This window comes from Bos grunniens, chromosome 3, assembly GCF_055505025.1.
Source record: "Bos grunniens cultivar Pamir isolate PY7600 chromosome 3, Bosgru_T2T1.0, whole genome shotgun sequence".
NCBI lineage: Eukaryota > Metazoa > Chordata > Mammalia > Artiodactyla > Bovidae > Bos > Bos grunniens.
Window position 1 is genome coordinate 76,518,323 of NC_141167.1, and position 72,089 is coordinate 76,590,411.

Below are 72,089 nucleotides of genomic sequence, written 5' to 3' on the forward strand. Positions count from 1 at the left end.
CAGTGGTCATCATATGTCAGATTCTCTTTTAATACAGACTGATAGGCTTTTTGATGGCATGAATTTCTCAAAGAAAAAATTTCCTATCTATTTATAACAGTCAGATGTATATGCAAATCATCACATCTATTGTTTTATTTTTAACATAATTTTCATAAATATATATATTTGCTTTCTCCATGCCCCCCACCACTATATGTCTCACTTTCTTTAAACATATGGTGACTTTAATCTCTTTTCTCTAATCAATGTTCTTTCTCCAATTAAAAGGATTTTCTGGTTGCAGTGTCGTAATTGGGTCTTACTCTGAGATTAACTTAATTTATGGGTTTTAACAATGGGTGTGAGAGCCATATTCTTGAGTTGATCCTCCTCACAAGGCTTAGTGTTAATGAGTCTTTGCTGTTCAAGAGCTTCCTCGGTTTCATCTGTTTCCACTGGAGTTGAAAAGCACTTATTTTTTTAACCTTATGAAAATCTGAACTCTGGACTCTCTCTAACCTCCTTCATTTCTGCTTGTGAACCAGCCAATACTTTGTTGTGCTTCTCTCATTTTTGGTAATGCCTTGTCAAATGCAACCAAGATTAACCCTAACACATACTAGCGTTTTGTTTCCCAGTCTTCTCTCCTGGAAGTCCAAGTTCATTAGATACTTGTTTGCCTTCCAAATTATTGCAGGCAACAGGTTGACCAGATATTCTGTGACTTTATAACACAGGTCACTGGCTTTCCAGATTGCAATCATAATTTCTATACTGACTGTCAACTGAACAGTAAGCAAATGCTATGTATGTAAGTGCAGCTTAGGTTCATGTTGTGAAGGAACTCTAACCCAGAGACCAATTTCTGAATCATTCAGTAATGACCACATTAGTCTACAGTGGCTTAGAACCACAATGATTCATTTTTCACTCATGCTACATGTCCAGTGCACATCAGCTGGGGACTCTGCTTTGGTTTTCCTCTTCCAAATACCAGGTCAAATGGAGTCCAGCTCATGTTTCCTAATTGCTAAGGCAGGAAAAGGGAGACATGAAAATTGTGTACTGGCTCTTAAAACTTTTGCCTAATTTCAAAGCTCCTAATTCTCAATGTGATAAGGAAATGAAATTATAGTATATCCGCAAAAGGAAGACTCATAAAATATTTGTGACTTTAATGACTTTATATGTGTGCTTATGGGTAGATACCGGACAAGGCAATGGCACCCCACTCCAGTACTCTTGCCTGGAAAATCCCATGGATGGAGGAGCCTGGAAGGCTGCAGTCCAGGGGTCACTGAGGGTCGAACATGACTGAGCGACTTCACTTTCACTTTTCACTTTCATGCCTTGGAGAAGGAAATGGCAACCCACTCCAGTGTTCTTGCCTGGAGAATCCCAGGGATGGGGAAGCCTGGTGGGCTGCAGTCTATGGGGTCACACAGAGTCAGACACGACTGAAGTGACTTAGCAATAGCAATAGCAATGGGTAGATACATGTTAAACACTACATATACCTTTTCACTTAATTCTCTAAATAATTGTGTAAATTGAAAATCATTATCCATGTTTTTGTCACGTGGAAACTGAGACTTGGCCCAGAAGACACATTAGTAAGTGGCCAAGCTAAACATTGAAACTGGGTTTATTTGTCTCCAGTACTGGTGCTCTTAGTCACCTGGATAGAGTGAATAAAGCACAACTAAATTTTAGAGCCATCAGACCCTAGCTTTTCTCTCTAGAGATACTGTTTATCTCCTTTAAGTGTTTGATGCTAAGTCATTCTCTTCATTCTTTTCCAAATATCTCCCCAAATGTTACTGCTCACATCCCCTCTCCCAATATAGTATTAATGAGATTGTGCTAAAAGATATTGTAACAAAAAGATCCTAAGGTATTTATCAGTGTAATAGATGTTTATTTCTCATTCATGTAATAGTACAGGTTTTTGTTCCTGTTTATAAAGTGACTGTCCTTTAGATGTTTATTTAGGGGTCAAACTTTTGTACTGTGGCCCTAGAGTACTTGGTGGCATCTGTATTTTGGGGGAGATGCCTCAGCCAGAAGTTTTAGATCTCAATTCTCCTTATATTCTATCAGCAAATATTAATCATATGGTCATATCCAGCTAAAAGAGAAACTAGAAAACATAATACTCTCTTGGTAATTGCTTCCTAGCTATGACTCTATGATGCTAGAAGAGAATAATGGATTTTTTTGGATAGCTAACCCTGTCTAACACTCACACATACATAGAAATGCACATGCAAATACACACACATATATACTCACACATTCTGTACCATCAAAATTTGCCTCCAAGGAAGGCCTGATATTAATAATGTATATTTTATTCAATATATCTTCTGAAAAGTTTTCCATGGGAAATTTTTATATTCAGATTTTAGATACATTTTTCAAAACCTCTATTAAATGAGGCCCCATGGCTTTCCTGGTAGCTCAGCTGGTAAAGAGTCCACCTGCAACACAGGAGACCCAGATTCGATTCTTGGGTTGGGACTATCCCCTGGAGCAGGGAAAGGCTACCCACTCCAGTGTTCTAAAGAATCCACCTACAATGCGGGAGACCTGGGTTCAATCCCTGGGTTGGGAAGATCCCTTGGAGAAGAGAATGGCTATCCTCCAGTATTCTGGCATAGAGAATTCCATGAACAGAGAAACCTGACGGGCTACAGTCCACGGGGTTGCAAAGAGTTAGACATGACTTAGCGACTTTCGCTTTCATGGTCAAGAAATTTGGGAGGTGCTGGGTTAGGAAAGATTCACTGGAGAAGGGCATGGCAACCCACTCCAGTATTCTTACCTGGACAATCTCATGGGCACAGGAGCCTGGCAGGCTAGAGTCCACAGAGTTGCAAAGAGTCAGATATGACCCAAGTGACTTAGCATGCATGCATGAATGGTTTAAAGAAAGGAAAACAGATTTTTTTTCCCCCAGAAGCTTTCTCACAACTTTTAAACGTGTTAATGCAAATTTCATATCTTTAAGCAACGAATATGATATTTAGCTTTTCCCCAAAATAATTGACCGCAAAACTGCTAGAATCATTTTTGTCATTTAGAGTTACTAGGGTGCCTAATGTATCCAATTTTAGAAACACGAGTTTAGAGGAATTTAGAACTCCAATGTGAGCTTAAATACATCAAGACTTGGTTCTCAGCCTTGAAATTCTAGTGTATAAGGAGAGACTTCTCCACCTATATGTAAAACTAATATTCTATAAACTTGGGTCTGCTGTCTTGCATTAGATCACTCTGGAAAGAGGTACCTCAGAGCCCTGACTCTCTCAACTGCAGAATACCTTCTGCTCTGGCAGATGGGGGCCTGATAAGCTATTGTTGCCATCAATACAATGCTAATGTGAATTCTCTTTACAGCTTTGAACAGTGTTCTTTTATAGCACCAAAGCACTGGTCTTAGACCCTCAGGAGTGCTACCAAAGAAGTGGATGTCCTCATTTCTGTGAGGTCTCCACCCGGTTCTGTGCTCCCTGTCTGGAGCCAGATAATAAAAATAATCCCAAAAACAAACAAAAGGATTTTGCTTGCTGGCCAAATTTCAGATCAATAGTGCAGTTGGGAAGGAGCCAAGATTCAGAAGCTTGCCTGGTGAGAGAGGCTGCAGATCATTAAAGATGAACAGAGCCATAAAACACCAACACAATTGGCACAACCAATTGCAGTGCTTTTGGCAGGCTCTGCACAGAGGCCACAGATTGAATGTTCCTGGAAACTAGCACAGCCCTCTCCACAGACAGTGTGGGTGAGGCCCTCATAAGTCACCTGCAAGGTAGGCTGGGCAGCCACTTGAGGAAGCTCTCTTTGTCCCTCTGGATAACTGAGGCTATAGGTTGCCTAGTGCTTGGGAGCTGTGTGCTTGTCAAAAACAATCCATTTCCATAGCAGCACTTAAACACAAAGGCCTAGGGTCCATTCATACTTGTCAGGCCTGAAAAGAGTCAGCAAATAACAGTTTAATGTCTTAAAGCAATTGTTAGAAATCATAGCTTATAGCCTATACTAGTCTTAACACATGTTATTATCAATTTGCTAGAAAATGGCAGTCTCCAGGTGGGGGTAGGTTATTTCTCATTTTCCAAAATAAATGTATGAATGAATATATAAACGAATGAGTAAAATCTGTTCTGAAGCTACTTTAATAGAAATAGAGATTGAAAATTTGTACTTGTTAGGTCTGGTTGGTACACCTGACTTTAAGCAAATATTAAATTTCAAAATTAATTATTAATATACAAAAACACATGACAGGTTGTTTTCTTTACAAAGGAATTTACTACAAAATTAATTTTTTTAAATTGAAGTACAATTTATATAGAGGAAAACATGCAGATCTTAAGTGACCAAACTGATGAGTTTTGACAGATAAATATATCCATGTAACCAACACAAAAATCAAGACATAAGCCATTTCTTAATGCCACTTGCAGCAACATGGATGGACATAGAGATTGTCATACTAAGTCAAGTAAGTCAGATGGTGAAGGAGAAATATCATGTGACTACTCTTACATGTAGAATCTAAAAAGAAATGATATAAATGAATTTACTTACAAAACAGAGAATGAATTTATTGTTGCTGATGAGGAGGGGTGGGGGAAAGGATAGTTAGGGAGTCTGGGATGGACATGAATATATACTGCTATGTTGAAGATGAATAACCAACAAGGACCTACTGTCCACGGAACTCTGCTCAATGTTATATGGCTGCCTGGATGGGAGGGGAGTTTGGGGAAGAATGGATACATGTGTATGGATGGCTGAGTCCCTTCATTGTTCACCTGAAACTATCACAAAATTGTTAATTGGCTATACCCCAATACAGTAAAAAGTTTTTTTAAAAAATAACTAAAAAGGAAAAAAAGATTCTAAATCCAGCAAAATCATATTTTAAAAATAGATAAAAAATATATTCCAAATTATAAAACAAGCAAAAAACAGAAAATAAAAACATAGGCCATTTCCATGATCCCAGAAAGTTTTCTCACATCACTTTAGAGTAACTTTATCCTTACCTTACCACATTAACTTCTATGCAGAGTACATCTTGAGAAACGCTGGGCTGGAGGAAGCACAAACTGGAATCAAGATTGCCAGGAGAAATATCAATAACCTCAGATATGCAGATGACACCACCCTTATGGCAGAAAGTGAAGAGGAACTAAAGAGCCTCTTGATGACAGTGAAAGAGGAGAGTGAAAAAGTTGGCTTAAATCTCAACATTCAGAAAATGAAGATCATGGCATCCAGTCCCATCACTTCATGGCAAATAGATGGGGAAACAGTGGAAACAGTGGCTGACTTTACTTTTCTGAGCTCCAAAATCACTGCAGATGGTGATTGCAGCCATGAAATTAAAAGACGCTTAGTCCTTGGAAGGAAAGTTATGACTAACCTAGATAGCATATTAAAAAGCAGAGGCATTACTTTGTCAACAAAGGTCCATCTAGTCAGGGCTATGGTTTTTCCAGTGGTCATGTATAGATGTGAGAGTTGGACTATAAAGAAAGCTGAACGCCAAAGAATTAATGCTTTTGAACTGTGGTGTTGGAGGAGACTCTTGAGAGTCCCTTGGACTGCAAGAAGATCAAACCAGTCCATCCTAAAGGAAATCAGTCCTGGGTGTTCATTGGAAGGACTGATGCTGAAGCTGAAACCAATACTTTGGCCACCTGATGCAAAGAGCTGACTCATTTGAAAAGACCCTGATGCTGGGAAAGATTGAGGGCAGGAGGAGAAGGGGACAACAGAGGATAATATGGTTGGATGGCATCACTGAGTCAATGGACATGGGTTTGGATGGACTCTGGGAGTTGATGATGGACAGGGAGGCCTGACGTGCTGCGGTTCATGGGGTCGCAAAGAGCTGGACACAACTGAGCGACTGAACTGAACTGAACTGAACCCTACCACAGGCAATCGTTCTGGTTTCTATCCCTGTACATTGTCTGTTTTAATCTTAATGTATTGGAATGATATAGTATACACTCTTTCATATCCAGCTTCTTTATTTCTTTAGGTTTGTGAGATTTATTTGTTACTATTATCAGATTTCTTTTTTATTGTTGTGTAGTATTCCATTGTAAGAATATATCTCTTTTTGATGGACACTTGAATTGTTTCCTGGTTTGATTTGTTATAAACAATGTTGTTAAAATTATTTTATTTATTTATTGTTAATAAGATATAATTTACATATAATGTATTCTTTTAAGATGTATGAAATAATGATATATGTCTAAACTGTGAAATGATTACTGTATAAGTTTAGCTAACATCCACTACCACATGCATAATTACCATTTTTTTTAAATTTGTGATAAGAACATTTGAAAATATACAAATCTCCTTGTTAAAATATGTTTTTATTTTTCATAGGTAAAAACCTAGGAATAGAATTCCTGCCTCAGAGGGTAAGTATGTGTTTAACTTTCAAAGAAAACAAATGGTTGGATATATGAGAGTTCACATCGATCTATAATCTCACTAATGTTTCTAGTAGTCAATTGTAGCAATTCCAGCAAATGTGAATTTTAGTATGCATTTTTCTGACAACCAATGATGTTGAGTATTTTTTATGTGCTTATTGATCATTCAAGTATTTTCTTTTTTACTGTAGCATTTTCTTTAAAAGACCTATATAAGGAATATTATATATATATATATATAATCTTTTCAGCATCTTTATCACATATTAGGCACTCTAGAAATGTTCACTAACTTAAATAGAAGGACTTTTTAGTATTTTCAGAACCTGATGTGATTTTGAAATTTTATTTGTGTAAATATTTATCAGTATCTATACTGAGACATTTTGATGAGTGAGTTTAGCAGTAGGCATACTCTCTGCCATTCATGCCCCATCAAAATGGATTCACTCAGTATATTGATTGGTCCAAGTAATACATGGCACAAATAAATTCATAGCAAAACTGTCACTGGAGCAGTGGAGGAGTCAATATATATTCAACATAGAATAGAGAAGAAAGAAAATGAAGTTCATTATGAAAGATCTAAATCCAAGCCCAGGCTCTGCAATTTGCTAACTGTGTGAATCACTTAACCTCCCTGAGTTCCAGCTAATCATCTGTATAATGAGTATGAAAATAACATCTCTTAGAGATATGTTGCATAAATGTGAAGAAACATAATCATGAGCCTGCTCAGGAGAAACATTGTTCTGAAATACAAAGTAGATGAAGAATTCTCATGCTTATCTGACTACATGCTCCTGGAAAGCATAAAGACTGAGAGCCTCCAAAATTATCTAGAGTGCTACACATAGTATAATGCTTTTATTTATTTTTATTACATAAGTTTCAGGTGTCTAATATTATAGTTCAACATATCCATTCATTACAGAATGATCTCCACCACAAGTCTAGATACCAGCTACCATACAGTTACCAATTTCACCCACCCCCAATTCCCTTCCTCTCCGGTAACCACTAATCTGTTCTCTGTATCTATGAGGTTGTTTTTTTTTTAATTTTATTTTGTTTGTTCATTTTCTTTGAACTCGACTTTTTGTGGTTCCATACCAATTTTAGAATTATTTCTTCTAGTTCCAGGAAATATGGCATTGGTATTTTAATAGGAATTGCATTGAATCAATAGATTGGTTTGGGTAGTATGAACATTTTAACAATATTAATTCTTCCAATCCATGAGCATGGAATATTTTTCTATCATTTACACGTCTTTCTCAGTTTCTTTTATTAGTGTCTTATAGTTTTCAGTGTACAGATCTTTTGCCTTCTTGGTTACATTTATTCTGAAATATTTTATTCCTTTTGAGGCAATTGTAAATGAGACTGTTTTCTTAATTTCTCTTTCTGATAGTTTGTTATTAGTGTATAGAAATGCCATAGAGTTCTGTATATCAATTTTTTTTCCTCTAACTTAACTGAATTCATTTATTAGTTCTAGCAGTTTTTTGTTGGCATCTTCAATGTTTTCTCCATATGATATTGTCATCTGCAACTAGAAACAGTTTTACTTCTTTCTTTTCAATTAGGATTCCTTATATTGCCTTTTTGGCCTAATTGCTGTGGCTAAGACTTCCAATACAATGTTAAATAAAAGTGGTGAGAGTGAATCAACTTGCCTTTTTCCTGATCTTAGAAGAAAAACTTTCAGCTAAAACCTATTGAGTGTGATTTTATTTGTGGGTTTGAATATGTGGCTTTTATTATATTGAGATACATTCACTTTACACTCACTTCATTGAGATTTGTTTTTTTAATCATCAATGAATGTGAAGTTTGGTCAAATGCTTTCTCTGCATCTACTGAAGTGATCACTTGAATTTTATCTTTCATTTTGTTAATGTGATGTATCACATTGACTGATTTGCAGATGTTGAACTATCCTTACATCCCTGAAATAAATCCCACTTGATAATGTTATGTGAACCTTTTATTGCTGGATTTGGTTTGCTAGTATTTTGTTGAGGATTTTTGTATCTATATTCATGAAGAATATTGGCTTGTGGCAGGATTACAGTTGCTGCTGCAGTGTGCTAGTGGGTGGAGGTGACCCCTGGAATGCCTGGCAGGCAGCCACCACAGCTGCTGGATATGAGTGGGTGGGATTATCACCTGGCCAGCAGTGGCTGAGGTAGGCAGGGCTCTCAGCAGAGAGTGCCCACTGATGCTAACAAATTAGATTGAGATTTCTAAAATGGATTCCTTCAGAGCTGGCACTAAGAAGGTAGCCTGAGGTTGGTAAAATGACTGCCACCAATGTCTAAGTTCTCCAGGCAAAAATACTGGAGTAGGTTGTTGTTCCTTTCTCCAGAGGATCTTCCTGATCCAGGAGTCAAATCCAGGTCTCCCACATTGTAGGCAGATTCCTTACCACCAGGGAAGCCCCAAAGTTCATAGGGAGCATCCCAATGGTTCCTGTCTTTCCAGCAGATGCTTCAGGATTAGTAAGTGGGTCCCCTCCACCTACAGTCCCTCTGCTTTTCAGGGTGCTGTTTTTGCGTTTCTTTTCAAGTCAAGTTAAGGTGGTGCATGAGACCTTTAAGAGTGGGTTTTCCATTCCCTATAGTTCTGTATGTTGTCTGGTGGTTTTCTAAGCCAGATGTTCGGAGGGAGGAAGGGCTTATCTCGCCTGTGCAGGATCCAAGATTTGGGGTGCTTCATGTGGAATTCACATCCCTCACTCTTCAGTAAAATAACTCTACCTTTGTGATCCTCCCAAGCTGTGGATCATTGCGACTGAAGTGTGAATTTTCCCTTTACAAGCTCATATCTCTATTTCTCTTATATGTCTCGATGCTGTTCTTTGTTGTGGAGACTCTATTTACCCAATTTTCAGGTCCCTTTCAGAGGAAATTATCCCATTTGTGGTTGTATATTTGTTTATTCTATGGGAGGAGGTGAGTTCAGGATCTTTTTTTATACCTTTTTAAACCCTCCAGTGTCATACTTGTGAAAACAGGACAGTGAAGACTATTTTCTACCAATGATAAGACTATATTAGATCTATTAGGTACAAGTTAGTTTTGGTAAATCAGACAAGGCTATTTAATTAAAAGCAAGCATTTCTAAAACTAACAAAGCTTACAGAAAGCATGTAGTAGTTAGTGCACAAAGCCTATATATTATGGAGCCCAAACATAAATAATACATAAATATACCATTGTAACTATGGTCACTGACTCAAATCTTGTTTTTGCATGAAGAGTATACTCTCTTTAATTACCCCTTAAAAGCTCCTTCCTTGCAAATTTTTTTTCATGAAAGGAACACAAGCTTGCTTCACAGGCTAGAAAAATGTTGATTCCAATTACTTTCCACAATGTTATTGTTGCAAAGCATAATCCACATTTTAGCACCCATCTTTTAAAAAAGCCCCTTCTGATAATTTCTGTTCCTCTGATGAATAAATTCACCTTTATTTATGTAATAAAACAAGAATAAAATAATGAGATTAATTTTTTATGATTTATCTACTGAAAGCAAATTTATATCAATCACATACTTGATTTAACATTCTGATCATTATAGCATCACCACAAATGTTTTTTCTCAGTTTATGAACATTTCTTCTTTTAACCAATATATTAAGATGCAGCTCTAAACTATATATTAGTTTTTTGTAAGATTTATTTTTCAGATATTTTTGTTCATATAATAAAAAGCACAGTAAAGTGATTTAATTATAACTAGATCATAATTTGAATATTTATATATACAAATGCACATACATATAAATTTAACATGTGCTATCATAAATTCTATTTCTTTAAGATGTATGCCTCTAGATGTTTTTGTTTTCATGTTTTTCCTACTCCAAAAAAATTCTCTAGCCATGAATGCAAACAAAGCAAAACAAAATTGTGTGTGCCTGCATTTTTTTTCACCTATTATAAAGAATTAAGAGACAGTGGAGAGGGGAAAATCAGATAGATGAAGTACCCTGCATACAAACCTTCAAATTGCAAACTTTCAAAGATGTGAACATGCATTCCATCAACGTCAGGCTTGACTGAAGTTGCCACTTGCCCTTCATCTCCTGTTGCTGAAGATCCTTCAGCTTTACCACCTCCCACCTCCTCTCTCTACTCCAGTCAGTAACTCTTCTTGGCTGTTCACTTGATGCCAGCCCCTGTATGCCAGCTGTCATACAGTACTACTATAGTTTTCAAGGTACTGTGAGATTTAAAATGTTTTCCTTGTTTTTCGTGTTTGTTTGCTTTTTATATATTATTTGTGTGAAAAGTATTATAAACCGATTACAGTACAGTACTATATAAGCAATTGTGTTAGTTGGATACATAGGCTAACTTTGTTGGACATGAACAAATTGGACTTATGAATGTGCTCTCAGAAAGGAACTCATTCATATGTAAGGAACTTATTTTAATTGTCTCTGTTCTGAAAGTAGATAATGTAGTATGACTCAAAATTTTATGTAATTTAATGGTAAATTTGCATGTTCCTTATGTATCTGTGCTTCCCTGGTGGCTCAGACGGTAAAGCGTCTGCCTGCAATGCGGGAGACCCGGGTTCGATTCCTGGGTCGGAAGATACCCTGGAGAAGGAAATGGCAATCCACTTGCCTGGAAAATCCCAGTACATGGGGTTGCAAAGAGTCAGACACGACTGAGCGACTTCACTTTCACTTTAGGTATCTGATACACAAGGGGTTCTTGTTGTTCAGTCGCTCAGTCGTGTCTGACTCTTTGCAACCCCATGGACTTCAGCGCACCAGGCTTCCCTGTCCTTCACCATCTCCTGGAGCTTACTCAAACTGATGTCCATTGAGTTGGTGATGCCACTCAACCATCTTGTCCTCTGTCATTCCCTTCTCCTCCTGCCTTCAATCTTTCCCAACATCAGGGTCTTTTCTAACCAGTTGGCTGTTCACATTAGGTGACCTCTATTCATAGTTTATATAATGCTTTAAGTGTATTATGTTATTTAAACTACTTTTGTATTGCTGAAAAATACACACTGACATTTGGAAATCAAAAACATATTTTACAATCATTTAGGTGGTTTACTGTTTTAAAGAACTCTGCTTAATTCTGCCATTAATCACATCAATATTTTGAAATCCAAATTATTTCTCCCTAATTTATCTTAAATTTGGAAACTTGAGTTCTTATAAAATTTGTATAAAGTGAGTGCTAACTATAAATCTTCTTTCTTCCATGCTGTCCAATAAGCTATATTTGTATTATTGACATATGCAACACTGTATAATTCTTTATACTACTCAAGAAATAAATAGTATCCATTAGCTGCTGAGTACATTTATTGCTGCTCTTCTAAAATTGGATTTGTATCTTGTATTTCAGGGAAGAAGAGCCAGAGTAGTAAAATTAGCTAGGTTTGGGAGAAAATTATATCTATTTAAGCCATGTTTAGGGCTTCCCCAGTGGCTCAGATGGTAAAGAATCTGCTTGTAATGCAGGAGACCTGGGTTTGATCCCTGAGTTGGGAAGATCCCCTTAGAAGGAAATGACAACCCACTCCAGTGTTCTTGCCTGGAGAATTCCATGGACAGAGGAGCCTGGCCGGCTACAGTCCATGGGGTCCCAAAGAGTTGGACATGACTGAGTGACTAACACTTTCACATTTTCAAGCCATGTTTAATCTTGTTGACATGTTTTAAAGCATGTAGAAAGGTCATTTGAAAATTTAGTCAGATTGGATCCCAGCTTCTAAATGTAGCCCAGAATTAAAGAATTAAGATGAGCAGGCAGACTGAGGCCTCCATAAATTTCACTGAATTTTCCTCTCATATTCTCAGTTACTTAAGAGATAGGAAAAGGAGGTAATTTATGGGGCAGTCTGGGGATATGGGAAAGTGAAAGTGAAAGTTGCTCAGTCATGTCTAACTCTTTGGGACCCTTCTCCAGGCCAGAATACTAGAGCAGATAGCCTTTCCCTTCTCCAGAGGATCTTCCCAACTCAGGGAGTGAACCTACATCTCCCACATTGCAGGCAGATTCTTCACCAGCTGAGTCACAAGGGAAGCCCAGGAATGTATCTGTTTTGCAGTACAATTAAGAAATCCAAATATCAAGAGACAGCTTAGGCTAAGTTCATCTATCTACTTAAAGGCATTTGTTGACCCAGGTGAGGAACAGAAATATTTGAGAAGAGTAATTAACACTTGCATCTTAAATAACAGGTGTTAGACTGAAAGAAACAGGGCTGGAAGCAATGCCAAGGGCCTGGGACATTAACCCATGGTCAGAAGGAGAATCAAGTCAAGGTTTCCTAAAAGACAGATTCCCTGAGGAAGATGCTCACCAGTGTCATCAGCAGTATTCCACAGAAGCAAATACATATAAACAATGTATGTCAGGAAGCTTGAGCTATTCCAGTTAGTTATCTTGGCATGAGCCTGGGGCCAGAATCAGACAGCAGGCGGATGTCTCAACAGGCTGGCTAGCCAGTCTCTGGGCTGCAACGATAAAGAATAGGATTCCAGGTCAGAATTATATACCAATTAGAGTACAAGTTCGCCAGGTCTGACCTTATTTGCAGGCTGTTTTCTTAGACATGCAAACCTTACCTTCATCTCAAGATTCCTATAAAAATCTGTTCTCATTTATCCAGAGTATTTCTCTAACTTTTCCATCTTTATATGTACCCCAAATTTCCATACACCCACTCATTGTGCTATCAGAACTTGGCTTTGTCCCTTGATTTTGTTCTTTTGCCTTGCCCTAATTTAGATTTGGTTACTTAGCTCCAGCTTGTCTATTTCATGACTCACTCAGGATTCCTAGAGGTTGCTTTTTCTTGTTCCTAGACTCCATGCCAAGAAACTAACTGCAACCAAAGTATTACACATTTCTGCTCATATCTAGTACTGGATACCATCAACCCCCACCAAGCCTTTTATTTAAAGAAAAAAAACAATGATGATGGATTTATCAATTTGTTAGACCTGGCTTAGTTAAACTGAAGTGTAAATGCATCAGCTAAATGCCAAGCAAGACTTCAAAAGACAGAGATGAGAGTTTCTGTGGTACAAAGAGCTTTATACACATTATAATGTATAATCCCTAAAACAATAACAAGAGGAATTATTGTGTCTGTTTTGCAGGAGTGGGAATTTAAGTTCAGACAAAATAAATAGTTGAATATTGGTTATGAAGCTGCTAAGTTGTGAAGCTGGGTAAAAAACCCAGATGATTATTTCTTTTCTACTTCTTTGTGGAGATGAGGGTTCCTCCACGAGGTCCTTTGCTTTGGATTCTGGTAAATACTGAAATGAATTCTCCTAGATTAGCATAAAGGGATGATCTGACATGTCCTCATCCCTTATCTTGTCTTCTTTTTTTCTGTAGCCTCAAACTGGTAGGAAGTTTGAGCAGAAAGAAGAAATGACAGTTCCATCCTTCCACTATTTAATCCCCTCAGTAAATTTATGAGGAAGTGACTGCCACCATTTTACAGAGCAGAAAACTGAGGGTCAAAGAAGTAATTATTGTCCTTAAACACACAAGCCAGAAAGAAGTAGACAGGAGTCCAACTCAAGTCTGCTTCATTCACAATCAGTATTCTTGGCAGTACACTGTGCTGCCTGCATGTTCCCGTGTCATACCTACCACCTTGGTGTAGTTCTTCAAAATCAAAGTTTATGGTCTCTGGAGGATGCAATATTTTTTACAACATTTGCCCAGCAATTTCAAACACTTTTTAGCAATGGAATGGTTCTCAAATTATATGGTACATAAATATCACCTGGGAAACTCATGGAAAATGCAGACTCACCACATGACTGCAGTATGGAGAAACTGCAGTATGGAATAGAGGGAAGCATTGTCATAGGGTCACAGACATAATGAAGCAATAAGCAAATCTACTGTGTATATTGATGCCAGCCCCTTTCCTATGTGGGTATTTAATATCTCCAAACTTATAATGAGATATATAAACTGTGTTGAGTTCAGTGAACCTAGAATTCTTCAGCAGTACATTAGAGATTACAGAATCTATTCAGCTGAATTCTCTTGTGAGTGTATATGACTGTAAATTAAGACAGTGAGGGTCATGCCTAAATGCTTCAGAAAAGATAATAAAATAGCTAGAAGAGTTAAAGACTTAAGCCAAATAATGCTTTTAACTGATGTCACATCAAGGTAGTATACATTAATGAAATCTATTTTATTATACATTTATCAGAACACATACAAGTGAATTCTATTCATCAAAGTACCCTCTAGGTTAATGTCTGACAAACAGTGAAATCTCTATACATTTTTGTCAAATGAATATGTTAAAGTATTGAATCAAAAAGGCCATGTATTTCTAATAGCTTTCAAACAACAAATATTTGGGGGTCTCACTTTTTAGAATGTATGTTTGTGCCAGTAAATAATTATACTCTAGAAAGCATTTTTTATGCCCAAGGATTATCTACCAGTTTGATTTTTTCATATGATGCAAAATAACTTTTCTCAGTTTCCAAGCAGCATTTAAACAAGAAAGCTTAGATATGTGTAAATGCACATGTGTGTGTGTGGTAAATCCACGCATCTCTGAGGGTGAATTTAAGAGAAGGACATCCTTAAAGCATTTTAAGCAACTGAGCCAAATTGGAATAATTTTATAACATTTTGAAGAAAAAATTGTAAAAAAGACAATACTTTTATGGACAAGTTCAGTTTCCTTTCCTCTCTCTGTCGTGCTCTCTCTCTTTATTCTAGTTTCAGAGGCTCATGTGATCGTATATAAGGCTGTGTGTGTGTCTGCTCAGTCGCTTCAGTCGTGTCCGACTCTTTGTGACCCTATGGACCGTAGCCCACCAGGCTCCTCTGTATTCAAGGCTAATCACTCTTTAAGTTCTTTAGTTCCACTAGGATCTTGCTTCTCCAGCAAGTCTTCCTCCTGAATATTTAATTTTCACTTCTTCCTGGCTACTTTCTGTAGACTCACTCTATCTCTTTTACTCTTCTTAAGATTCTTGATAAAAGATGTATACAAACTATGTCTACTTTTTCACCTTCCATTCACACTTCAAGCAAATGCAGTCTGAATTTATTTATAGCAACAGTTGACATAGCCAATGGACTTTGGCAGTCCTCCCCTACTTGATTGCCTTCTTGCATTTGATCCCTCTGACAGTTCCTGTTTTCTTTAACATTTCACTACCTTGGTTTCTGAAGCAGAAAATGTTAAGAAGAGGTGGCAAAAATACACAAAAGAACTATACAAAGACGATCTTAATGACCCAGGTAACCATGATGGTGTGATCACTCACCCAGGGCCAGATATTCTGGGGTGTGAAGTCAACTGGGCCTTAGGAAGCATCACTACAAACAAAGCTAGTGGAGGTCATGGAATTCTAGTTGAGCTATTTCAAATCCTAAAGGATGATACTGTGAAAGTGCTGTACTCAATATGCCAGCAAATTTGGAAAACTCAGCAGTGGCCACAAGACTGGAAAAGTCAGTTTTCATCCCAATCATAGAAAAAGGGAATGCCAAAGAATGTTCAAACTACCACACAATTGCACTTATCTCACAGGCTAGCAAAGTAATGCTCAAAATTCTCCAAGCTAGGCTCTAACAGTACATGAACCAAGAACTTCCAGATGTTCAAGCTGGATTTAGAAAAGGCAGAGATCATATTGACATCTGTTGGATCATAGAAAAGCATGACAATTCCAGAAAAAACATTGACTTCTGCTTCATTGACTATGACAAAGACCTTGACTGTGTGGATCACAACAAACTGTGGAAAATTCTTCAAGAGACTGGCATACCAGACCACCTAACCTGCCTCCTGATAATCTGTATGCAGGTCAAGAAGCAACAGTTAGAACCGGACAGGGAACAACAGACTGGTTCCAAATTGGGAAAGGAGTATGTCAAAACTGTATATTATCACCCCGCTTGTTTAACTTATATGCAGAGTACATCATGCAAAATACCAGGCTGGATGAAGCACAAGCTGGAATCAAGATTGCTATGAGAAATATCAATAACCTCAGATATGGAGATGAACCCACGCTTATGGCAGAAAGGGAAGAGGAACTAAAAGAGCCTCTTGATGAAAGTGAAAGAGGAGAGTTAAAAAGCTAGCTTAAAACTCAACATTCAAAAAATGAAGCATGGCTTCTGGTCCTATCACTTCATGGCAAATAGATGGGGAAACAATGGAAACAATGACAGAGTATTTGGGTGGGCCCCAAAATCACTGCAGATGGTAACTGAAGCCATGAAATTAAAAGACACTTGCCCCTTGGAAGAAAAACTATGTCAAACCTAGACAGAGTATTGAAAAGCAGAGACATTACTTTGCTGACAAAGGTCCATCTCGTCAAAGCTATGGTTTTTCAAGTAGTCATGTATGGATGTGAGAGTTGGACCGTAAAGAAAGCTGAGCACAGAAGAACTGATGCTTTTGAACTGTGGTGTTGGAGAAGACCCTTGAGAGTCCCTTGGAATGCAAGAAATCAAACCAGTCAATCCTAAAGGAAATCAGTCCTGAATGTTCATTGGAAGGACTGATACTGAAAGTGAAGCTTCAGTACTTTGGCTACCCGATACGAAGAACTAACTCATTTGAAAAGACCCTGATGCTGGGAAAGATTGAAGGCAGGAGGAGAAGGGGACAACAGAGGATGAGATGGTTGGATGGCATCACTAACTCAATGGGCCTGAGTTTGAGCAAGCTCCAGGAGTTGGTGAAGGACAGGGAAGCCTGGGGTGCTGCAGTCAATGGGGTCACGAAGAGTCAGATACTATTGAGCAACTCAACTGAACTGAGCTGAACCTTGGATTCACTGATACTGCTTACAGTTAGTTCTCTTCCCACCAAGTTTCCTTTTTACTCCTTTTACTGTTATTTGTACTAAACCGTATACCAACCATAATCTTATGTATGCATGCACAGTCATGTCTGACTCTGTGACCCCAGACTGTAGCTTGCCAGCCTCCTCTGTCCATGGGATTTTCTAGGCAAGAATACTGGAATGCATTGCCATTTGCTTCTCCTGGGGATCTTCCCAACCCAGGGATCAAACTGGCATCTCCTGTATTGGCAGGCATGTTCTTTACCACTGAGTCATCTGGGAAGCCCCTTACCAACCATAATATCACTTGGTTTTTTCCAACTTCTCCCTTGATGTATATACACACATACACACACACACACACACACACACGTATATTTACACACACACACACACACATATATATACACACATACATATGTATACATAATATATAGACACTTTGGTTTACCGAATCTTCTATCTCAAGAACAGTATATTATCAATCACCAAGCAATTTAAATCCAGGGATTGATAATGCTCACCTTTTATACCTTCTTGCTCATGCATTAATCTGAAAGTGTGCATAATCATACATTAACTGAATTTGTATTGCCTTTGTATCCTTGATGTATCCTATGCTGAAATGCTCTTCTCCAAGAGGTGAAAAAAAGTGAGAATTCAAAGTCAAGCACTGGCAGGCCTTTCCTCCCCAACTGTCCCCAGCACTCTACAATCTTCTTTCTATCATGAAATCTTTTCAGGGACTTCCCTAGTGATCCAGTGGTTAGACACTGTGCTTCCACTGCAGGGGGCACAGGTTTGATCCCTGGTCAGGAAACTAAGATCCTAAATGCTGCCACGTTGGTTAAAAAAAAAGAAAAGAAATCTTTCCATATTCCCAGCTCCCTAAAATCCTGTAATAGAATTGCTTGTCCTCTGCTGTGTGCTTCCTCAAACTCTATAAACACCTATCTCTCTAGTTCTTATTTACATATTAATATTTGTCCCCCTCTTTTTTAGATTATCATCTTAAGTAAAAGGATTATGTTTTCCATTCCTTGTCTACCATAGAGCACTTTTTAGAGTCCCTATAAATGTCTATTTAAAACATATTAAATTGTTGTTTTTCAGTTGTTCAGTTGTGTCTGACTCTTTGAGACCCCATAGACTGAAGTACTGAAGGCTTCCCTGTCCTTCACTATCTCCCAGAGTTTGCTAACTGAATGTAAAAAATGATTTTTATTGAGAATTAAACATTAGAATTTGAATAAGGTATAAGAGTATAATCAATGATAAAACAAGCACTTAGTCTCTTTGATGACATTTATTGAACACTCAGTGTGTGCCATGAATATTGTGCATAGGAATTAGACTGAGTAATACATCATTGCATCTTTGCAACCAGATTTACCACACAAATAATTTGGGGAAAAAATGCCAAGTCAAAAATAAAGCACATAGCTATTTAGAAGAGATCTTCCAAGGAATTATATCTGAAATATGCTCCTTGGAAATGAAAGAAAATTTGTTTCAATAAAATAAAATCCAAAGCTTTCCCCCCATGATCCAATTTCCTTGATGTTTATGTTCACGTCAATGGACAGGTCTCCACTTCATATTGTGATAAGTTAAATATGAATTTTATGTTTCTTCAAAGATTCACATCATTTAAAATTCATTTAAATTTCATTCAAGGAAAATATTTTTAATAAAGTGGTATAACTCAATACTTTAAATGATTTATTTGTGTAAAGAGTATTTTAAGTTATCATTTACAGTAGTAATCAATTCATTTGAACATAGAAATATTATAGATAGGTTAAATATAAACAGATGAAAAAAGATATGCCATGCAAACACTAATCAAAAGGAAACTATAGTGGCTACATTAATATTCCAGATAAAGTAGTTTTCAAAGTACAGAAAATTACCAGGGACAAAAAGCATCATTACATAATTGTAAAATGACCAATTCACCAAGAACATACAACAACCATATGTGTGTACACACCAATAATAGAGTTGCAAAATATGAAATCAAAACTAACAAAACTGAAGGGAGAAATTAGTTGAAATTACATGAGAAGTAAGAAACAATTACAGTTGGAGAGTTGAACACCTTTTACTCAGTAATTGATAGAACCATTAAACATAAATTAGCAAGTATGTAGAAAGACTGAACAGCACCATCAATCAATGGGACCTAATATATATTTAAGGAATGTGTCATTCTATAAAAACAAATGCATGTTTCTTTAAGCAAACTTGGACTCTTCACCAAGATAGACTATATCATTGGTCAAAAAACAAATTTTAACAAATTTTACAAAATTAAGATCATAGTAAAATGTTTTTGACCATAATGGAATCAAGATAGATACCAAAAATTTTAAAAATACTGAGAGAATTTCTATACATTTGGAAATTAGACACACACTTCAAAATAATCCATGAGTCAAAGAGGATGTCTCAAGTGAACTATATTGAAATAAGCATATGAAAATATATTGAAATAAGCATATGAAAAGATGCTCAACATGAAATGTCATCAGAAAACTGCAATTTTAAACAATAATGAAATGCCACTATTAATAGAAACTTATTAGAATGGTGAAAATCCAAAACACTGACAAAAACAAATGCCGGTAAAGATGTGAAACAGAAACTAATTCATTAGTGGTGGAAATGCAAATGGTACAACCACTTTGGAAAATAGTTTGGCAGTTTCTTAAAAAACTTAACATATTCTTACCATGTGATCCAGCAGTCATACTCTTTGGTATTTACCCAAAGGAGTTGAAAACTTGTGTCTACACAAAAACCTGCACAAGTATGTTTGTAATAGCTTTATTTATAATTTCCAAAAACCTGAAGCAGTCACAATGTTCTTCAATAGGGGAATAGATTATCTGTGTAGGAAAGGAGGGATAAATAGGCTGAACATAGAAGATTTTTACGTCTCAGAAACTACTGTGTATAGTACTGTAATGACGAATATATGTCTTTATACCTTTTTCACAATCCATAAAATGTACAACACCAAGAATAAACCCTAATTTAAATTATGGACTTTGGGTAATAATGATGCATCACTGTAGGCTCGTTGATTATAACAAATATACCACACTGTGTAGAATGGGAATAGTGGATGATGCTGTGCATATGAGGGGTATATGATAAGTCTCTGTATCTTCTGCTTGATTTTGCTATGAACCTGAAACTATTCTAAAAAATAAAACTTAGTTTTTAAAAAAGAAAAGACCTTTGTGTTTAAAAATAATTCTTTAAGAAGCTAGAAAATAAATTAATCAACCCAAAGTTGGAATATGTAAATAATAAAAATGAAATATGAAACTGATTTAAAAAATCATTAGAAAGAATAAACAAATCCAAATACTTGTTCTCTAAAAATAACATTAAAATATTTCAGTTTTTTAAGGAATCTCCACACTGTTATCCATAGTGGCTGTACTAGTTTGCATTCCCACCAACAATGTAAGAGGGTTCCCTGACCCAGCAATCCCACTGCTGGGCATATACACTGAGGAAATCAGAATTGAAAGAGACACATGTACCCCAATGTTCATCGCAGCACTGTTTATAATAGCCAGGACATGGAAGCAACCTAGATATCCATCAGCAGATGAATGGATAAGAAAGCTGTGGTACATATACACAATGGAGTATTACTCAGCCATTAAAAAGAATACATTTGAATCAGTTCTAATGAGATGGATGGAACTGGAGCCAATTATACAGAGTGAAGTAAGCCAGAAAGAAAAACACCAATACAGTATACTGACACATATATATGAAATTTAGAAAGATGGGAACAATAACCCTGTATGCGAGACAGCAAAAGAGACACTGATGTACAGAACAGTCTTTTGGACTCTGTGGGAGAGGGAGAGGGTGGGATGATTTGGAAGAATGGCATTGAAACATGTATAATATCATATAAGAAACGAATCGCCAGTCTAGGTTTGATGCATGAGACAGGGTGCTCAGGGCTGGTGCACTGGGATGACCCAAAGGATGGGATGGGGAGGGAGGTGGAAGGGGTTTCAGGATTGGGAACACGTGAACACCCATGGTGGATTCATGTTGATGTATGGCAAAACCAATACAATATTGTAAAGTAATTAGCCTCCAATTTAAATAAATAAATTTAAATCAAAAAAAATATTTCAAATGGAAGTTTCTCAAAAATTTGAAATAGAGCTACCATATAATTCAGCAATTCCACTTCTGGGTACTTATCTGAAGAAAACAAACTCACTAACTTGAAAAGAAATATGCACCTTCATGTTCATTGCAGCACTATTTACAATAGCCAAGACATGGAAATAACCTAAGTGTCCACTAACTGATGAATGGATAAAGAAAATGCAGTATATATGCATGTGTGTGTGTGTGTATTGAATATTTTTCAGGCATAAAAAGAAATGCGATCTTGCCATTTGCAAAATATAAATGGACCTTGAGGGCATTGTGATAGTGAAATAAGTCAGACACACAAAGACATATACTGTATGATCTTACTTATATGTGAAATCTAGAAAAAATAAAAAACAAGATTATAGAAACAGGAACAGATTGCTGGTTGCCAGAGGTGGTGGGATTTGGCAAGGGGGTTGCCTAGGCAGTGTATAAAAGAGGTGAAGAGTCAAAAGATGCAAACTTCCAGTTATGAAATAAATATCATAGGGACTATAATTACTAATATTGTATGTTTGAAGGTTACTGAGAGAATAAATCTTAAAGTTTTTATAGTGAGAAAATTCTGTAACTATGTATTGTGGTAGATGATAACTAGATCTATTGTGATGATCATTTTGCAATATATATACAAATATTGAATCATTTTGTTGTAACCTAAAACTAATGTAATGTTTTAAGTCAATTATACATCAATAAAAATATTTATTTTAAGTAACCTCCTTATGCACTAGATTAAAAAGAAAAAAGAATGAAAATATGCACAATCAGGAATGAGAAAGGAACTATAATCACAGATTACAATAATTACAAGAGTTAAAAAACAGAACTATGTTCAACTCTCTAATAATAAATGTTAAAATCTAGATGAAATAGATGGTTCCTTAGTATCCCCTGGAGTAGGAAATGGCAGCCCACTTTGGTATTCTTGCCTGGAGAATTCCCTGGACAGAGGAGCCTGGTGGGCTACAGTCCAAGGGATCGCAAAGAGTTGGACATACTGAGTGACTACCATTTTCACTTTTACACATTAGTAAAATGTAAATTACTAGCAGTTAACCAAAGAAAAATATAAGAACTTGAATCAGTTATTTACCATAGAAGAGATTGGAAAGGTAATTAAAATATAATCATTTTATAAAGTATTAGGATAGAATGAAGCTGAAATTGAGTGGTTCTGTTAAGACCTACAAGACCTTCTAGAACTAACATCAAAAATAGATGTCTTTTTCATCATAGGGGACTAGAATGCAAAAGTAGGAAATCAAGAGATACCTAGAGTAACAGGCAAGTTTGACCTTGGAGTACAAATGAAGCAGGGCAAAGGCAGAGTTTTGCCAAGAGAACACACTCCTTGAACAACACAAGAGACGACTTTACACATGAACATCATTAGACGGTCAATACCAAAATCAGATTGATTGTATTCTTTGTAGCTGAAGATGGAGAAGCTCTATATAGTCAGCAAAAATGAGACCTGGAGCTGACTGAAACTCAGATCATGAGCTCCTTATTGCAAAATTCAGGCTTAAATTGAAAAAGTAGGAAACCCCCCTAGACCAGTCAGATATGTCCTAATTCAAATCCCTTATGATTACACAGTGGAAGTGACGAATAGTTTCAAGGAATTAGATCTGATAGAGTGCCTGAAGTACTATTGTTGAAGGTTCATAACACTGTACAGAAGGCAGTGACCAAAACCACCCGAAAGAAAAAGAAATGCAAGAAGGCAAAGTGGTTGTCTGAGGAGGCCTTACAAACAGCTGAGAAAAGGAGAAAACTGAAAGGCAAAGGCAAAAGGAAAGATACACACAACTGAATGCAGAGTTCCAGAGAATAGCAAGGAGAGATAAGAAAGCCTTCCTCAGTGATCGATGCAAAGAAATAGAGGAAAACAACAGAACGGGAAAGACTAGAGATCTCTTCAAGAAAGTTAGAGATACCAAGGGAACATTTCATGCAAAGGCGGGCATGATAAAGGACAGAAGCAGAAAGGACCTAACAGAAACATGTTGATGTTTGGCAGAAACCAACACAATTCTGTAAAGCAATTATCCTTCAATTAAAAATAAATAAATAAATTTAAAATAAAATAAAAGAAGCAGAAGAACTGTAGAAAAAAAGGTCTTAGTGACCCAGATAACCACAATGGTGTGTGTGTTCACTCACCTAGAGCCAGACATCCTGGAATGCAAAGTCAAGTGGGCCTTAGGAAGCATCACTACAAACAAAGCTACTGGAAATGATGGAATCCCAGCTGAGCTATTTTAAATCCTCAAAGATGATGCTGTGAAAGTGCTGCACTCTGTATGCCAGCAAATTTGGAAAACCCAGCACTAGCCACAGAACTGGAAAAGGTTGGTTTTCATCCCAATCCCAAAGAAAGGCAATACCAAAGAATATTCAAACTACGGTACAATTGTGTTCATTTCACCTGCTAGCAAGGTAATGCTCAAAATCCTGAGCAAGCTAGGCTTTACCAGTATGTGAACCAAGAACTTCAAGATGTACGAGCTGGGTTTAGAAGAGGTGGAGGATCAAGAGACCAAATTGCCAACATCCACTGAATCATAGAAAAAGCAAGAGAATTCCAGAAAAACATCTACTTATGCTTCATTGACTATGCTAAAACCTTTGACTGTGAAGATCACAACAAACTAGAAAATTCTTTTAAAAAGTGGAAATACCAGACCACCTTTCCTGTCTCCAGAGAAACATGTATACAGATCAAGAAACACAGTTAGAACTAAACATGGAACAACAGACTGGTTCAAAATTGGGAGAGGAGTCTATTGTCTGTCTGTTGTCAAGGCTGTCTATGTCACCACCCTGCTTATATGCAGAGTAAATGGGGCTTCCCAGGTGGCACTAGTGGTGAAGAACCTATCTGCCAATGCAGGAGACATAAGGGATGTGGGTTCCTTCCCTGGGTCAGGAAGACCCCCTGGAGGAGGGCATAGCAATCCACTCCAGTATTCTTGCCTGGTAAGTCCCATGGACAGAGGAGCCTGGTGGACTAGAATTCATAAGGCTGCTAAGAATCGGACATGATTGAAGCAACTTAGCATGCACACTAAGAAAAAGCATATCTTGAAATGCTTGCTTGCCTAAGTTCAACCTTTTCTTAGATCTAGATTTTTTCTAAATTATGTCTGAATAATGTATATATTTTTATATTTGTAAACCAAATATATATATTTACAAAAAAAGTACTATATGCAACTCTATAGCAGTAAAATTTTGAATCTATCATATATACATATATAAATATATAAAGAGGGCTTCCCTGATGTCTCAGCTGATAAAGAACCTGCCTGCCAGTACAGGAGATGCAAGAAATGCACATTCAGTCCCTGAGTCAGAAAGATTCCCTGGAGGAGGAAATGGCAACCTGCTCTGGTGTTCTTGCCTGGAAAACTCCATGGACAGAGGAGCCTAGTAGGCTATAGTCCATGGGGTCACAAGTTGGACTCACCACACACACACAAATATATAAAGAAGATGCTTTTATTATATATCATTCAGAATTTTTAGTTTTTTTTTAAGATTATTTGAATAACTTATTCTGCCATTAACAGATGCCACATCTGTTTGATGTATATTTACAATATATTTGACAGAGGTTGATGTTATTAACATAAAATATTTTTATCAATCAGTAAGAAAATGATGCCTGAATTAATGGAGAAAAAATGGTGAAGAATATAAATAGTCTACTTTCAGAGGAATAAATATAATTTGTAAATGAACATGCTTAAAATGTTGCTATTGAGACAGAAGTTCTCTTTCTTCCGTTCTCCCTATGTCACCGCATCTATGATTCCTTCATTCTTCTATGTTTTCCTCTTTTACTTTAGGCTTCACCATCCTGCAATCAGAAGGTCTATCTACACGTGATTGTATTTTATGCTTTCATATTTTTTCACTTCTCTTTGGTCTGAATGAAATTTTTTCTAGAATAAAAAATGTACTATTTTATAAATTTTATGTTTAGAGATTCGTTTTCTTCTATACAATATTATTATCTGTGTGCTTTTCTATCAAATAAACAGTAAGTAAATTAGAGCAGATGAAGGAAAGCCAATGCTCTTTGAATTTATTTTAGTATCTGCACCATAATCCTAGAACATAAGCACTTCATTTAACCCTTATGTGTAAAAATTGGATTCATCAGCACTCACTATAGGAATAAATTAAATCACTTGGATCTCTTGAATAATTAGCACCTTTCTGAGAGTCAAAATTGTTTAATAGTAATACTAAGATATAAATGAAAAGTATCTGGGTTCAAAGTCCAGCTCTCTCACAGTTGTGTGAGCTTAGAAATTATTTGCAGTCCTTGGGCCACTTTTTTCTCATCTGTTACATGTAATCATGTAATATGACATCATATAATACCTTTTGTTTTTTAGTGACAGGACCATTGATCTCCATGACCTAGTACTTCCTGCACAAAAGCAAATATTTTATTTTTACTATTTTTAAATTTTCATCAGTATAATAATTTAAAATATTTTCTAATTCCTTTAATCTGTATTTTATGACTAATAGGTCAAAAATGCTTTCTTAAATTTATTGTCCATATAACTTCCTTTCATGTCAATTATCTTTTACTATTGTTTGCCCAATTTTCTACTGGGTTGTGTCCTCTTTAAAATTTTTTTCTTTCCAAATTACATTTAGAGAGGATAGAGAGGAAAACAAAGAGTTCTTCTCTCAAGAGTTCTCCTCTCACTCTTAGTTCATGTCAATATGAAATCCTTTCTCTAATGCAAGGTTAAAGAAATGTATTCCTTTTAAGTAACCACCATTTCAAACAATTGCAATGAATAAAAACATGACAGTTGTTCTCAAAATTTTATTTGAAGTCAGTTTATTTATATTGTTACATGAACTGGAAGGGTCTAGAACAATGCTTCTCAAATAGTGATATGTAAACCAACATCATCAGCATCACACAGAGCTTGAAAATGCACAATCTCAAGCTAAATCCCTGCTGAAATACAATCTCCATTTTAACAAGATTCTAGCTGATTTACACGGGGGTTGTGAAATACTAGTATAGATAATGCAATAAGATTAAATACGAGAAACACCTCGTATCTCTTAATATTTATATTAGCCCCCTCTAGGTCATACCGGAGAAGGCCATGGCACCCCACTCCAGTACTCTTGCCTGGAGAATCCCATGGACGCGGGAGCCTGGTAGGCTGCAGTCCATGGGGTCGCTAAGAGTCGGACACGACTGAGCGACTTCACTTTCACCTTTCACTTTCATGCATTGGAGAAGGAAATAGCAACCCACTCCAGTGTTCTTGCCTGGAGAATCCCAGGGACGGGGGAGCCTGGTGGGCTGCCGTCTATGGGGTCGCACAGGGTTGGACACGACTGAAGCGACTTAGCAGCAGCAGCAGCAGCTAGGTCATATGGGTGGCAAATGTTTTCCAAGTAGATAATCTGGGTGTATTTTTTAAATGCATAGTGTCTTTGCCACACATGTAAAACTGTTATGTAGTCAAGATTTATCTTGTTCTTTATAAATTCTGAATCTTGGCTCCCTTATAAGAAGCTCACTCAGCTCAAAATCATATAAATATTGTGCTGCATTTTCTTTTGATATTTGCATTAAAAAGTACTACTTACACATGTGATTAACTTTTTTAATAAGAAGCAAAACATGATAAATTTTAAGAGGTCAAAATGTGGAGTTAATTTAGTATTGCACGATAGGCTGCTTTATCACAAGGCAACTTTTTTGTACCTCATATTCACTGGATTATTGAAAGATATTTTTCCAGATGCTTTCAAGGCCATTACAGCCAAGAATCTGATGCTGTCTGGAGAATAACTGTTAGAATGAAGCTAAATACATTAAATTAGCAGATCAATGAACTAAATGTAGCATGATACTAGCAGGATGGGCTTGTTCCTGGTTTGTTTGTGTTTTTTTTGGAACTAGGTCTAAGGTAAATGTGAGAATTGTACAGGCTTTCCAATAGTAACCAAAACAGTATTGTGGAATCATGATTTGCATGTTCCAGACATGGAAGCATGATTCATTGATGTCTAATCATTCTTAAACCAGCTTAGAGGAGTGTTCTAAGATCTGATCATTTATGAACCTTATAGGTCTGCAATAATTCTGTTTTCAAAAGCATTATTGTTTAGTCACTCAGTTGTGTCCGACTCTTTGCAACTGCAGCATACCAGACTTCCCAGTCCTTCACTATCTCCCAGAGTTTGCTCAAACGCATGTCCATTGAGTCGAAAGCATTACATTGTAATAATTAAGAGCTCTGATTCTGGGCTCCAGGTACCTAGGTTCAAATCTCATGTCCACCTTTAATAAAGCTGTGACTGGCCAGTTAGGTGACTCCTCTGGTTTGGTTCTTCATCAGCAAAATGAGGATAATGATAGTACCAGATAGTACCAACACCACAGTATGGTTAGGAGGATTAAATCAGTTAATGTTTATAAAGTGCTTAAGTTCAACAACTGGCATGAGTGTGCTCTAAAGGATATTTTTTTTTTTTTGCCTAAATAGAAATGCAAACCATACTTATGGTTAGATGATATAATATAGATAAAAATATTCATGTAATATAAAGAAGAGGGACATTATTCTGGAAATTCTTTTTCCTCTGGCCTTGCTTCACAGCTTATGGGATGTTAGTTCTCCAACCAGAGATTGAAACTGTGTCACAGGCCAGAGCAGTGAAGGCTTAACTAATCACCAGATCCTAACCATTGGACTGCCAGGGAATTCTCTGGAAATTCCTTATGGTTCGCAAAGAGTCAGACATGACTGAGTAATTGAACTGAACTGAATTGAGCTGAAAAACATCAACAGCCATAAGGGAATATTTCAAATGTCATGGTATTCAAAATTAAAAACTTCAGCTCTTCTTTTCTTATATTTTATGGTAGCTGAAGTTTCCACAGATGTCCTTTTTATGTTTTGGAAGTATCCTTTGTTGTTGTTGTTGTTGCATACTATTTTTTTCCTCTGGCTTTGACAATTGACAAACAAAAAGTATATATATTTATGATGCATAATGTGATATTTTAAAATGTGTATACATTATGAAATGATTATCAAAATAAAATTAATTAACATATCCATCAAAAAAAAAAAAAGAAATTAATAGAAAGAGAACAGTTTTCCCCTCCTTGGAGTTAAATCTATACAGAAATAAAAACAAGAAATTTCTTTAAGTATCAGTTAAAGAAGTTCCTTGATCCCTCTGCCCAGTACTCATGCCATTTCCATTAGGTCTTTTCTCCCTCCATTCAACATCCCTCCTTATGAAAAACAGGGACATGCAGAAACATAACCTCCAATTAAATCTCCTGAACTTTGTTTGCTACATAACAAATAGGTTTGGATATTCAGAGCATATTCACTTATTATATTGTACAGTCACCAATATAGCTTCAATAGTAAAAACAAATGAGGGTTTCACTGTTACAATGAACATTATTTTTTATAATGAGGAGACATAGTCTTCCTTTGACTTTAACATTTTGTCTTGTTAACATCTCTGTTTCCCCTCCCTCCACTCTATCATAATAAAGCTTTTACTGGAAAGGGGGGTGGGGGGTGACTAACAACAACAAAGAATCACTACTCTTAAGGGAAGCAGGAGACAATGACTGTGGGAAGCAGGAGACAATGACTGTTAAGGATATCAAACTGGATAGCATGCTTTATGTCTAGCTTCTTCCTGCTCCATTTTATTGCTGCTGAAATAAATATTGGCTACTAAAGCCTTATGAAAGTCCATAAGTAGTCACATAAATCTGGCTGTGACTATGTAATCCATCTCTTTAGAGAGAAAGAGAACAGTCATCTAAGAATTGTACAAATATCTGCCTTTAATAGCTTCAGATTTTCATAGACTGCTTTAGCAACAAATTTGAAAATAGTTTTGTATCTATATTTAAAGTTTGAAATGGCACCCACTTTTGTTCCATTTCACAGTAGTTACTGTGCAGATTGTTCCATTATTTCTCAAGTTATAAAGTAATTTTACTGAAAATTTTCACAACACTTCATTGGTACAAGCTAAAACTGCACTTTGCTTACAATCAAACAAAGCAACATTTTTTGCCATTCAACCCATTATTACTTTCTTCCCTAAACGGTGAAAAAAATCAGGACATATATTTTCCCCTTAGAATATGAAACTTTTCCCTTAGGTGAATGCCTAATGTTTGTGTTTTATTTTTCAAGCAGAACACTCCAATTGCAGTCCCCAAACCAAGTGGAAAGATAGATTATGTCATTTCTTATCTCTATAGCATGAGCACTACACACCCAAGCCCAAGTATAAAATAACAAGATGAAAATATTATGCATGTGGCTCATTTAGTGAATAGAAAACTCATCTTCTAGTACTATATATGTTTTCACGGAAATAAAATTGGAAAAGAAGACTTGATATCTCACAATGCACTAATATGAAAACACCACATTGATAAAGTTGAAGAGAAAAATGTCAGGTTCCAATACCTCATATTTGCTAGCTGTTTGTTATATGCTTTTTACACCAGGGGTGTGAAAGACTTAGGAAATACATTTTTAAAAATACCATATTTAGATGTAGTTACTTTTACACTGTGAACCCTTAGAGATTCTTCTAGGTACAGACAGTTTCCATAAGAACAATAGTTTTATAAAACCTCTCATGTTTGGGTTTGCTTTTTGGGTTTTCTTTTCCTTTTTTTTTTTTTTTTGGTCTAAGTTATTTATTTTTTTAACTATTTTCTTTTTTATGATTAGCTTATAGCTCTGTAGTTCCAGCTGTTTCATTCTGTAACTCTAAAACCCTATCACTAGGGAGTTCTGTGTAATTGCCCATAATATGTAGCACATTATCCATTTCAGGAACTGCGCTGAAAGACAGCAGCAGTAAGGGGGTTTCTAAAGGCAGTCTGGTTTACACTAATGGACCTAACAGGAAGGAAATGCAATTTGAAAGAAGCTGATGCATATGTTCTATTGCTGAATATAATGTTTGATTTAATTATTAACTGTCAGTGATGGAGAGGCAGATCCTGTTCAGCCCTACTTAGAGTGCAATGCTTTGCATTCAAAGAAAATAAACGACAGAAACTTTTGTCTTTCAATCCATGACTTAACAAAGAATAGATGCCTCCTTCCACAAACAAGTCATAGCTTTCAAAATTGCCTTTACTTTAGGTATGAATTCGACAATAAAAATTTCTGGCTAGCATTTTCTTTTTTCATTTCTTATTTTTTATTGTTGGGGGGCTGAGAACTAGTATCATACATGAAAACTTTGTCTGAGAAGTGGTTTTGAATTAAACACAGAGGCCTGAACTGAGTAACTTTCTGAATCTTCTAGTTAGGGACCCTATCGTGTGTTGAGGCAGAAGACGTTTTAGCAAAGAGAGCTGAAATGCATGGCTTTATTTTCCTTCCTCTTTTTCCCAGAATGAGTGATTTGGCACTCAGCTTCTGTCCATTTCTTTTAATTGGCATTTTGCAACTTCCACTAAGGCTCTCCTTTGCTTTGAAAGCCCGTAATTGTGTGTGAAAGGCAGAGAGCAAGATGTAAAAAACAGATTCGTTAGAGAGCAGACATATTCATGTCTCTTCTTAGTTACTTTATTCCTTCATTGGTACAAAATGACCTAATATATACAAAGAAATGGGCATCAGCCCACTGAATTTGCAAGGGAGCTCAGTGGACAAAATATTCTGTTGGGTCAGTCAGCTGGAAAAGAGTGGTTTAGTACTATGTGTAAACAGAATAATAGGGCCATGTAATTTTAGTTGTGCATTTTATATCTATCTGGTGAGATTATTATCTTTGACACTAGCCTAGACAGATGCATAACGGGGGCTGAAATTAAACAATAGTGATGATATTTGGAGCTCATCCAAAATGCTCTCTATTGTTTACGTAAGTGGCTCCAACATCATTATTTGATCCATAATTTCTCATTTTTTATTACACATATGTTCTTGCATAGAACAGCACACAACATCAACTCAGTGGGAGGCATTTTTCTTTACAATTTCAAAAGGAATTGTTTATTTTTGTCATGAGGATAATAGAAAGCAATGAAGCTTCCTGGAAATACAATACCACAATTCAAATGTCTAATTGATTTAGACAGATTAAGTAAAAAATATAGGGCCAATCTATATTTTTGTTCTCTCTAACAGCCCAAATGTCTTGTTTGAGTGTTTCCATTCTTATGCTAGGCTGAGGGATTCACTATTTTAGTTATGAATGACTGGGATCTGGCTCATGTAGAATCATTGCTAAACTGATAGAGTTTAATTCTAATGTTCTCAATTCGAAGGAATTTAGAAGAATATAATTTATCCACCCAAGTGCCTATGAAAGCAGTGCTTGATGAACTTGAAAAGATTTGAAAGCTCAGTTCCTAGAAGCATATTAATCACAAATACTGAATTATGCTACTCAAATTCTATCATTGAAATCAAGCCATATAATAGCCAGGCTCTCATTTTTTCCCCCAAACTATAGTTATATAGGTTTGATACATTCTCAAAGATGATTTTAATAAGACCTTAAATCTTCTACACTTTAGTAGAAAATAATCTTCCAGTAGGTACTACTGTCCTTAAAAACAGCTACCTAATCCATGTACATAAAACATATTGTATGTCCACTTATAAATATATATACATAATGCCATAAGATAAAATCACTCTGAAAAGTACTCAAAAATAAAGTATAACTGTGTTGTATTTGAGCTCTCATTTGTTGTAATTTCAAGTAACTACACATTTTTTACTATACTTTTAGAGATGACCATTTCATATTCATAGTTACAAGCTTAAACTTAATTTTCAAATGATAGACATTTTAAATGTGTTTAGATGTAAGTGTTCAAAAAAGAAAAGTGTACATTTGGACTGTGACCTGCCTGTCCTTTTCAGTGTTTAGAAACATCATGTACGGTGTCTGACTTATCCTGTTGCCAAAGTGGAATATTTGCTCCAGATTTCTATGGTCGCCTCTCCAATGCACACAACACACAAGTGCTGAGTAATCCCTCTGAAAATTACAACACTTCAAACCTGCTTATAAATGCAGTTTTAAAAATGGTCATGAGACGCTACAAAGTGGAACTGAGGTCATTCCAGAGGTTACAGCTACACACCTGTGGGCTGAGGGGAGTAATTCCCTCCCAGGCTGAGAGCTCTGTTTATAAATACAATGCAAATATTTGACTGTGCAGGTGTATCTTCATTTCGAATCTGATTCCACCAGGCAGCAAAACAGGTGTCCTGGCTGCATGCTAATCAGGAAAAAAAAAGTCTGAAATATGCATCTGCATACTGGCATCTGGGCAGAAATTGTCCGAACACATTCTCAGAGGGAGTCTTAGAAAATGGGCCTCTTTTGCCTTACTTAGTACTGTGAGATGTATTTTGCATATGGAAAAACAAATTCACCACCCATTAGGGACAGCTACTACGCATGGCAGATGAGGCAGCCAGAATTGCAGACACAGACTAACAAGCTGGCTAAGTTTAAGACAAGTTGGTAAAAGTTTCTGGGTTTTCTGGAAGTGTAAAGTGTTCCCTAACAACAGCATTGGATCTCCAAGAAGGCAGGGGGCAGGGGTTGTAGGAAGGAAAGCAGAAACACGGGTGATGTTTATGCAGAAGTTTCCTATTTTGGTTCCTTCGTTTGGTTCCATTCGCTTTTTAAATTTTAATTCCTCCCTTTTTCCTCCTCAGGGACACCTCTGCTCTTTTCCTTCTTCTTAAGATGAGAACTGAATTTTAGTTGATAGGATTTTCAGAATACAAAAATATGGTGAGTTGGATTAATTAGAATATTTCACAGAAACCTCACTGCCTTCAGTTATCCTCTTGACAAAGATAAATGCAAATTCTTGCAGGATTCATCAAATCAAGTCACATTTTCTAGATCCATTCCTATAGGTGCTAGACAACTAAAGTAGCATAATAAAGAGGGGAACAGCTTTTTTTAAAAAAAGAACAAATAGAAGATAAGCAGTAAAATATATTCATAGTTCCTGGAATTTGTTCGGTTCTGAATTTTTATTTGGTCCATCTGCCCTGCCATATATTAATATGACAATATGTCTCAAAGATATGCATTTCTAAATTTAAATATTTACTTTGGATCATATTGGTTTAAGTGGGTATTTGTGCTGACTTAAGTTTCAAATTAAAATTATCCAGAGAAAGAAATAATTGTGCCCTTTAGTCCACAACAATAAGCTACAAGTTTTGACCATATATGAAATTCTCTGACTTTTATTTATTAACAAAGGAGGAAGCTCTGTGGGAAACAGTCAAAACCACAGAATCTCTACTTTACCAGAGGCCACAATTGCTCCCCTTCTTCCCAAAGTCAGGACTTCCTTGGTGGCTCAGACGGTAGAGAATCTGCCTGTAATGCGGGAGACCTGGATTTGATCCCTGGGTCAGGAATGTCCCCTGAAGACGGGCGTGGCAACCCACTCCAGTATTCTTGCCTGAGAGTTCCACGAACAGAGGAGCCTGGTAGGCTACAGTCCAAGGGGTCCCAAAGAGTTGGATGCCGCTAACACTTTCACTTTTCCCAGTCAGCTCCAGCTAGGCTTCTATTAAATGCGTGTTCTTCTATCGTGTTGGTGACTAAGAAAAAGATTCAGTGGACAGTAAAATCTACATTTTAATAACATTTTTTATATTTATGCAAATTCATCACTGATTTTTTAAAATTCTAGGCACCGGGTGCTCTAGCCAAAGCCAGTGTTTTCTCCATAATAAATGTTCACTTTTTAATTATCAGAAAAGAACATAAGACCTTCAAGAAACATCTCCCAAGAGCCTAGAGTTTTCCAAAATTCCACTGTAACAGCATTCAGTTCAGTTCAGTTCAGTCTCTCAGTCGTGTCCAACTCTTTGCGACCCCATGAATCGCAGCACGCCAGGCCTCCCTGTCCATCACCAACTCCCGGAGTTCACTCAGACTCACGTCCATCGAGTCAGTGATGCCATCCAGCCATCTCATCCTCTGTCGTCCCCTTCTCCTCCTGCCCCCAATCCCTCCCAGCATCAGAGTCTTTTCCAAGGAGTCAGTCAACTCTTCACATGAGGTGGCCAAAGTACTGGAGTTTCAGCTTTAGCATCATTACAGCATTAGTACTAATAAATTTTGGACATTATAATGGTGCAAAGTTTGACATGAGGTAAAAAGAATCTTCTCATCACTACTTCACTCAATATACCCAGGCCTGGATGGCATTCCTGCATCAGTGTCCCTTGACATGTACTCCTACTTCAAGCCCAATTCAAATGATATCAGAGTTGTAATTTTTCTTATTACAACTCAAAAGTGAAGTGAAGTGAAGTTGCTCGGTCGTGTCTGACTCTTTGCAACCCCATGGAGTGTAGCCTACCAGGCTTCTTAGACCATGGGATTTTCCAGGCAAGAGTTCTGGAGTAGGTTGCCATTTCCTTCTCCAGGGGATCTTCCCAACCCAGGGATCAAACCCAGGTCTCCCGCATTGTAGGCAGATGCTTTACCCTCTCTTAAGTGGAAGTTAAATCAGTTCTTCCTTATTTGAAAATTTTGGCATTTAATTCATGTTGGGAGAGAGAAAAAAAGAGAGAAATTGAGAGAGAACAAGGATTGTTGCTTAAGTAACAGTAACATCCAATAGAGACTTTACAGATTAAAAATACAGATTAAGAAATTGGCATATATTAATAAATTGAAATAACAATTGTTTATTCAGTTACTCCAAATCATGTTTTAGAATAAGCTGTATAAAAAATAGTGAAAATTTTTATTTTACTAATTTCATTCTGAAAATGTCCTACTCTCATTTATTTGATTAAAATGTGTAAAAAGATTTGAAATGAACAGGCTGTAAGTTAGGAATGTGGGCAAATCCTCCCTATAGAAAGCTTTGTATGACCTTCTATCTTGACTGCCCTTTCCATATAACTTTCAGATTGCTCTATATATCATGAGTATGACTCATGTAAATATCTCTAGATAGGCCTGTGGCAAGGAAGTCCTTTCCTATGTCATTATCTTTTAAGGGGGGATAGTCACCTGTATTATTTGACAGCAGATGAATTGGCACATACTAAGAGATTGCCAGGAGAAATATCAATAACCTCAGATATGCAGATGACACCACCCTTATGGCAGAAAGTGAAGAAGAACTAAAAAGCCTCTTGATGAAAGTGAAAGAGGAGAGTGAAAAAGTTGACTTAAAGCTCAACATTCAGAAAACTAAGATCATGGCATCTGGTCCCATGGAATATAGACGGGGAAACAGTTGAAACAGTGTCAGACTTTATTTTTTGGGGCTCCAAAATCACTGCAGATGGTGACTGCAGCCATGAAATTAAAAGATGCTTACTCCTTGGAAGGAAAGTTATGACCAACCTAGATAGCATATTCAAAAGCAGAGACATTACTTTGCCAACAAAGGTCTGTCTAGTCAAGGCTATGGCTTTTCCAGTGGTCATGTATGAATGTGAGAGTTGGACTGTGAAGAAAGCTGAGCACCAAAGAATTGATGCTTTTGAACTGTGGTGTTGGAGAAGACTCTTGAGAGTCCCTTGGACTGCAAGGAGATCCAACCAGTCCATCCTAAAGGAGACCAGACCTGGGTATTCATTGGAAGGACTAATGCTGAGGCTGAAACTCCAACCTTGGCCACCTCATGTGAAGAGTTGACTCATTGGAAAAGACCCTGATGCTGGGAGGGATTGGGGGCAGGAGGAGAAGGGGATGACAGAGGATGAGATGGCTGGATGGCATCACTGACTCGATGCACGAGTTTGGGTGAACTCCGGGAGTTGGTGATGGGCAGAGAGGCCTGGCATGCTGTGATTCATGGGGTCGCAAAGAGTCAGACATGACTGAGCGACTGAACTGAACTGAAGAGAAGTGATTATCTGCAAGTACAATAATATTGATTGGGGCTATTTTGCTGGTGAATAAAGGTAAAAGACACAACTGACATAATTGGAGCTCAAATATAATTGAATAGAGGTTTTAGCTTTTATATAAAGAGCTGAGGCTACTATGGTAAAGCAATATTGAGCTCATTTGGGATAGGTTATAAAGTTCCTAAAATACATTTTATAAATGAGCAAGTTCTGTAAAGAGAACGTCACAAGTATATAGATGCCTGTGTGTTTTAACCATGTCTACTGGCATACATTAATTGAGTAGAGAGAGATTGAAATCAGATAATCATTTTATTTAAAATAGCCAATTAGTTTTTGGCTGAGTAACATAACTCTCTCCCCCACCCTAAAGTGCTTTGCCTATTTCCATCAGCCAATTTAAGTTTAAAAAAAGAGTAAAGTATAAGAAAAAGAGAAAAACAATAATCATTCCAGAAATCCTGTGAGTCTACATGGTATAAGGGAATTTATGTTGTTTGGAGCTTCAAAGAAGGAAAAAAGAATAAATTAAGAGTCTTGGAGAAAAGGAAAAATCTCTTTGAGTAGTCCTGAGCACTCCTTGCCGAGAGCAGTGCTTATCGAGCAAGTGACCTTTATGAGATTATTGTTTATGATCACTTGGCAAGTGCCAAGAGTAGCAGGAAAGAATATTCCAATTTATTTCAAAGGTTACATATCAAAATTGAATATGCAATACAACTACATTATCATATGATGCAAGTTTACATAAGAAGTTGGAGTTGAATCATACCATTGTTTCTCTTCAACCCACTGTGTTTTGATTTCTATTCTGTGAACCACGCTCCTTTTAATTCTTAAATAGAATATAGTGTAGTGATGCAAGTAAAAGGGAAAATGCTTTGTTGTTGTTGATTCTCCAGCTGAGAAACTGGGTTCAAGTGTGACAGATCTATGCAATTATTTCTTTAATGTATTCTATCCAAAATTTAATTTCAATTTTAATGTTTTTAACACAGTAATCACTGTCATCTAGCAAAGTGCTTATGGTAGTTAAAATAATACAAAAAGTCACCTGGGGGACAGCAAGAGGGAATTCTGCTTTGATGAGGGAAGAGAATTTGACAACTCAGACACTTTTATTTTCCCCTGCCATAATAGACTTTTAGGGAGAAGCAACTGTACATTTTGCTTTCTTCAATTTTCCTGTACATGCAACTTAATGTTTTAGTTCAGTAAGTCTGCTCATCCTCAACTTTGTCACTTTGCACAGAGTGAAATGCAAACCAGCAGAGTCTCCTCTCCTCTTCCTTTCTTTTCACTTGTCAAATTCGGTCATCAGGGAAATGCCAGTACAGGGTTGCCTGCCGGGAACCAACGTGAGGAGCTCTGCCCATGGCAAAGGTCATGAGGAAGGAGGCTCTGCATACGCAAAGGCAGGATCGGGCCTCAGGAGTCCCCCTGGAAATTCTCGAGCATCTACCCCCAAAAACAGAGTCTGCCTACTTTCTGCTTTGTGCTCTCACCTATACCTCTGACTTTACGGGGGGCTGTCCCCCACTACCTCTCTCTGAAAAAAGAGTTAACTTATAGCTCCAGTTAATAGTTCCTGGGTGTGATAGTGTTTCAACCTACAAACTCCTTTGGAAGTCCTCTAGCCTGCCTGAATAGGTTTTTCTGGCCACATGTGATTGTTCAGAGCCTCCCAACTGTGAGAGGCATGAGATGTTCTAAACTGTCTAAATACAGATTCCTTTGAGCAGTTAAAAGATTGATTAGAAATTGTATCGGTGAAGGGTTTTTCACTTGTTGGGCCAATGTTTGCTGCTAAGTTTCCATATCCCTTACCTGCTATGTCCCTGGCAGTGTATTGATGAATATAATTGGTGTAAGTAGTAGCTTTAATGTTTGCAACATTGGACCCTTGAGTTAATTCTTTTTCTTGTTATAGCCCACCACACCTTTGCCCTATAGGAATGCAACTTTATCTAATGCTTTTGGAGGGTGGCACCTGACTAATCACCTTTAGAGAAAAATAAGCTTTCTGAAGAAAGGGTCTTAAAATGTTAACAGGCCTCTGGGCCAGAAGATGATGCAAATCACCTAAACTTTTGCATATGATAAGTTTGCAGGAAGAAAGCCTGGCTTACTGCATGACTCTACCCCTTCCCCCATTATCCTCTATGCATAACTTAAGGTATAAAAACTACTTTGGAAAATAAAGTGCGGGCCTTGTTCACCGAAACTTGGTCTCCCCATGTTGTTCTTTCTCTCACCTCTGGCTGAATTATTCAGCCTCTTTTCTCCACTGAATTTCCTCACTGAGCTATCCTTATTTCAGCCTCTTTTCTCCGCTGAATTTCCTCACTGAGCTATCCTTATTTAACCACTCTTTATATCCTTAATTAACGTTTAATTAAGCAATTGTTTCCTGATCCTCGCCGCCGCTGTCCCCACTTCGAATTCCCTGGATCCACCGGGCTGGACCCCGGCAGTTGCCCACAGCTAACCTCATTTCTTTCTTAACATCTGTAACCTGTAAAAGAATATCATTGTTTCATAGGATGAAGAAGCAGTTCTTGAAATCAGCAGATCAATCTACAAATATTTGCTTAATGTCTTCTAGACCCACAGTACACTGGTGTCAAGGGTTCAACACCTAGGCAATGACTTTATCCTAGGACCAAAAAAGAGCAAACATCTTCTCATTTTCCTTCTATCTCCTGACTCCTAAATCCTCCCCAGGAATTGAAGACATGGTAAGACAGCATGACACGGGGTTCCTCAGGAAGGACTGCTACACAAGATCCCTAGGACAGAAAACTATTTTTCCCCCTGAAACTGGGAATTTAAAATCAGGACTCTCTATGATTAAACTACAAATACATTTCAAACTGGTAGCACAGAAGGATCCAACACACCATCTTCTAGCATCAGAGTCCCTTTAAATAAGAGCATCTGAATAGCTCCCGCCGCTTTTGAAATGCCCTCTGATCTCCACGGTCTCTAATGCCTGCTTTCACGTGTACTTCCGCGGGTTCCTGCAGTAACTGACAGCACGGCTTCCTAGGACTTCAAAGCCAAACTTTTCGCTTTGTCTGGTGAAAGGGAATTTAAAGAAGGACAACAATGAAACAGACATAATGCTGGAAACTGGGTGTTGAGGTAAACAAACCTGAAGGATTTTATGCAGAAATAGAAAGTTGCATCACCACAGGAAAAAAAGTCAACACAGACTCTCAAACTTAATGGCTCCTCCTACTTGCAACTTGTAGGTTTCACAGGCCTATTATCCAACACTGATCTTGTAAGGGAAACCTTGTTGGAAAGTGTTCTCATTCTATAGCTGGAAAACAAGGATGACTGATTCTACTCTTCCAAGACAACAGTTAGTGTGCCCTGTCATTACAGGAGCACTCAGTTGTTTTTCTCTTTGCTCACTCGCCCACTCAGTACATGTTTATCTAGTACTTCCTTTGTGCCAGGTACAATGCTGAGGGCTTTTAGATACTTTATCTCATTTAAAAGTATTTTATTCCTAGTTGATGGTGGTGGGTTGGTTAGTCACTAAATTGTATCCAACTCTTGTGACTCCATAGATTTCTCCAGGGGAGAATACTGGAGTGGGTTGCCATTTCCTTCTCCAAGGGGACCTAACCAACCCAGGGATGAAACCTGCATCTCCTGTATTGCAGGGAGATTCTTTACCTTTATAGATGAAGAAATTTAGCCTCAATGAAATTAACTTGTCCCGAATCACAGCTAATTGTAAACCCAGGACTTTGAACTCCAAGCCCACTCCAAGAGTCTCCAATGAAAAGAAACCTAGTGACACTGCTGTGGAAGCAGAGTGGTGGGAGAGATGAAAGGGGACGAGCATAGGGAAATCTGAAAAGAATCTGGATTGTCAGCTGAGATCAGATTTGAGGATGTACAGAGTATCATTGGTTCCACAGTTATCCAAAATGAAAGAGCAATTTATGCTGGAGAGTGAGAAGGCTTTGAAATGAAAGAAGGTGGATGGAGTTCTGAGAGCAATGAGAAACATAATGTGTTTGTAACCAAGCCAGGACCATACGGGGCCTTCCTGGTGCAGGACACCTCCTCCATGCCCCCTCCATGTCCTCTGCCTGCCACTTGTGGGTAGAAAAACCTTAGTTTCCTAGGCCTTCCCTGAGTTCCAAAGAATAATCTAATTAGAGAAGTGAGAAAATGCAGAAACAAAGGAAACAGTCGAATAAGACAAAGTAATAACAGTTTGGCCATTATATAAAGTCAAGGACCTTTGTTTCCTCTGCAAGGACTATAGATAATACTCTGGGCTATGGCCTAACAGCTGTTTTGCACGTATTGAAACCCCCATCAGGTGAAATAAGTTAACTATTTGCTGCCCAGAGGCATATAGGCCCCAGATTGGTTGAAACTAGAAGGTTGGTAATGTGACTCCCAATTACCTCACCATCAACTAATCAGAAGGGGGGCTTTCCTGGTGGCTCAGTGGTAAATAAACTGCCTACCAAGCAAGAGATGCAGGTTCGATCCCTGGGTTGGGAAGATCTCCTGGATGAGGAAATGGCAACCCACTCCAGTATTCTTGCCTGGAGAATCTCATGAACAGAGGAGTCTGGTGGGATACAGTCCATGGGGTTGCAAAGAGTCAGACACGACTCAGCAACTAAACAACAACAACAAACCAGTCAGAAGAATGTCCATGAGCTGATCACACACCCCACCAACTCCCTCCCTCATTCTGTCTATAAAAACCTTTTCCTGAAAGCTATTGGGCAGTTCAGGCCTTTTGAGCACTAGCTGCCTAGAATTTTTGGTTGACCCTGCAATAAATGCTACACTTTCCTTCACTATAATCAAGCGTCCATAGATTATTGGCTTTACTGCGTGCAGGTGAGCAAACCCAAGTTTGATTCAGTAACATGTTCACAGTGAGGACAATGTAATAAGATGAAGGACTGGTTGTATGAGTTGTGTTCAGATAACGTGGGATCTTGAAAAGCACACACAAAGCTTGACATGCACAGGGCATGATGCAATGTTTCTGAGCACAGGCAGGTGAGGTCATATTGTGCTTTAGAATCATTTTCCAGCATCACTTGGAAGCTGAAGAAGCGAAGATACAGGAAGCAAAGACTGTCATGCTTAGAAAGCCACTGAAATATTTCAGTCTAGAAGTAGAGAAAATCCAACCCTGAATAAGGGGTGTGGAAAGAAAGAAAGGGGTGTTATCCCTCTCTTCTCAAAATAGTCCTGTCTATGCAAAATGATAAAAGTCAGTGTAGATAGGACAGCTGAAGTGGAGGCTTTGCAGGATGTGAAACTCCCGGTCTGGTTTCAGCATCTGTGAAATGGGACCGATGATGCCTGCCTCCCTGCATATCATGCTTGGTGGTGCTGCTGCCATTCTTACAGAGCCTCCATTGGTGTATTGTTGCCCCTTCCTGCTTGGTTTACACGCACATCAATAACCCTTCTGCCCAGCGGTGCTCAGATAGCTCCTGCTGGCATTTTCCTTCTGCCTCTACACTTGGCTTGTCCCAGCTCCTCTCACTAGTCCTCAGAGGCCCAGACGTATCGGCTAACTCCACTGCTCCCCGCCCTGCAGCTGCTTTTTCACACAGCCAGTCACCAGAAAAGCAGCAGTGTATATCCTTGCTTGACTCTAACAGCACCACCTCAGTCCAGGCAAAGAAGTAAATTGGAACTGACACGATCCACTTAGAGTTTTAGGCATTTGTTTCTGGACTCTCTCAGAGCATTTACTGGTTAGGATGGAATAAAATGTATTGAGTTTCTCTCTCTCTCTTTCTTCTTTTTATTTGTCTTACCTACAGCCTTTCTTCAAAGCATCTGTTAAAGCCTGAGCAACAACTATGCCTTAATTTTCGCAGTATCTGTGATGAAGGGTGTGGTGACTATTTTTTAAATTTATTTTTAATTGGAATACAATGGCTTTACAATGTTCTGTTGATTTCTGCTGTACAGCAATGTGAATCAGCCATAAGTATGCATATATACCTTCCCTCTTGAGCCTCACTCACATTCTACCCCCATCCCACCCCTCTAGGTTATCATGGAGTACCGGGTTAATTAACCTGTTTTACAGAAAAGGGTTCTAAATTAGGAGGAGGAGGTGTGGTGACTTGCCCAGGGTCACACTGTGAATCTGTTCTCTGGGGAGGATCAATACAAGTATTTCCTGAAGTTTCCAAGCAACTTCAGTGAAGTGAGTGTTAATTGTTCAGTCATGTCTGACTCTTTGTGACCCCATGCACTGTAGCCCATCAGGCTCCTCTGTCCTGATACTGAAATGGGTAGCCATTCCCTTCTCCAGGGAATCTTCCCGACCCAGGGTTCAAAGCCGGTTCTCCTGCATTGCAGCAGATTCCTCACTGTCTGAGCCACCAAGGAAACCCCATTCCAATATTCTTGCCTGAAAACTCCCATGGACCAAGGAGCCTGGCAGGTTACAGTCCAAAGTGTCGCAACTTGACGGGACATGTTAATTTAAAACTGAGATATGAACCTTCGGTGTCACGTTACTACTTGTAATCCCCTGTTCTTGAGGTCACTGATTTTCAAACCGTTGCTCAAAGAAACTCGAGGGTCCACAGTTGGTGCTTCGGGGTTTGGAGCAAGTCATAAAACATTTCCTGCTAAACAATGAATATTTAAACTGTCAGGGAACCCTGACTTTTCTCTCATTTACATATTGAAGTTGTGTGTGAGAATTCCATTTTTGAAGTTTGAGCCCCACTGTCAGGTCGCACTGTTACTCAGTGTAGGCAAGGCAATACTTTCAAATCAGCGCCTCAGTGACTCTTCAGTGATGTTACATGCATAAGAAGCAGAACTTCAAGGTCTAAACTAATTGTATAACAAACAATTTCTCATCAAGAGACATGCAACCCATTATCCTCTGAAATAATTTGAGATTAAAGACTTTTTTTTCTTTTGGCCACATGCCCTTGATTTATATTGACCAAACAGAAATGGAAAGAAAGTTTCCATCCATAGCACTTATTAATATTTTGTGTAAGAGTCTATCACATTATGATTTCATAGCATACCTCATAAAATAACACTGTTCCCAACTATTAGTCTCACCTTGAATCCAACTGAAGGTGTGGGAATAGGCTCTTAAAATCTGAGATTGCAGAAGTGCTTCTCCTGGTGTTTGCAAGAGGTTTTAGTTCCCAGATTCTGAAACTCCTTTCAAATCTGTTAAGTTACTTTGCTATTAGCTCATGACAGTAAAAGCATGCTCAGGGAAATCTCCTATACAATTAGACAAGTCTACATTTTCTACTCTTTATAGCAGTCCTCCAGTTAGATGCTTTTCAAACATCATTCCTTCTCTGGAGTGACCTAATTCACACAACTTATGCACTCCTTCTCAGCTGTCAAGCTCCAGCTCGTGTGTCCTGCCACCAAAGACCAAAGACTGCTCCTCTGGCTATATTTTGTTCGCCCTGCCATTTTATCTCATGGTTCTTCTCCTTTGTGCCCTGTGGCCAGAGAAGCTGATCTGTATTGACTTTATCGATGGATTCAGCCAATGTGAGCACTCACCATAATTAGAGGAAAGGACGAGAGCGACTGTAGGGTTTTTATCTCCCCAGCTTCCTCCCTAGTATTAAGCTGGCTAGCTAGTGTCCCTAAACTGCATGGGTTAGCTGTATTCTTGAATTGAAGACCTTAGCACCTGTTAAGCAGTTTGTTTGCTTTTTTTCCCAAATGACTTTTTCTGTTCCAGAAATTTCTGTCTCCCCTTACTCCATGAAGCCTGGGAATATAATGACCTCCAACATATCTCACCATCTTGTTTCCCTACACTTGCTCACCTACTGGTAAATAGTCATATTAAAACCTTTTTCTAGAACGAGCTGATTTGAGGATGCATTGCTTCTTGTTGGAATTCTAATGGGGATACTTTCCTTGACCCCACTTTCCCAGGCAGAGTGGACCTCTGTTTCCCGTGCAATTCCATTACAACTCATGAAGGGGTGCCACTCTCACCGTTGCAGTGGTCTGTGTAAAAGCCTACTTCTCTTCCTAGAGTTTGAAGATATTCTAGAACCTTTGCAATGTTTGTCATGTTACAGAGACTCAGTTAAAGTCAGTGAAGACATTTTCAGCCACTATTTATCATCCTACCAACATGCTAGCAAGGCTTCGAAGGAGCAAAACCTCCTAACACAACTACCTTTAAATGCACAGTGTCGTTTTCATTCTGAGGTTCAGAGAAGAGAACAAATAAAAAGGCTTAGTAGTATCTTTATCCCTCATCCTTAAATGTGAATTCTTCCAGGACAGAATTTTTTTTCCCAGTGCTGGGCAAGTGCCTGACACAGAGTAAGCACTTGATAAATGTTTGTTGAATAAATTAATGAGTCTCTATTTTCTTTCTGTGTGAAATCCAAATAGTCAGGAAAGAAGCAAAATAAATATATGCTCTTTTGTTATATTAATTTTAGAAATTGAAATTTTTACACCCTAATTTGGGGAGCAAGAGTATATGGACACTGTTGATTCCCAAATACTCAAATGTTAGATAAAAGAAATCCATTTAGGATAGTCAAAGCAGAGATTCACTGTCTATGGAGATTTGTATATTTTTTATAAAGCCAGTAATCTTTTTCATTAATACTAAATAGAACCCACTGCATTTTTTTCAGAGTTTCTGAAAATGTTTTTAATATGTTAAAAATATTTATTATACACTTTCTATGGACCTGACACAATTTTAAATACAAGAAAAATAAAATCTCTGCCTTCATGGAGTTAACATGTTAATAAGAGAGAAACAATAAAATAGACAAGTGTACAGTGGGTTAATTAGAGATAATTAAGAGAAGGACTAGGAAATGTCAAGGGTTTCTTTTTTTTTGGTGAGAAATTTCACCACCATACCCTTAACAGAGTGACACTGGCTCTACCATCCTAATGATGATATTGGGACGTTCTAATGATGGGACATTCTACCCAAGAAGGTAGGTACTTGTATGGATGAATTCCTTGAGCTGCTATAATTTTTTATACATTAAAACCAATTCTTTTGTTGTTCAAATCAACAAGAAAATGCCAACTTAATGGCAGCTGTTTGATTTAGAAAGTAAATTGTTGAGTTGCATTACTCATGATTTCTAAAGGTATCTCAAAAATTAGTTTCTGAATTTGTCTTTCAAACATAGTTTATTTTGGATATGTATGCAAACCTGTGAAAATGACAATAATATCTACATGTGTTACGGCTTCACCCTTTGAAAAACGTGTTCATATATTACTCCTCAGAGTAAATTCAGAATAATAGCATCTTTATTCTCTGAATGAGGTGACTAAGCACCCATAATGCAGAGTGAGGGGTTTGGCAGAATGTCTGAATTATATAACGAGGAGACGTGAAAAATCTGTGGATGTATACTAATTGTTTGCTCTGAAAATCAGGCTTCCTGGGCTGAGTAAGGAACAGGTAGCTGTATCTATTTTCCTGATGATTTGGCCTTTATAATCAGCATTTGACCTTGTCTTTTATGATGTTAATTTAATAAGAGCAATTTATAGTCCTATACATCTGCTATTGATAGCTGAGAGAAAGCTTCCTAGTCATTTCCTTCCTGTTTAAACTATCCAGTTACCAAGAAATTATCAGTATGTGTATGAAACAGAAAGCAAAAGCTTGCAGTTCTAAGATGTTTTAATTTTTAAAAAAGCCTGTCACCCAAATGTTCTGAAGACAAAGAACTCTAGGTGCCATAAGCAGGATTGTTTACGAATCTGGGCACTTGTGCTCCTTCAAAATCTTCAATATTTTGCTGAAAATAAAGAATTTTGCCTTCATGCATGTAAAATCTGAATTTTCTAACTGCAAAGGTCATGGAATAATGTCAATCTAACATAGAGATGGACGAACTCAATAGCCTAAGGTATAATTAGGTCCTAGAAAAGCCCCCCTCTAAACATAGACTGGAGAAGGCAATGGCACCCCACTCCAGTACTCTTGCCTGGAAAATCCCATGGACAGAGGAGCCTGGTGGGCTGCAGTCCAGGGGGTCGCTAGGAGTCGGACACAACTGAGCGACTTCACTTTCTCTTTTCACTTTCATGCATTGAAGAAGGAAATGGCAACTCACTCCGGTGTTCTTGCCTGGAGAATCCCAGGGACGGGGGAGCCTGGTGGGCTGCCGTCTATGGGATCACACAGAGTCAGACACAACTGAAGTGACTTAGCATAGCATAGCATAGCATAGCATAAACATAGACTATTCTTCCTTAACCAAAAGCAAAGCCATAGAATCTAGTCCTATGAAATGCTTTGTTTAATAGAAAAAGAAGCTAAAAGCCTAAATTTACAGTGGAGCAACTATAGCTATGGATTCTCAGGTGGCTCAGTGGTAAAGAATCAACCTACCAATGCAGGAAACACAGGAGACTCAGGTTCAATCCCTGAGTTGGGAAGATTCCCTGGAGGAGGAAATGGTAACCCATTCCAGTGTATTCTTGCCATGGAAATCCCACAGACAGAGGAGTCTGATGGGCTACAGTCCGTGGGGTCACAAAGAGTCAGACACAAATGAGTGACTGAATACCTAAATATAACTATATCACTTTGATGTTCTGGACAACAACTCACCCTGGCTTCAGCAGCCCAGCAATCTTGTTATTGTTGTTCAGTCACCTAGTTGTGTCCAACTCTTTGTGACCCCATGGACTGCAGCACCCCAGGCCTCCCTGTCCCTCACCATCTCCTGGAGTTTGCCCAAGTTCATGTTCATTGCATTGGTGGTGCCATCCAGCCATCTCATCCTCTAACGCCCTCTTCCCCTTCTGCCCTCAATCTTTCCCAGCATCAGGAACTTTTCCAATGAATCAATGGTTTGCATCAGATGACCCAAATACTGGAGCTTCAGCATCAGTCCTTCCAGTGAATATTTAGGGTTGATCTACCTTCAGATTGACTGGTTTGATCTCCTTGCTGTCCAAGGGATTCTCAGGAGTCTTCTCCAGCACCAGAGTTCAAGGCATCAATTCTTTGCCTTCTTTATGGTCCAGCTCTCACAACTGTACATGACCACTGGGAAGACCATGCTGCTACTGCTGCTAAGTCGCTTCAGTCGTGTCCGACTCTGTGTGACCCCATAGACAGCAGCCCACTAGGCTCCTCTGTCCCTGGGATTCTCCAGGCAAGAATACTGGAGTGGGTTGCCATTTCCTTCTCCAATGCATGAAAGTGAAAAGTGAAAGTGAAGTCGCTCAGTCGTGTCCGACTCTCAGCGACCCCATGGACTGCAGCCTACCAGGCTCCTCCATCCATGGGATTTTCCAGGCAAGGGTACTGGAGAGGGTTGCCATTGCCTTCTCCAATGGGAACCCACTATGGGAAGACCATAGCCTTGACTATACAGATCTTTGTTGGCAGAGTAATGTCTCTGCTTTTCAGTGCACTATCCAAGTTTGTCATCGCTTTCCTGCCAAGAAGCAATTGTCTTCTGATTTCATGGCTGCAGTCACCATCCTCAGTGATTTTGGAGCTGAAGAAGAGGAAATCTGTCACTCCTTCCACCTTTTCCCTTCTATTTGCCATGCAGTAATGGGGACGGATGGCATGATCTTAGTTTTCTTTTAATATTTAGTCTTAAGCTGACTCTTTTGTTCTCCTCCTACACCCTCATAAAGAGGCTCTTTAGTTCCTCTTTGCTTTCTGCCATTAGAGTGTTATCATCTGCATTTCTGAAGTTGTTGATGGTTTTCCTACCTATCTTGAGTCCAGCTTGTAACTCATCCAGCCTGGCATTTCTCATGATGTGCTCAACGTATAGGTTAAACAAACGGTGATGGCAGACAGCTCTGTTGTACTCCTTTTTTTGATCCTGAACCAATCAGTTGTTCCATACAGCGTTCTAACTGTTGCTTCTTGACCCACATACAGGTTTCTCAGGAGACAGGTAAGATAGTCTGGTATTCCCATCTCTCTAAGAGCTTTCCACAGTTTGTCTTGATCCAGACAGTCAAAGGCTTTAGTGTAGTCGATGAAACAGAGATAGATGTTTTTCTGAAATCCCCTTACCTTCTCTATAATCCAGAGAATGTTGGCAATTTGATCTCTAGTTCCTCTTCCTTTTCTAAACCCAGCTTGGACATTTGAAAGTTCTTGGGTCGCATAATGCTGGAGCCTAGCATGCAAGATTTTTGCATGACCTTACTAGTATGGGAGATGGATGCTATTGCCTGATTGTTAGCACATTCTTTGGTACTACCCTTCTTGGGAATTGAAATGATTGACCTTTTCCAGTCCTGTGGCCACTGCTGAGTCTTCCAGATTTGCTGACATAATGAATACAATACCTTGATGGCATCATCCTTTAGGGATTTGAATAGTTCTGCTGGAATGTCATTGCATCCACTAGCTTTATTAATAGCAGTGCTTCTTAAGGCCCACTTGACTTCGCACACCAGAATGTACAGATCTGGGAGACAAACCACACCATTGTAGTAATCTAGTTCATTAAGATTTTTTTAATACAGTTCTTCTGTATATTCTTTCCATCTCATCTTCATCTCTTTAGCATCGACTAGGTCTCTACCATTTTTACCCTTTATTGTACCCATCTTTGGGCAGAATGCCCCCTTGATATTTCCAATTTTCCTAAAGAGATCTCTAGTCTTTGCCCTTTTGTTGTTGCTTTTTAAATTACTATTTTTTTTTAATTAAAGGATAATTGCTTTACAGAATTTTGTTGTTTTCTGTCAAACATCAGCATAAATCAGCCATAGGTGTACGTATATTGTTTTCTTCTATTATTAAGCACTGTTCATTGAAAAGGGCCTTCTTGTCTCTTCTAGCTATTCTTTGGAACCCTGCATTTAATTGGATGTATCTTTCCCTCTCTCCCTTGCTTTTTGTTTCTCTTCATTCTTCCACCATTTGTAAAGCCTCCTCAGATAATCACTTTGTCTCTTGCTTCTCTTTTTCTTTGGTATGGTTGTATTACCTATACTAAATTATAATTGTTTAATCTTAATCAGAAAAATTAATCAGAAATCATAGGTATTTGGGGGAAAAAATCCACTTCTTTTAGGATTTCCTAACTATCCTTATCATTTACTGTTTCTTGTGGCCTTCTAGATAGGAGATAGGAAGCATTTTAATCGGAAAAATAAATGAACGTAGATTTTAGCTAACGTCAGAAGGAAAGGATACTGCAGGATGAAGGGGGAAATGTTAGTGGAGGCTGGAGGCGGGGAGATGGATTACCAAAGATATTTGATTAGCGATAGAATCAAAAGTTTAAAGGTAGCAAATATCAATGAACTTTTTTCTCTCTTCAATGTCAGTGAAGAGTGTATGGAGAATGAGTGATGAGTCCTTCACACCATGGATGCAGTCGTCACTGGATGGTCACATATGGATCTCTCATAAGAAGAAGGATACAGCAGGAGATCGATGAAAGAACCTCAGAAATGGAGGATGTCTTAATGAACATATTCATCACATCTTGGGCTTATAAACTAAGCTAGTGGACACATTTAAGATTCAAAATTTGACACCCAGATATTTATACACAGAGGAAGAGGAGGTCATATATACAGTGTTATGAACAACTACTGGCTTTTTGTTGCCTTTTGCTAAATGTGTCAGTAGATCAATGGTAGGAGACTCAGATTTCAGACATGTCCATGCATGCTGGGAAAGGGGGAAAGACAAAGCCAAGTGTACCTCAGATCTTAGAGAGGACATTGCACCATTATTGGGACTACATTTGTCTTATATATGCATTTAATTGAACTTCTGAGTCTTACAGGTAGGGATGTAGTCTATACATGTCTGCCAAAACCTGCATTTATTTTCCATTACATATGGTCACTCACCTACCAAATAACTCACAATTAGCAACGTGTAGTAATGGGAGCTACATTATTTCTTAAATACTTGGGGAAATACATCCCTCACTTTGATCTTCACACATACAAAATCTATCCATAGGATGAGGATTGTAGAAGTGGTTTCTTACTCTGGGTTAAAGTGGTAAAAAAAAAAAACGTAAAAGTGATAAAAAGAAGTATGCCATCAACTTTCTCATTTGGAGTTAAGAAGGCATAGTTTTCTATAGACTATCTTGTAAGACCATAGCATACAGGTTCTATAAGTCTATAGATCAGCTACATTCTGAATTAACTAAGCTTTGATAAAAAAATAAAATAAGCTTAAATAATGATCTGGCATCACAAACCCTATTCCTAGAGGGAAATACATCTGTGCTCAAATAAAATTTCTAAACACCACATTTATCAGTGTGGAAAGGCAGGAAGGTGAAAACTGGAGTCCCATTTGCTCCATATCTAAAGTGTTAAGAGAGAGGTGGCCAAATGGCAGCGAAAAGTATTCGGAAATTTAACAGGCTTTACCACTCAGGAGCCAGGTTACCTGGGACTTGATACCTGAAGTCTGTGAGCCTCAGTGTCCTCCACTAGAAAAAGGAGAGGCTAACAAAAGCCCTTCATGGGGATTCTGAAAGAATTAAATGAGAGAATGTATAGACAGTGCCTAGCACCCAACATTCACTCAAGAAATGGTAATTCCTCTTGTCATAATATTATTCCCTTTTCATTCTCAGTTTTGCTTGTAACACCATTTCAGAATCTCTTCTCTCCAGCTCAATATTACTTTCTAGTTTCTTCTACTCCTGTCTTTACATCCTTGCTTTCTCTCTAGACCCGAAGCAATATCATTTTGTGGTCCACCATTGAACTAGATTCTTTTCTAACTTTTCCTGAAGACCCTCCCCCTTTTTAAGATGCTTTTTACAAGTTTGTATTTTCTGAGTACCTACTGTATGTCAAAACCTTGCCATGTATGTCTACCTACTGTATGTCATACCTACTGTATGTCAAAACCTTCACAAATATTAGGATCCCATCTAATCTGCATAATAACCTATGTAGAATTATTTACTAGGAAATCTAAGGCTCAGGGAGAGTCTATAATATGCCCAGAGTGGAAGAGCAGGCATATACATGTCCTTTTGTCACATTATAGTTTTCAGTTAAGATCACAGAGACTGGTTTTCTTTTTGGACTAAACAGAAAGTAAAGGCAAAAACAAAAAACAGAAAACCACAGACTAAGAAGTGGGAAAAAGAGAACAAAAAGGAAATTAATTTTACCTGAAGTTCACCTGATCCAGATTTCCACCATTCACCTATTAAGAAGATGTTCAGATGTTTAAGGATTACAATCACATCTCTGAAAACAAACTTCAGTATGTGGGTCCCTTTTCTATCCGGGTGGCTCAGTGGTAAAGAATCTGCCTGCCAGTACAGGACACTTGGATTTGATCCTGGTCTGGGAAGATCCCCTGGAGAAGGAAATGGCAACCCACTCCAGTATTTTTGCCTAGAAAATTCCATGGACAGAGGAGTCTGGAGGACTGCGGTCCATGGGGTCGCAAAAGAGTCAGACACAAATTAGTGACTGAAGAACAACCCTTTTCTATGCCTTGTCTTAGATGTAATGGCACCGTCTGATCATTGTGTTCACAAGTCATGTTGACAAACAGTCTGGTGAGAACTCAGCACTGGAGGGGTGTGGTCTGTTGTGTGGGGCAGACACTGCAGTATGCAGGGGGTTCTCACAGAAATGCAAGCGACGGACACTCCGTTTTCCTAGCTCTAGCACGCCTGTTTAAAAAAAAGAAAGAAAGAGAGAAAACAACAACGTGACATGCCTCTGAGACATGTCACTTGCCGTAAATCACTGCTACTGCCAGTTGCACTTTGAGTCGCTTCCTTTTCGGCCTGGCTCCTCCTCCGAGATTTTCAGGTAAACAGCCTGAGATTAGTATACGTAATGTATAGTTAGGAGCATGAGTGCTTTTACTTCTAACGTTCTTATTAAATTGAAGCCACAGCAAATAACCTTAATGTAACAATGATTTTGAACATCAGTGGAAGACTGAGTTATTACGAAGAAATCCTAATATCAAGGGAAATGTCAATAATCGACATGATCTCTCCTATTAGCAGATTTTACAGGAAGATCTCTCTGTCCAGAAATCTATGTACAATTCCAGGTAGTTGAAGGTCCCTTGGAGAGCTCTCTCTACACAAGTGCGTCAGGACTGTTTGTTTCACTCTGCTTTTTCTGAGGCTAAAGTTTCCTATCTTGGCAATGATGTGGCACAGAGGCTGTTAGCTTAAGATAATTGATTCTTCCCCTGATTTTAGTACTTCCCTTGAATGGCTCCCAATCCAGAATCAAGGAGAGAATAAAAAGAGAACTGAAAAGATGAGAAGGGAGGGAAGATGGGGGCATGGGGAAGGGAGGGAGAGAGGGAAAAAAAAAAGATTACTGACAAAACATTACTTGAAAACAACATTGTCAGTACCATCATTGTCGCTCAATTCAAAAAGGCACAATTTAAAATTCATAATGAAGTCTATTCTAACTGTGAAATATACAGGTTTTGAAAGATATTTCTGTTGTAAAAAACTATGAATGCTGTGAAATAGATATGTTTCTTTTTTTCCTACATTTTAACCTTTGAGGGTAACTTTACTGTGAATTATGTGAAGTTATCAGCCATATCCAATTAAAAATGCTAAGCCAGTTTCATCTTGAAAGAGAGACACTGACAATATCTAAATATATATATGTGATAAATTAGTTATTGTCAAAGCGATGGCCTCTCTTTATTGTGCTTATACAACAGTGTCATCTAGTGGACACTGGTCAGGCAAGTTGTAGCCAAGATTCTTGGAGGAGCCGATTTAAAATGAGCTAGTATCAAATGAAAATAAGCTTTGTGTTTTTCAATTTCTTGAAACTAAAGCAATTTAAATAATTATTTCTAATCCAGGCCATAATTTCAATTCATTTCATTTTTTTTTCCAGAAGAGTAAAAGTGCTGAGAACTTTTTATGCCTAGAGAAAGAAAAATAATTTTAAGATAATTTTCTCTTTTTTAGTATAGCAAAGAACAAAAGAAAATAACTAAATTACACGAAAGGGTAGATGTCAACATATGCATAGCAGTTAGTTGGAGGAAGTTGAAGCTGCAAGATTCCAAGCTTTAAATCTAAATGAATCGTGGTTACATCAACAATGACAAAACAAAAAGGCAGTGCATGGGAGTTCTGTTGTCTTATTTCCAAATCCTTGCCATTTTTCTAGTTCCTTTTTTCTATGCTTGTAAAGAAAATATATCTGTTTTAAAACAGAATGTTTCAAAAGCCCATCAGTTTTTTAAAAGCATAAAATGCCATTTTTTGTATTAAATATCTTTTGTCAAAGCCACTTAACTTTAATATTTATCCAAATAACCAAGTCCTGGAGATACATAATGGACACTGAAAAATATCCCATAATTTTTCTGATTCCCTGATTTTTTTCTATATTGAGAGATATAGAAAAAAAACTGCATTTCTTTAGAAAGATACAGAAGTTTGGTTTTTCAGCATTTCCTCAAAGTAAGTATGAACAGCCATTTTTTAAACCACTGTACAATATCATGTAAATGTTTTTATTCTTTAAATGGCTGTTACTATCTACATGTCCTTGTGTTTTGAAACTACTTAAAGGCAGGATGTTGTTTCAAAGTTTTTGTTTTTTCAGGGAAAGAGAAAAGAAGACATATTAAGGTTATCGATAAGTATGAAGTTCTGTTTTTCAAGTAACCAGCTCTAGTTTCGTATTCTAGTTCCTCTAGCTGAATGGTTTATGCCAATTTGATATCTTTGATAGTATTGTGTCATTTGGTTTGCAAATGTTAATGTGGCACTGTAAAAGCAGATGCTACTAAATGTATCAGCCTTGAATTGGCCATAGTGTATTTTTCTTGTTTAAGACTTTTGAAGTATAGCTGGGATGAAATACCTAATATGACACAGTATGGTAGCTAATTTAGAGAACTCTACAACACAAGGCTATATTGGTATGTGATACTGAAAATTTTTACCCAAATGTTCCTCCATATTTTTAAGAAAATATTCGGTTGTTAAGATGATTTGGAGTAATGTAAAGGTTTACCAAATTTGACCATTCGTTTGAAACAGACTATTTTTCCTAAGTAAACAGAAAACACTAATCCCTGCCCTAATACTATATGATTTTGCCTTTACCTTTTCCCTGTGTAATACAAACAAATTAAGTAAAAATCCCATATGCCTTCTAGTTATAATTTTTAGTAAATACTAATTCAAAATTAGGAGGATGTTGTTGTTTCAAGATATAATATTACACTGATTGGTTCATAATTCACACCTAAAAATCACTCATCTTATGTAGTGTAAAACCTGTTATAAGTAGAAATGTCATATTTTAAATATATTTGCAGGGTATGTCCATTTGAAATTCTGAGTTTTTACATTACAATACTTGCAAATTAACATGGTAGAAGTGTGCAAATTATTTGGGCCTTTCAAAGAGAAAGAAAATCTAGAATTTTTATGTTACCAGAAAAAGATCAATGCTTTCTAAATATGCACAGTTTTTCATTCTGCAGAATAGTACTCACTCAAAATTAAATTTGCAAGTCATAGAACTGAACTGGCAGCTGATAGGTAAGGCCCAGGTCTAATATTTTTCAGCTGAATTTTACCCTATCCATCAATATTCATTCAGTATCTACCAAAGACTATGAAGGACACTGTAGTTAAGATAGAAAATGGGATACATGTCTTGTGACCTTCCTAAACCTTACAATTCAGTTGAAGAGATAAAACATACATAAGTGAGAAATTAAATGGCAATGCAAGATTTAAATAACAGTTGAATTCAATAATAGACATGTCACAGAGAGGTTCATGCTCATTTATCATATGAGTAGTCCAGGAATTGAGAGAGTCCCCTACCAAGAGAAAGAGGATATTTTGTGATAAGTTCTGGAGAACAGATTTCTAACAAAGGCCTTTGTGGGGCAGATGTAATTAAGAGAAAGCAGATGATATCCATTGCTTCAGGCTTCCTAAGTGGCACTAGTTGTAAAGAACCCACCTTCCAATGCAGGAGACCAAGAGACGTGAGTTCGATCCCTGGGTCAGGAAGTTCCCCTGAAGGAGAGCATGATAACCCACTCCAGTATTCTTGCCTAGAGAATCCCAAGGAGGTGGACCCTGGTGGGCTATGGTTCACCGGGTCACAAAGAGTTGGACACAACTGAAGCAACTCAGCACACTCTCATGACTTCACTGTCCATTCCCCTTTTGTTCTCCATGGGTATTTTAGTAATAAGTAGAGCCCAACACTGTAGAAGCCAAGCTTTCACTGTAGATAAATGGAATTTACATGATTTCTCTGAAAATTTCAACTTTTTCAGGAAAGTTACTCTCAATGTTTGTCCCTCTGGGTAAATACTAGTCAACAGATAAGCAGCACAATTTGTTGTTTTGTGCTCAAAAGAGGCAAACTATGTTTTGAATACCTTAATAAGACACTGGCTACTAAGGAACTAGAAATCTAATGAACTTTGCAACAATCATCTTGGCTCATTTTTGACTCATAAACTCCTTGGAAAATCAGACCAGTACCCTCAACACCTTATTTTAAAAATACATCTTTATAAAATATTATACTGCTCATAGTATTTTTTCTGCTGTTGTTTACTCCTAAAATTAATATATAACTGACAATGCTATCTTCTACTACAAGGAAATAAATACATTTTAAAAAGCAAAAACTCTATTATTCTGTGCCAATTATGTAATATCATGGAGGTTTTCATATTATTTTTAGTAATATGTTCTATTCCTTGATGATTTTATAATTGAGTTATCTATATAAAACATTGATATATTATTAAAAAGGTAATTTTTATATCATTACCTCAATGGATTTTGGTTCCAGATAAGGTTTTATTATCAAATATAATATCTTATATTTTTTTCTAATCTACCTGACCATGGCTATTTTGATTCCATAAGGTAGACTGATTCAATTTTATAATTGAATTTTCCCTAGTATAACTTGTCATCTAAACTATACTTCTCGGTATTTTATTCTACCTTAAACATTTGTTTTAGGTAGGATACAACATAATTTTTAAATAGATAATGTATATTCCTGAGAAGGAATAAAGAAATTTTAAAAATCCTCATTTTGACTTTGTTTTTTCTTGACTTTTTTGACTTTGCCATTTTTCTAAAGCAAATTTTGAATTGAAATGGTGGCAACTAAAATTGTCAGAAAACAAACTGTAGAGCATTTAGAAAACCTCACAAGTGGTTGTTGGGAAATTCAGTCATTCATGCCTGCTTTTAATTCATTCATTCCTTCAGTCATTTATTCAATGAATATGTATCAATCTGTACCAAGTACTTACTGGACCTATGCCCTTATCTCAAGATCAAAGACAAATAGAAAACACATATAAGTCAATATGTAGACCCATATAGACTCAGTATGCTACAGTTTGTACAGCAAATGTGGTGGTGCCCACTTCGAACTGGGCCTCTAGGAATACCTCAGTCTTGACAGACTTTTTTTTAATAATGTTGCTATGAGTCAAGAAGGCCTCACACTACTCATGATTCCCCACAGTGTAAATCAGAATCTCTAATAATTCATTGATTCACAAATTTTAAATGATAGTTTGGTTTCACTTTTGGTTGTATAGCTAATTTTGCTTGATGCCTAAAATTAGAAAATTATAGGTAAATTTAAGAACAAAATTGATGTTGATACACTCTAAAAACCCAAAAAGAAGACTCACTGGCTATATTCTATTGTATTCTTTTCTCTATACTATATATGTGCGTATGTATTTATTCCTTTCTCTGAAACCACATATAGCTTTTGTTTTGTTTTCTCCCTGATTGAGACCATCCTGTGAAGTAAGTTTATTTTCAACATATCTTTCAAATGAATCTAAGAACTAGTGTTTAAGTGATCTAGGGGTTGGAGAAAGCAGTCCTCCCAAAGGCAAATTCTGAGACAGATTATCCAAAAAGGCACGAGGAAGCTCTTTCTCTTATATGCTGAGGGAGCATCCATTTCCAGGACTCCAGGGAGAAGAGGTTTTTTCCCTTTGTGTCATTATGTTACTGTCATATTATGTTACTTTAGGCTTGAGCTCAACTGCATATTGTTCTTTCCTTCTTGTGCTCCAGGGAGGCTCGTCATTAAAGCACAAAGTCCCCATCATGACCTCTCTTCCACCGTGACTCAGGAAAGTGAGTCCTTTTGAGGTTAGACGTGATTCAGACTGTTGTTTTCAAAACCAAAATAAGTGCACAGTTATAGGCAAATTCTACTGTTCTTGCAACATCTTGGGATAATAGCATAACCTCTGAGCATTCAATTTTATGTGGGGAGCAGTTTTTCTCCAAAACTAGTTGGAGTTTCTTGAGAAGAGAATTTCTGTTGGGAAATTGTTTTGGTGATGGTGTGAGGACAATAAACAAATGGTTTAATGGGCTGAGACCAGCATAAGGTCAGGAAGGGCCAGCTGTAGAAGAATCCTGTCATAGAAAGCATTGCCTACTAAGACCCAGCCTGAAATATAAGGCTCTGGGTGATGAGACCCTGCAGTTTGAGAGATTAAGTTGATTTTAGGGCAGACAATCGTTCCCTGGAGAAGGAAATGGCAACCCACTTCAGTATTCTTGCTTGGAAATTCCCATGGACAGAGGAGCCTGGCAGGCTACAGTTCATGAAGTCGCAGAGTCGGACACAACTGAACGACCGAGCACAAGCACCACTCTGCTTCCAAAAAAGATGATTTAACAAAGGGCGTTACTTTTTCATTAGAGCCTGAAGAAGGCATTTCTGAAAAATAATGTGTCATACTCACCAGCTCACACTCATAGTCCCCAGTGGTTGTTCAGCCTCCGGGAGACAACCACTGACTAACTCTACCTGGTTCTGTAACATAGGTTTTTCACTTGGAATCTCAAGTCCAGGCAATCTGCAACCCACAAAAGATTGTTTCCTAGCAAAACTCCAACTTTTAGCTTTGTGTGACTTGTCATCCATATTTAAGAGTAGTTTCAAAACTCAGCCCTCTGATGCACTTGTTTGCACCACTGCAGTTAATTTACAGCTCTTCGTCCAAAGAGTAACCCAAGAGAAGTTAAAGAGTTGCTTTACCACCATGGCCACTGCCCAGCTTTCTCCTTCAACCCATCTTTAATGTGATTTAAGAAGCTTCCATCAGAAAGAAGATTATGAAGATCTCTATCTATCCATGTGATAAATGTACCACAATAATGGAGATATAAATAGCTTTTCTTTTTTCTGAAAGAAATCTATTACTCAGAATCATTTTTCAGAGCCTGAAAACCTTTTTCAGAGCCTTCATAGTGATTTTACACTTTGTATGAAGCCAGATGAGAGCTTTCCTTTATAAGAATTTGTTATCACTCAGAATCCATTTACTATGTCCCACTGTGTATCCATATTTGGTATTATGTATTTGGTTATGTGTTCCTTCCTTTATAAAATAAGCTTCTGCTATGTCAAAACTGTGTCTTCTCTACCTTTGTAACTCTTCAGAGTTAAGAATATATGTTTTTTATGAAGTCATAATGTATACATTATATAATGTTTTAAATGTAGTAAACATTTCATTTACTGAAAACAGGCAAAAACTAATCTATGCTTTTAGAAATCTGGAATGGGGTTAACCTTTCAAGAGAGTTACAGACAGGAGAGGAAATAGAGGCTTTGGGGAACTGATGGTGATGTATTTTTGATCTGGGGGCTGGTTATACACGTGTGTTCAATTGTGCTGTACACTTATGTGCTTTTCTTCATTATATTTCAATAAAATGAAAAAATATATTCCAGGTACTACATAGAAGGCTTACAATTGTTTCCTTGCCTTGATTAATATTTTAATGATAACATTTTTTAAAAGAAAATGGTAATTTTGGTGGATAGCTGGATAAAAAGTATATTTTGTAAATTTTGTAATAAATTTAAATGTTTTTTAAGTTATGTAATTATTTTTCACTTAGATGCTCTCACAAATGCCTAATTTAGTACCCCAAATGAAGAACATGTTCAACTAACTATTGTTCCTGTTGTTCAGTCACTAAGTTGTGTCCAACTCCTTGTGACCCCATGAACTGCAGTGTACCAGGGTTCCCTGTTCTTTGTTATCTCCCGGAGTTTGCTCAAACTCATGTCCTTTGAGTCAGTGATGCCATTCAACCATCTCATCCTCTGCCACACCCTTTTCCTCTTGCCCTCAATCTTTTCCAGCATCAGGATCTTTTCCAATGAGTCGGCTCTTTGAATCAGATGGCCAAAGTATTGGAGCTTCAGCATCAGTCCTTCCAATGAATATTCAGGGTTGATTTCCTTTAGGATTGACTAGCTTAATCTCCTTGCTGTCCAACAGACTCTCAAGAGCCTTCTCCAACACCACAATTCAAAAGCGTCAATTCTTCAGTGCTCAGCATTCTTATGATCCAACTCTCACATCCATACATGACTACTAGAAAAACCATAGTTTTGACTATACGGACCTTTGTCAACAAAGTGATGTCTCTGGTTTTTAGTATGCTATGTAGGTTTGTCATAGATTTTCTGCCAAGGAGCAAGCATATTTTAATTTCATGGCCGCAGTCACCATCCACAGTGATTTTAGAACCTGAGAAAATAACATCTGTCACTGTTTCCATTGTTTCCCCATCTATTTGCTGTGAGGTGATGGAACTAACTATAGATATAGAAACATAGATATGCATACATACATATATTTACACATTTAACTTCAGAATAATATCACAATCTTTATCAATTGAATTAATAATTACATATGTGAACTAGTTACTTTGAATAAATTTTGACTCCTTAAAATTATGTAATTAGTGAATAGATCAAGAAAACTTTAGTAAAGTACTTTACTTGGGCTCTCTTTTGAGGGTGTATTTATTCATTTATTCAACAAGTATTTGTCACACCATGCTGGGAGATAACAATACAGAGATAAATGAAACATGGGTAACCTTCTGAAGAATTCATAGTCTGTAGAGAAGACAGGTATATAGATACATAATTTCAATGGGATGTAGTAAGTCTAATAAGTGAAAGTTATACATGAAATATGTGCATAAAAGGAGAAAATATTGCCTTTTATAAAGGGCAACAAGCAAATTTAGTGGTAAATTTAGTCCTGAACCAGGTGTTGAAATGAAAGAGAAAAATCAGATGAAGAAAGAAGTCATTCCAAGTAGAGATAAAAGCAAGAGGCAAGAAAATAGCATGTAGTCAATTATCAAAGGCTACTGGATTGGTTGTGTTTTGCAGCTTGGAAAAGGAAGTTTTTACGGTAATGGCAAAAATAGAATTTTTCTTGCTTATTAGTACATTCTTCAGAAATCCTTTTTCTTATCAAATTGTGGCACAATTAGTTCTGTTTAATAACACATTAAGATCTTGGTTCTGGGTTCAACTTGTATATTTCCTTCTTTCCAGATGATCAACCAGTTACATTTTCTCTGAGTTTTCCTTTCTTCAGGTACAAAATGGAGTTGATAATATCATCTACCTCATAGGATAGTTTGTGAAGAATATAAGTGATATTCATCAAGAAAAAGATGCTTGACACAATGCCTGCAATTAGATTCTAATTCAACTTGTTTCTATAAACAACTGGATAAATTATAACCTCGGAAAGGAAGGTCTATTTGGAAAGAAATGACATAAAGTGAATTAATAAATCTTCCTTCTCCACCAAAGATACTCAAACCTGGGTTCCACTCATTCTCAATGCCTTGATTTAAATGAGTTTTTAATATATCAAACCTCTGCTGAAAGCAAGACAAAACAACACAACCACCAACACCACCACCACCACAATAAGACAGATCTTCATTCTTTCAGGAGCCATGGCCTTATCATCTTTCAGTTCAGACTGAGAACCCTTCTTTACGTTGTAATTGTGCTTAGAACCCTGGAATTGCCAATTTTGCACTTAAGCCAGAAAGAAATACACCCCAGGGTTTCAATGGAATCTCAGAATGACACCTCCTCAGCCAGCCCTCTGACTACGTTAGGGTGGCATTACAAGATGACGACGTGTACTCTTTTTGGGAGAAAGAAGGATGAGAAAGTTCTATCGTCTTGGCTTCAAGTATGTCTTCACAGCCACCACACCTTTTCATATAATTCTTTTGAGAATGTACTGTCAGAATGAAGCCAACAGAGAAAAGTTCCAACAAATGGAATTGCCATAGCAACACCCTACATTTCTCATCAAGTTTGGTCTTGTGTGGATCATCACGTTAAAGCTTGTTTTTCAGCTTGGTGAAAGCCATGACTGTAATCTTCAGTGTGAAAATCTCTTCGGCCCAAGTAGAAGTTAAAAATAGAAGAGAATAATTTGAATTATTTCACGAAGCCTCCATCTGGAATTGCAGCTCCTCCACAAGTGGAATTAACTCAGAGAACCCTGGCATTTGGGGCCTCTTAAATTTCCCCTTGGCTTCAAATTGGATTCAGTGCTTGTCATTATGACTTATTATCTGTTGAGTGTTGACCAAGTACTCAATTCCTCAATTCTGAGCAAAAAGAAGAGTCCAGTACTCATCTCCTTCAAGAGGACAAGATGTAGAAGCATAATATTGAATGAGAATCTGGACAAAGGCTCAGTTTGTGTATGTGTATGTATGTATGTGTGATTTAATTGCTTTTGATAGCTAGTAAATATCTTAGGTCTTTTCTAGCCAGGAAAGCATTATTTTTAAAAAGCTTTGCATTGGAGAGTTTTGCTTGGTGGTAAATTAACTATCTTAAAAGAATTCTAAGAGAAGAACAATATATATAAAATGGTTTTTAAAAATATTCTTCCAGGGTTGCAAACTAGTCTATGTTTGGAAGTTTATGTTTTCATTTCAAATTCTTGATGAAAGGCAAGACTTCTGAAAATGTAGGGAGTATTAATATTAGTGATACTTTTTCAACTTTCATAAAAAATCAGATGTATTTTTTGAATGAATGAATCACATATTCTTAATTTACTCCAATAAGTTGTTATGTGAACATTCTATATGTTGTAATTTATGGTTATACATGGTTATTAGTCACAAAAACCCTAAACCTATAACTGAATAATACTAAGAATATGTATTGCCATTTTTCCTAGCAACAGGATATTATAAATTCATCATCATTATCAAGCAATATAAACTTGAACTACAAATATTAACTCAAAGACTAATTAAATACTCTGATCATAGAATTGTTTCCTAGAATTTATAGAATTAAATAAAAATTAACCTGCAGATATGCAACATCAGGTTGATTGACATAGTTTTTAAATAAAAAAGATTGGAAAACTACATATCAATTGTACATAAAAATATATGTATAGTTGGAAGTTGATCATTTTAAAAACAGATGCCTATAAAATCACCTGTTGATCATTTAAAAAAACAGATACCTGTAAAAATACCTGGAGTAAGGACTTTGATTTGTTTCATACAAGGAAATAGAGCAATTGCTAAACTTTAAATGTTCTCTCTCTAGCACTGAAGCAGACATAGTCATGCAGTTGACATATTTTCACAGCCCTTGGCAATGATACATGCAATTTTAATCATGGATATTAATTTTCTTCTTTAAACCACCAGCCCACCCCTGCAACTACTCTATTACTTCACCCTGGTATTTATTTCACTGCCACAAGCAGTGATGCATGGAAATTAAACTATAGATATTCATTATTTCCTGCTTTTGCCTCAGTGTGTAAAATTTTCACTTGTACATTGTTAGAAGGTAAAAATTTCATCACAGACTTACCATCATGTGACCTCGACCTTGTGGTGATTAAATGTTATAAGGGTTTGGGCATAAAGATATCAACCAGCAAGGACGAGCTACAGAAACTGGTGACAGGGAACATGTCTGGGTAACTATGACAGCTGAGAAATAACCTATGATCTTAAGGAAAAGTCAGCATTAGATACTATAACCCTAACCATCACTTTGAAAGCTAAGGTTCTGCAATGAAAAGACTAGAAATTCAATTGTTTTCAAATGACACATTGGGTTACAATGTTTTTGTCAGCAATTACTTTGTCATAAAATCGTTATTCTTCTTATTCTTTTTTTCCCCCTGTGGAGTTAGTGATGGGGATGCTGAATTTTCCCAAAATAACCTTTAATTATAGTTTTTGATCTTGACATTCTTGAAAAATGCCCTACTGGCTAGTCTTCTGTAAGTACCATCTGTAAGTTTTGATCATAAACTAACTAGTCCTAGAATCTGCCTGGCAAAAAGCATTACGAGTCATTTTGGAAAAAGTCAGGCATAGTCAATTTTCACAGTCTTGAAACTTGAAATGATTTCTTCCAGCTTTCAGAGGAAAAAAAATTTTCTGGCATGAAATTCTGTGTTAAAATTTTCAAACAAAAATAGAGGAGAAAGCTAGAATATAGCAAAAACAACGAAAAAAGATACAGTAGAAATTTGAATATACTAGAAACTGCATTTCTCCAGAAAATAAGAATTTTCAACTTTATTTTCACAGTTAGACCTAATTATTTATACCTAAAATATAATGAATTTATATTTCTGAAGCACATATCTAAGAATAGAAGGAAAATAAAGAAAATATGTAATATTATATCAGTAATGATGAAGGAAGTACTCCATAGCATCTTAACTCAATCAGTACCTTAATAAGATGAAGGGGGAAGAAAACCATGTTGATACTCCTCTGGAGCAGGTTAATACTGGAAGCTGCTGACCTGCCATATATGGCCATTACTTGGTGATGTTAGAAATAACAGCACTGAACATTCTCCTTACCAGTGAAACATTTAAGTCATTTACTTCTCTGAACAATCTCAGTGGTTAATTAAGATCTTGACAAAAAGTACATCCTGCAAAGATGTGATGGTGTCTGTTATACATGGTATTCATAGGTAGACTGCTGCTTTATAGTAAACTGCTTCATTTGCCTTTATTATTCACTCTGTTAACTATAGATTCCTTGATGTGTAGAGTCTGGTATCCTTTAAATACCGAAGTTTTCCTCTGTATTGATATTTTATAAAAACACGTCTTCTTAAGAATTCTGAAGTTCTCTCTTTGTGCCAATCCATCAATGTATCTGCATTTATACTTTTGGAAGGACAAGAGTCCCTATGGAAGGTGTACTTGTACTGTCTTAGAGTCATCAAATTAGCATAGCCTGATTTCTTGGTAAGTGTCCAAACTTGTGTTAGCCAGAGCATTCATGTCAATGTTCATTATGCATAAATAAAGCTATTTTAGGAGAGGTAGTTTATAGGTCACATTATTTTCTGATCTCAGTTTCCTAATGACGCCAATATATCTTTCTGGAAATGGACAAACTGCTGTGATTATGGCCCTTGTTTATAATGTGAGTTGTATTTCTACTTGTATTTCATGGCATCCAGTCCCACCACTTCATGGCAAATACATGAGGAAAAAATGGAAACAGTGACAGACTATTTTCTTGGGCTCCAAAATCACTGCAGATGGTGACTGCAGCCATGAAATTAAAAGACACTTGCTCCTTATAAGAAAATCTATAAGAAACCAAGATAGCATATTAAAAAGCAGAGACATCACTTGACTGACAAAGGTCCATATAGTCAAAGCTATGGTTTTTCCAGTAGTTATGTACAGATGTGAGAGATGGACCATAAAGAAGGCTGAACACTGAAGAACTGATGCTTTTGAACTGTGGTGTTGGAGAACGTTCTTGAGATTCCCTTGGAGAACAAGCAGATCAAACCAGTCAATCCTAAAGGAAATAACCCTGAATATACATTGGAAGAACTGATGCTGAAGCTGAAGCTCCAATACTACCTGATGCGAAGAGATGACTAATTGGAAAAGACCCTGATGCTGGGAAAGATTGAGAGCAGGAGGAGAAGAGGGCAGCAGAGGATGAAATGGTTGGATGGCATCACCGACTCAACAGACATGAGTTTGAGCAAACTCCAGGAGATAGTGAAGAACTGGGAAGGCTGGTGTACTAAAGTCCATGCAGTTGCAAAGAGTCAGACATGACTGAGCAACTGAACAACAGCAACAATTTCTAGTACCATGGTTTGCTAGTTTAGTGATATGGAAAAACATATCTTTGTTCACTCATACCTATACTTTTTATATTTTTTGTATGAACATATATTAGTATACAGATCCTTGCTTAAAATTCAAATAGTACTATGCTATACAAATGCCAATAATTATTATGCTGGTGTGTGATTATAACTTGAGAGCCTACAACCTATCAGCTGCTGGACTAGGCACATTGTTCATCATTGTCATTATAATTATCATCACAGATTTTTTATTGAATATTTATCTGGAAAGTATTCTACATTTGTTATCTATTTAAAATCCCATAAACAGAAGTGCAAAAAAGGCCTATAACTGGCAAGAAGTAGAGTCTGGATTGAAATACAGGTTTGTCTACTGTAAGATAGCCTGTAAATAATAGTGCATAATGCCTTTAAAAATTTGATACATTTCTCAATCTTCCCAAACAGCCCATTTTTAAAATGGAACATGCAACTTATGGCTTGTATACCTATTATCTCATGGCTGTGTCTATTTGAACCCAGACTCTGGATATAGGAGTCTACCTCTCAAAAACTAAGATCATGGCATCTGGTCCCATTACTTCATAGCAAATGGATGGGGGGAAAATGGAAACAGTGGCAGAATTTATTTTCTTGGCCTCCAAAATAATTTCGGATGATAACTGCAGCCATGAAGTTAAAAGATGCTTGCTCCTTGGAAGAAAAGCTATGACAAATCTAGATAGCATATTAAAAGGCAGAGACATCACTTTGCTGACAAAGGTCCATATAGTCAAAGCTATGGTTTTTCCAGTAGTCTTGATATGAGAGCTGAATCATAAAGAAGGCTGAGGACCGAAGAATTGATGTTTTCGATCTGTGGTACTGGGGAAGACTCTTGAGAGTCCCTTGGATTGCAAGGAGAGTAGACCAGTTAATCCTAAAGGAAGTCAGCCCTGAATATTCATTGGAAGGACTGATGCTGAAGCTGAAACTCCAATACTTTGGTCACCTGATTCAAAGAGCCAAATGATTGGAAAAGACCCTGATGCTGAAGGCAGGAGGAGAAGTGGGCAGCAGAGGATGAGATGGTTGAATGGCATCACCAACTCAATGTATATGAGTCTGAGCAAACTCTGGGAGATAGTGAAGGACAGGGAAGCCTGGTGCGAGACAGTCCATGGGGTCACAAAAAGTCAGACAAGACTGAGCAACTGAATGACAACAAACTCTTCAGAGCATCTTCTCACACAATAAAAAATACAATGACATTTTTGCTGATAATTTCAGGTGCAGAAAGAATGCATACTCCATGTTGGCCTATTTTATCTGCTGTAGCTCTCTTACCCTCCCTCTTCCTTGTTTTTACCTATTTCCTGTGACAACAGATGTTTTCACTCCTTATCTTTGGATAAGTAATACTTTATAAGTGAGGGAATCTCTTTGGGAACTGAACTTTGGACACTGTACCAAGCCCCAAGTGGACTAATACAAGAATTACTTTAGAACAGATTCACGGTTCTTCTGGAAGACATTATGGTGACTATAATTTTCTCTGTCCCTCTATGTAATTTACTTGGAATTATTCAAAAGTATTAGCATTTTAGTTTCTGAGACAATGTATAGAATATTTTCCTCAGAAAACATGTGTTTTTTAAAAACCATGGTTGCTAAGAAGCTTTGTCCATATATTCCATCAAGGGCTTGTTCTGTGTATCACTTTCCAATTATGGATAGATGAGGAGAGCAGAAGACTCACAAAACACAAGAGTCAGTGTTTCCATGGGGTCAGTGAAATGGCTACTGGCTAAAGGACTCAGGCCTGGATCACATGGTCAGATAGAGAATAGGAAAAATGTTAATGGGTCACCATTTTTACGCTTCAGTTTTGATGTAGATGTAAGATGAAGACTTTGAGGAGCAATCTTCTCAAGTGATTCCACAGTTTCTTAGGATTTGAGTCAGGATGCGAGAGGTCTGGGGTCAGACGAAGGAGTAAGAGAAAAAAAAAACGCTTTGAATTTGGGTCCAGTTCCTAGTTGATTCTGAAGTTCTTTTCTAATAATATATCAGGAAGTAGAAATGAAAACGGGGAAAAGCCCAATTAGTAGAGGATTAATTTCCAATTTAAGCTGGAGGGCAAAGAAGAGAAAGCTGAAAGTATCTCATCTCTCAAAATGAGCTTAAATAGTTCTGTCAAATGTGCTCAATTTAGGTCACACAGGGAATTGAGGACACCTTTCACTTTCCACTATTGTGAAAGTCTTAAGGTTACTTAACCAAACAGTTGAAGAACATAACAAATTCATACCAATGAACAGAGTCTGAAAAGTTCATCTCACATTTGGGAAAGCAGCACACTGTTGTTATGAGAAACTCTTCACAATTAGATTTGAACACTGATATCTCATGCTCACTGTATCAGAGACAAGACATTCTGTAAAAAAAGTCTATAAATCCCATGAACAGCTTTTTGCAAATGGATTCTTTGTGGAGACAAGTGAAGAGACTTAATCATAGAAGCAGAACAGAGCTTTTCCAGGTTGACAAATGTTAGTGTAAACTTGGTTGCCTACACTATTGGCAATGTGCTGCTTCAGCAAAATAGAGAAGCATGTTTAATTACTGCTTTCTTTGTATCAGTTATTGTAAAGAAATGCATTAGATTAATTCTTCAAGTTATTCTCTAATTTCATTCACTCTCACTGTTCCAGTAATTACTTTTCTACCTTACATAATTCTCTGATTCTCTTTTGGTTTCAACTTCTCTACCTACAAATATCATCTGGAGGATTCTTCTTCAGTCATCCTACCCTATCAAGATACCTATTCCCCTCTCTCCTAATTATCTCTTTACTTCTCAACTAAGGACTCATTGTTTCCACTACTACAGTGTTCCTTCATTCTTTGCAATGTTGTGAGTCTTTGTGTAGCAATGGCTTTCATCTTTTGAAGGGAAGCAGTACCTTGCTTGGAGAAGGAAATGGCAACCCACTCCAGTACTCTTGTCTGGAAAATTCCATGGACAGAGAAGCCTGGTGGGCTACTGTCCATGGAGTTGCAAAGAGTCAGTCAGGCACGACTTAGTGACTGAACACACACTAACTTGCTATTCTTCAAGTCCACTGGCTTTTAGCAACAAAACAGCTTTATCAAGATAATTTATAAGCAATAAAACTCTCCTACTTTGATTCATTTTAACAAATGTATAAAGTCGTGTGCTCCCAACCACAGTCACAGCACAGAACATTCCCAGTGCCTTAGAAAGTTTCCCTGTGTGCTTCTGCATGAGGAATTCCTCTTTTCAACGATCAAACTTCCTAAGACTATTTTGAATAATGGCTACAGTAACCCTCACGATTGAATAGTCCACAAGATTCACTTGGCATATTTTGTAAAATTGCAGAGCCCTGAGCCTCATTTCCAGAAATTCTGATGCATTATAAACATTTAGAAATCAGAATCTGATCATAGCACTTCTTGAATTAAAATCATGCAATGGCCCTCCATTGCCTATGGTAAACCTACAAACTCCATAGTATGGCCTAAAAAATTTGTCCTGCTTGTATCTTCACTTTTCTCCCTCTTCCCATTCTCCATCTCCCCTACTCCTAATCTAGGCAAGCTCCCGAATCATTAGTCCATTTCATATATCCTCGGCCTTCTTACTCAGGATGTTCCTCTTTCACACCTCCCAGGCCCACAGTGTAGTCCCATGTTTCCCAACCCTAAAGAGTGCAGTGTTTTCACCTGTGGATTGCCAGGGTCAGTTCTCTATCTACCTCCAAGACCACTAACCTAAGACACAATGGAGCACACACTGCTTTGGGCTGTTGTTGCTTATTATAATACTTCATTTCCTCTTATTTCACAGTAAGCAACTTGAAGCAAAATTTTAGGTTTAATTCCCTTCTCTTTTTGTCTTTTCATACTGTTCATGGGGTTCTCAAAGCAGAGACATTACTTGGCTGACCAAGGTCCAAATAGTCGAAGCTATGGTTTGTCCAGTAGTCATGTATGGATGTGAGAGTTGGCCTATAAAGAAGGCTGAGCATCAAAGAATTGATGCTTTCAAACTGTGGTGTTGGAGAAGACTCTTAAGAGTCCCTTGGACTGCAAGGAGATGAAACTAGTCAATTCTAAAGGAAATCAACCCTGAATATTCATTGGAAGGATTGAGACTGAAGCTGAAACTCCAATACTTTGGCCACCTGATGCAAAGAACTGACTCATTAGAAAACTCACCAGATCCATTACTCCCTTGGAGCCTTTCCTCCTAGACTCTTCCCTCTGACAAATTCAACTGGTTCTTCGAGACTTGTTTTAAATATCACTTCTTTTATGAGACTTTGCCTGACCCTTAATCTAAATAGGTCACACAGTGGGGTTGCCATGATTAGGAAAAGTGTTTTAAGTTAATTGAAGTATCTTAATCATCGGGACAATGGCATAAAGTCTTGTGATTATTATTCCCATCTTACAGATGAGAAATGTAAAAGTAAGGTTCACAAAGTAACTGCATAGCTGTTAAGTGGCTGTGACAGGAGGTGGATCTAAGTAGTGTTACTCTAAATATTAAAATATGCTTTGTGTAATTTATTTCTCAGTCGCCATTTTCATAAAAACAAATGCATGCATGTGTATTTATTGCCGTCCATTTCTTTACCTATGAGTTTCATGATCAGATCTTCATTTTTGAACTGCAGTTTGACAGTTGTGAGTAAAGAAAGGTGAATTAGAGTCCTAAGGGAGTGACTGAGGTTAGGAAAAGCACTTCATGGACTTCCACCCCTGGAGCCTCAGCTTTTTAACAAATATTTCATAGATGCCTCTTAATAAACAATTAAAATATTCAAGTGAAAGATCCACAATTTTTTCAAGAAGTAAAAGTGCTTTGTAAATGTGATAATATCACTGTAAGTCAGCCTAAAATAATTACTGCTAGAATATTACCTGATAATTTATGCCTGTACTAGATTCAGATACTTTAAGCATTTTTACTATATAAAAAAGTATATCCATTCTGTTTAAAACACCACAATAATATCAGATTCTTTAAAGAAAATCCTTCTGAAAAATTCATTAATTTAATTTTGTTAATTTAATTTAACCAACTGTAGAGCAGAGCTTGAGAAATAATTAGATAAAGCTGCACAAAATGGCATTTTGGCCTTCTCTATTAAAAAAAAATTAGTTCAAAATCCAATAATGCCTGCAGCCTATTTGAATTCTATGTTGTCTCAATGAATATATAATCCATTAAACATATAAAATGTATTTCTAAAGAAAACAGTAACTTTTATTTACCTGACATGGCCACAGTCTGAATTGTCTAAGACATGGTGATAGGCCAAATGACTGGACATGTTTTAGAAGACACCAAAAGATGGTTGATCGACTGTAAATAAGTATTTTAAAATAGGTTAATGTATTTTAAAGGTAGCTCCCACCCTTTCCCCCCCTCCATTTGGCCACTGAGGGAAATGTAATAACTCTGTGATAATGAAAGTCTTACCCATGGTGAAAAGTCCTATCTTTATGATACATCAGGGACTAGTTTTTATATTGCTTTGATAACTCTAAACGTTTAAACTGCTCTTTCTAGGGCAAATTCTGCCCTCCAAAATTTAATTGGGCAGAATCCTATGTTGACTCAGAGGGAATAAAATGCTCTCAGAGTAAACCACTCACCCATTAATTTTTCCAAGGCATCAAGGTATCATTTAGTACCTGGAAGGAGGTAATTTACCACATGGTACTTCGCAGGAGCTACTGACTGAGCAGTTTATTCCTAGGGAGAATGCAACTCACCCTGGGTCACTATAGAAACAGCCTCCTATTATAATCAGGATTATTATCCTCCATTTACTCCCTTTTTCTGCCTGAGTCTCTCAGTAACAGCTGGAGGCCTCATTTATAAACAACCTGTGCTCTAAAATACCCATGATGCTCACAGTATGAAAACATAGAAACAGTCTATCCTTGGGCATATTATTATTTTATTATTATTTTATATGTATTTGGTACATTTCCTTCAGGGAGCAGAAAGCATTTCATGAACTTTAAATAACCAGTGGGTATAAATCTATGCCACTGTATATAAGTTATAGTTACTTTAATAATAATAAAAACAATAAGGGTGAAGAATTGGTATGGTTTATTTATAGTTAATACATAAGGAGGAAAAGACATTTCAATGATCATAGAAAGTGAAAACCTCTTTCCTAATTTTGCTTTTTACTGTGGAATTAGTTAAGTTTGTGAGTTGGAGTCTTTTTTTTTTTTTTTTAATACAACAGTCTGTTTGGAATGGCTATCTAATCAATGTTGACTGATTACTGAAATTGTTTTTTAATTGTATACAATTGTGTAAAGTGTGTTTAACCTAGATTTATACAGCTGAGTTATTTCTAGATTTCCAGGCTTAGGAGAACAATCTTTCTTGAATATAAGCAGTAGATTTACTGGAACCCTCATGTTACTAGTAGAAACCCATACCCACCAGTTGTACCCACAGATAGCTTCTCAATTCATAAAAGGCTTACATTCTTCAGGTTGTGTCTTTTTCTAATGTCTTGCTCCTGGTGAATTTCCCATTTCTCCTAATCTTAGTTCTTAGGCTTCATGACTTATTTTCATACAGCTTTGACTTTACCTGGTATTGCAGTCAACTCC

The 72,089-nt window shown here is 37.3% G+C and overlaps 1 long non-coding RNA gene across 1 annotated transcript; it reads left to right on the forward strand.

The window, feature by feature from the left end:
* The first annotated feature begins 6,390 nt into the window (after nucleotides 1-6,390).
* On the forward strand, nucleotides 6,391-52,115 carry LOC147375870 (uncharacterized). Its single transcript, XR_015160553.1, has 2 exons — nucleotides 6,391-6,434; nucleotides 49,752-52,115. It is a non-coding gene; the product is annotated as an uncharacterized LOC147375870 (long non-coding RNA).
* Nucleotides 52,116-72,089: the final 19,974 nt, after the last annotated feature.